The 60,948-nt window shown below is 36.2% G+C and overlaps 10 protein-coding genes, 1 long non-coding RNA gene and 1 pseudogene across 19 annotated transcripts in view; 9 read left to right on the top strand and 3 right to left on the bottom strand.

The window, feature by feature from the left end:
- LOC103319573 (copper transport protein ATX1-like) overlaps window positions 1-51 on the bottom strand; it is a 1,323-nt pseudogene extending 1,272 nt beyond the window's left edge. Inside the window, exon 1 of the transcript XR_016123794.1 lies at window positions 40-51. The product of XR_016123794.1 is annotated as a copper transport protein ATX1-like (transcript). The remainder of the gene's footprint in view (window positions 1-39) is intronic.
- Window positions 1-8,324, top strand: part of LOC103319572 (uncharacterized) — an 8,378-nt gene extending 54 nt beyond the window's left edge. Inside the window, exons 1-15 of the mRNA XM_008221125.3 lie at window positions 1-882; window positions 1,089-1,182; window positions 1,585-1,763; window positions 2,492-2,542; window positions 3,206-3,262; window positions 3,852-3,972; window positions 4,476-4,542; window positions 4,676-4,717; window positions 5,267-5,372; window positions 5,461-5,571; window positions 6,559-6,630; window positions 6,723-6,824; window positions 6,919-6,965; window positions 7,191-7,218; window positions 7,764-8,324. The exon at window positions 1-882 is cut by the window's left edge and continues 54 nt beyond it. Coding sequence (XP_008219347.1) covers window positions 865-882; window positions 1,089-1,182; window positions 1,585-1,763; window positions 2,492-2,542; window positions 3,206-3,262; window positions 3,852-3,972; window positions 4,476-4,542; window positions 4,676-4,717; window positions 5,267-5,372; window positions 5,461-5,571; window positions 6,559-6,630; window positions 6,723-6,824; window positions 6,919-6,965; window positions 7,191-7,218; window positions 7,764-7,865 — 1,197 coding nt within the window. The 5' untranslated portion in view covers window positions 1-864 and the 3' untranslated portion in view covers window positions 7,866-8,324. The remainder of the gene's footprint in view (window positions 883-1,088; window positions 1,183-1,584; window positions 1,764-2,491; window positions 2,543-3,205; window positions 3,263-3,851; window positions 3,973-4,475; window positions 4,543-4,675; window positions 4,718-5,266; window positions 5,373-5,460; window positions 5,572-6,558; window positions 6,631-6,722; window positions 6,825-6,918; window positions 6,966-7,190; window positions 7,219-7,763) is intronic.
- A 2,700-nt stretch (window positions 8,325-11,024) lies between these two features.
- LOC103319626 (homeobox-leucine zipper protein ATHB-16-like) lies at window positions 11,025-12,864 on the top strand. 3 transcript variants are annotated; one of them, XM_089046912.1, is made up of 4 exons: window positions 11,025-11,236; window positions 11,397-11,668; window positions 11,808-12,175; window positions 12,273-12,864. In XM_089046912.1, the coding sequence occupies exons 2-4, from the start codon at window positions 11,605-11,607 to the stop codon at window positions 12,720-12,722; spliced, it is 882 nt and encodes a 293-aa protein (XP_088903038.1). In that variant the 5' UTR covers window positions 11,025-11,236; window positions 11,397-11,604; the 3' UTR covers window positions 12,723-12,864. The 3 variants fall into 3 exon arrangements, with proteins under 3 accessions (XP_088903038.1, XP_088903037.1, XP_088903036.1); XM_089046911.1 differs by having other exon boundaries at window positions 11,025-11,231; XM_089046910.1 differs by lacking the exon at window positions 11,025-11,236 and having other exon boundaries at window positions 11,248-11,668.
- A 2,816-nt stretch (window positions 12,865-15,680) lies between these two features.
- LOC103319571 (Mitochondrial ribosomal protein L27) lies at window positions 15,681-17,463 on the top strand. Of its 2 annotated transcripts, none has more exons than XM_008221123.2 (4): window positions 15,681-15,839; window positions 16,632-16,789; window positions 16,898-16,962; window positions 17,206-17,463. In XM_008221123.2, exons 2-4 carry the CDS (start codon window positions 16,645-16,647, stop codon window positions 17,272-17,274), a joined length of 279 nt encoding a protein of 92 aa, XP_008219345.1. In that variant the 5' UTR covers window positions 15,681-15,839; window positions 16,632-16,644; the 3' UTR covers window positions 17,275-17,463. The 2 variants fall into 2 exon arrangements, with proteins under 2 accessions (XP_008219345.1, XP_008219346.1); XM_008221124.2 differs by having other exon boundaries at window positions 15,682-15,839; window positions 16,635-16,789.
- A 2,388-nt stretch (window positions 17,464-19,851) lies between these two features.
- Window positions 19,852-20,541, top strand: LOC103319625 (uncharacterized). Its single transcript, XM_016791463.2, has one exon. It carries the CDS (start codon window positions 19,893-19,895, stop codon window positions 20,394-20,396), a length of 504 nt encoding a protein of 167 aa, XP_016646949.2. The 5' UTR covers window positions 19,852-19,892; the 3' UTR covers window positions 20,397-20,541.
- An 8,388-nt stretch (window positions 20,542-28,929) lies between these two features.
- On the top strand, window positions 28,930-29,911 carry LOC148919476 (uncharacterized). The gene is made up of 2 exons (XR_016124627.1): window positions 28,930-29,070; window positions 29,468-29,911. It is a non-coding gene; the product is annotated as an uncharacterized LOC148919476 (long non-coding RNA).
- Window positions 29,912-32,222: 2,311 nt separating this feature from the next.
- On the top strand, window positions 32,223-38,098 carry LOC103319569 (O-fucosyltransferase 7-like). Of its 2 annotated transcripts, none has more exons than XM_016792175.2 (12): window positions 32,223-32,735; window positions 33,315-33,413; window positions 33,728-33,827; window positions 33,910-33,977; window positions 34,705-34,793; window positions 34,893-35,073; window positions 35,166-35,294; window positions 35,404-35,537; window positions 35,628-35,841; window positions 36,975-37,159; window positions 37,273-37,368; window positions 37,533-38,098. In XM_016792175.2, the coding sequence occupies exons 1-12, from the start codon at window positions 32,616-32,618 to the stop codon at window positions 37,672-37,674; spliced, it is 1,557 nt and encodes a 518-aa protein (XP_016647661.1). In that variant the 5' UTR covers window positions 32,223-32,615; the 3' UTR covers window positions 37,675-38,098. The 2 variants fall into 2 exon arrangements, with proteins under 2 accessions (XP_016647661.1, XP_008219343.1); XM_008221121.3 differs by having other exon boundaries at window positions 32,246-32,771.
- A 249-nt stretch (window positions 38,099-38,347) lies between these two features.
- LOC103319570 (O-fucosyltransferase 7-like) lies at window positions 38,348-42,794 on the top strand. 2 transcript variants are annotated; one of them, XM_008221122.3, is made up of 11 exons: window positions 38,348-38,777; window positions 39,369-39,471; window positions 39,554-39,621; window positions 39,925-40,013; window positions 40,113-40,293; window positions 40,388-40,516; window positions 40,626-40,759; window positions 40,851-41,064; window positions 41,712-41,896; window positions 42,006-42,101; window positions 42,275-42,794. In XM_008221122.3, the coding sequence occupies exons 1-11, from the start codon at window positions 38,643-38,645 to the stop codon at window positions 42,414-42,416; spliced, it is 1,476 nt and encodes a 491-aa protein (XP_008219344.2). In that variant the 5' UTR covers window positions 38,348-38,642; the 3' UTR covers window positions 42,417-42,794. The 2 variants fall into 2 exon arrangements, with proteins under 2 accessions (XP_008219344.2, XP_088900446.1); XM_089044320.1 differs by having other exon boundaries at window positions 38,349-38,777; window positions 40,089-40,293.
- Window positions 42,795-43,071: 277 nt separating this feature from the next.
- Window positions 43,072-46,962, top strand: TL29 (ascorbate peroxidase 4). The gene is made up of 11 exons (XM_008221119.3): window positions 43,072-43,335; window positions 43,509-43,607; window positions 43,803-43,887; window positions 43,973-44,007; window positions 44,113-44,178; window positions 44,287-44,327; window positions 44,773-44,903; window positions 45,023-45,129; window positions 45,938-46,075; window positions 46,320-46,454; window positions 46,535-46,962. The coding sequence occupies exons 1-11, from the start codon at window positions 43,234-43,236 to the stop codon at window positions 46,643-46,645; spliced, it is 1,050 nt and encodes a 349-aa protein (XP_008219341.1). The 5' UTR covers window positions 43,072-43,233; the 3' UTR covers window positions 46,646-46,962.
- A 281-nt stretch (window positions 46,963-47,243) lies between these two features.
- On the bottom strand, window positions 47,244-51,220 carry SRS (Seryl-tRNA synthetase). 3 transcript variants are annotated; one of them, XM_008221116.2, is made up of 10 exons: window positions 50,932-51,219; window positions 50,691-50,839; window positions 50,352-50,445; window positions 50,098-50,246; window positions 49,873-49,965; window positions 49,408-49,587; window positions 49,167-49,333; window positions 48,056-48,190; window positions 47,881-47,974; window positions 47,244-47,707 (listed from the first exon to the last, which is right to left on the bottom strand). In XM_008221116.2, exons 1-10 carry the CDS (start codon window positions 51,155-51,157, stop codon window positions 47,432-47,434), a joined length of 1,563 nt encoding a protein of 520 aa, XP_008219338.2. In that variant the 5' UTR covers window positions 51,158-51,219; the 3' UTR covers window positions 47,244-47,431. The 3 variants fall into 3 exon arrangements, with proteins under 3 accessions (XP_008219338.2, XP_008219339.2, XP_008219340.2); XM_008221117.3 differs by lacking the exon at window positions 49,873-49,965 and having other exon boundaries at window positions 50,932-51,220; XM_008221118.2 differs by lacking the exon at window positions 50,932-51,219 and having other exon boundaries at window positions 50,352-50,452; window positions 50,691-50,831.
- A 3,338-nt stretch (window positions 51,221-54,558) lies between these two features.
- On the top strand, window positions 54,559-55,907 carry LOC103319565 (histone H3.3). The gene is made up of 4 exons (XM_008221115.3): window positions 54,559-54,801; window positions 54,974-55,045; window positions 55,139-55,215; window positions 55,406-55,907. The coding sequence occupies exons 2-4, from the start codon at window positions 54,974-54,976 to the stop codon at window positions 55,665-55,667; spliced, it is 411 nt and encodes a 136-aa protein (XP_008219337.1). The 5' UTR covers window positions 54,559-54,801; the 3' UTR covers window positions 55,668-55,907.
- A 526-nt stretch (window positions 55,908-56,433) lies between these two features.
- COX6B (cytochrome C oxidase 6B) lies at window positions 56,434-59,963 on the bottom strand. Its single transcript, XM_008221114.3, has 5 exons — window positions 59,799-59,963; window positions 58,583-58,873; window positions 58,378-58,460; window positions 58,160-58,241; window positions 56,434-56,816 (listed from the first exon to the last, which is right to left on the bottom strand). The coding sequence occupies exons 1-5, from the start codon at window positions 59,838-59,840 to the stop codon at window positions 56,763-56,765; spliced, it is 552 nt and encodes a 183-aa protein (XP_008219336.2). The 5' UTR covers window positions 59,841-59,963; the 3' UTR covers window positions 56,434-56,762.
- Between the last annotated feature and the right edge of the window lie 985 nt (window positions 59,964-60,948).

A 60,948-nucleotide genomic window follows, 5' to 3' on the forward strand; every position in this document is an offset into this window, starting at 1 on the left:
CCCAAATAACTAGTAAAGGAGAAAAGCTGAGCTGGATACCTGAGACGCCATCTCTAGTATATGGATTTCAGGAAAGCTAAGGAAAATTGAGAAATTTGTTGAACCGGAGGGGAAGAACGGCGGTCGAAAGAGGTGATGGAGAGTGAGAGATGGAGGTGGAGAACGGCGGCCGAAAGAGAGAGGGTGAGGTCGCCGTCGCCGATGTGGGTTAGGGTTTCTGAGGAGGTGACAGTTGCCGTCGCCGATGTGGGTGAGAGCGAGAGACCAATGAAACGCACAAGATGCAGAAAGAGGAGAGAGGAGAGGGGAATTAGGCGAGATGAGGTCGATGGTTGATGTGGATTTTCTCTGATGTTTTGCAGAAAGAAGAATAAGGGAAGAAGACCAGAGAGAAGATGATATGAGAGAGCTCAGATCAGAACGTCAAAAAAACAAAGTGAAATAGGGGCGATACGCGGGCAATAGGGAGGTTTTAGAAGGGATGTTTTTGAATGAGTTTCAAAAATTGGGACATTATTGAATAAAACATTGTTTCCGGGGACATAGCCACCAATTTCCCAAAATTCAATACTATATAAAACCGAGAATCCCCTAGTCCGCGGCTTTCCAAGAGCGGAAACCAAACATAACAGAACACAACACAAAGGCTTCGTAGCCGCCAGCGGCGGCACACACAAAACTCAGCCGCCACCCACTCTTCTTCATTGAATCATTGGCTCATATTACAACCTCCTCCTCCTTCTTCTTCTCTTTGCCTTTGCTTTTTACATATATTATAGTTGGTAATCTGTAAACCCATTACATTACAAGTTACGGTTTTGGCATACAGGCTAAGGCTGCTGCAGCATAGATAAACTTTTTCGAATGGCTCTTCGTTTTGAGGTAGGGTTTTGAACTCTAGGCTAAACTTTCTGATGCCAATATATATATAATTTTTTTTTTGTTCTTATTTTTGCATAAGAATATGCATGAAAGATTCATAAGCTCATTAACCAATGGAGTGTGTTTATGTTTATGTTTTCCTTTTTTTGGGGTTTTTTTTTTATGTTTACTGATATGGGAAGTTGGTTTTGTGTTTTGTAATTCAGGTTTTAGGTAGGTTTAACCGTGCTCGAGCAGCTAGACTGACCCTCCCTCACTTCGTGTGCCAGACGCCTCTTTTCATGCCTGTGGGAACACAAGGTTGTTGCTTTAACTAGCCTACCAAATTCAATCTATACATATAACTATATAGATTATCAGATTCTACCTGTCAAATATCAATGTTATTTGTTTTGGAGAACCACAAGCTCTGTTGCTAATTTGCTTTCAATTCAATTGATGTGGGATATGTGATATGTCAACTTAGGCATTGAGAGACTACGTATTCTTGGGGCTATCTTTAGATGCTTATGGGTAAGGTTGGCTGGCAGAATCGTGCAAGCGTGCACACTCATTTCGCTTATATTTTATCCAATATTCTATGTGCTGATAACGTTTTCTGTGTTCATATAGATGTTCATGTGCACATGTGTAAAACCATAATGCCCTAGGCTTTGTTGTATTTAGTAATCGATGATATGGATAAGGTTTTCACGGTTTCAGGAACTATAAAAGGGTTGACAACTGAACAGCTTGAAGAGATTGGTTGCCAAATAATACTGGGGAATACATATCATTTGGCACTTCGTCCTACCTCTGAGCTTATTGATGATTTGGGAGGTCTCCACAAATTTATGAACTGGCCAAGAGCATTGCTTACTGATTCTGGTGGCTTTCAGATGGTTATTTTCCCTCAATACTGCACTCTATGCTAAATTTGATCAGATTATTGTTGTTTTTCCTTTTAAATTGTTTTCATCTCTAGGGGTTTGGTTGATGTCCTTATTGCTTGCATAGACTGCTATTTACATACTTCCACCAAACATGAATTCATGATTTTCTCATTTGGAACTATTTATGCAACAAATCCAACCGATAATTGGGCATTTTGGTGAATTTTCTTGTCCTCAATCCCTCCACCTCCTGCCCATCCATTTTTCATGTTGATTATCCAAGTTGTCGTAATTTGTGTATCTATGCATTCTTACTAGTTAAATTGTAATATATGTTAATAGGGTTAAGCTTTCCCTCATTTAAGTATGCCGCATTTGTCTAGGAGGCAAGGGAACAAGTCTACTGTATCTGCTGTCCCTGTGACTTGCTTTCTTACTGCATTCAATTACTAACATACTAAATGCCATATCAAATATGGTGTGCTAACAGTGATGTGGTTACTAACCAGCTTACTTTCTAATATATGCTAAGGTAGAAGTTAAAGGGGTTTTCTTTCAGAACTTCTAGCCTAATTTTGATAATTATTTTTAAGCTTTGATTGATGAACTCATGCTATTGACTTTGTGGTTGTTTTGTTGGTTAGTTCCTTAATGTTCCTTGCATGGACATTGTTTTTCTGGTTTAATAATAATACATCTTGTTAAATCTTAAAATTCATTTTGTTAATGTTTTTCAGGTTTCATTATTGCATTTAGCTGACATAACTGAAGAGGGTGTAACATTTCAGGTAATATCTTATTTTGGCAATGCATATTGTTGTTTAGGTGTTGTTGAATCATTATTGTTTAGTTCGCCTCATGTTGAGCTATTATTCGTCACCGGATGAAGCTCTGGAAATTTTTCAACATCACAAACAAGTTGTCTCCAATACTCTTCTTGTATGAAATAAGGGAAAAAGATTAAAGCACCAAATTTGGTTAAGTTGAAATAAAAAGTAGGAATCGATGGACATGGGAAGGCTGGAAGGGTGACGTGGCTTCATGTTTGATGTGGTGTACTGGAGAGAAGTGAATAGAACAGAAGAGGGGATGGAGATACCTCTATGCTTAATCTGTTTTGTCCTTAATTGTTAATCAGTTGACTATTTTGTCCTCATTTTTAAGTGCCTATATGTCATACTCATAATAAACTTCCTAAAGAATTGGGTTTTAGGAAAAGAGAGAGAACTATTTTGTTTGGTCCATGATGCTATAAGGTAGTAAACAGATAAGTGTTACTTTTGGTATCATTTTGTGTTGCCAGTGAACACAATTTATCCTAAGATTATTGTTTCAAAATTTTGAAAGCTGTTGTAATTCTAAGCTTTTTTTAAAAAAAAAAAAAAAAAAATAGTTTACTTATATCTTTTGATCTCATGTTGACATGGGTGATGTCATTTCTCCTACATCAGTCACCAGTTGATGGGAAGCCAATGCTCTTGACACCTGAAGAGTCAATTCAAATCCAAGTACGTACATCTATTTCATTTCGTTTGTGGTAATCTAGGGGCATTTTTTTTCTGTTAGTTACCGAGGTCTTTGACTGGATTTGTTTGAGTCATACTATGTCATTGAGTGCCCCATACATCAAGATGTTATAATGATGCTGAGGTAGCACTGGGAGATATGGAATTATGGAAGAAAGAGAGAGAAAGGAAAGAAAAATGGAGTATCAAAGTCTAAACTCTTAAAACAAAGCCCATTATCTAGGCAAACCAAAATGTAATTAAAATTTTATAAGTAATAAAAGAATACATTAAAAATATATGTGTTCAGCAAGATAATTGCATAATGGCATTCATAGGAGCAAAATATATGCTCAATGCAGAATGATTAGTTCCTTAGATCTGCACCTCTCTTTTTGTCAAAATAAAAAAGAATGACTCGTTCCAACTTTTCCTGGTCACTGTAAATTTCCATAATTTATTTGCAATATAAAGTAGTGCACTCATAGCATAGAGCAAAGCTTTCAAGATATTGAGTCCAGATGAAGCATTAATTTTCTGACCATGTGCTTCCCCTCTATCTTCCCTTCTGTACTGTCAATGACTTGTGTAGAACCGAATTGGAGCAGATATTATTATGGCCCTTGATGATGTAGTCAAAACCACCATCACTGGTCCAAGAATTGAGGAGGCCACATATCGCACTATACGATGGATAGACAGATGTATTGAAGGTAACTCTAGGATATGTAGCAGTGATTGTCACTGAAGTTTCTTGAATATTTACTTGTAAGTAGATATATGTATGTATGTATGTGTACTGATATATAATCAACTCAAGATTTGATAAAGCCATGCTGACAATCTGCCATAAGTGCCTAGATTACGCAGAAGATCATTCCTCAGGCTTTAGAGCTTCGGCTACTGTGCACTTCTAAATTTGTTTGATTAGGTGAAAGCCTGTTTTGAAGGTCCAATAATTCTTACATTTACAACATCAAGATGCCAACTGTTTCATTATACATATGTATTGAGCTGTTCCTTCTTGCCCTAGATCCCCAAGTCATCCATAATAGTCCTATAGATTCTTAGATTGGCATATACCTTTCTCCTGTTATTAACTTAGCTTCATTTGCAACTTCCATGCCATTTCTTATATTTTTTTTATCTTATCAGTTTTAATGCTCTTGAGTTGGCTGCTTAGCAATGTTCTTATTGCTTTGACTTTTATAAACAGCTCATAAGAGACCAAATGAGCAGAACTTATTTGGTATTGTACAAGGTGGCTTAGATCCTGTACTAAGGTGAATTTCAACCTAACGTGTAATCTTCCTGCTTTGTGTTGATTGTTTTATGCATTTTTTATTGTTCTTCTGCTCCTCATACTATTATCTTTGTAATAACACATTGCTTTATGTCATAACTTGTGGGGAACAGAGATATATGTGTTAGAGGCTTGGTGGATCGGAATTTACCCGGGTATGTGTTTTCTTTTCTGGCTGATTCATTCTAGATTAAACACTTAAAACACTTTATTTAACACATTAGTACTTCATTTTCTAGATTTTGAAGTTAACCAGTAAAGATAGTTGTTGGGTTTCAATGTATTTTATAATAAATAGTAGCACACATGAACTGTGATGAATCACTTAGACAATAAGTGTAGCCTATGTCACAAAAACATCATAAATGTGCTCTGCATATTTAAAATTTCTGGTCATTTATATTAGTGTCTTTGAAAGCTAAAGCTTATTTCAATTTTCCTCTTTTAATTGCTGAGACAATACTGCCAGTCATTTATTTTTGGTCAATAGTGTTCTAAAAGTGTGGAAGAAAGCATTTAAAACTATCCTTTTCTCCCCTGAAGGGTTAAAACTTAAAACAAGCTTTTCTCTGTATTCCTTAACTTCAAGTTTATTGATTCGTACTCTCTGCAGAATTAGCAACTTGTTTACAGTTCTAACATTCAGGGGATTTGGAAAGTTTCCACTGAAGGAGTTCAGTTAACAAATTTTACTTCTGTGACAGCTATGCTATTGGTGGTCTTGCTGGTGGTGAAAGTAAGGATTCATTTTGGCGTGTTGTTGCACAGTGTACTGCTTCATTGCCTGAAGAGAAACCACGATATGTTATGGTGCTAGAGACTTACCATTTTAACTAATCTCCTTTAGATCTTTTTTTTATTTTTTCTCAGTCATGATATTTGCTTGCACTTCTTTCAGGGTGTTGGCTATCCACTGGATATTGTAGTTTGCAGTGCTCTAGGTGCTGACATGTATGACTGTGTTTATCCTACACGTACTGCTCGCTTTGGTACAGCTCTTGTACCCGAGGTGATGACTTCAACAATGTGATCTACACTTTTACATCTTTATTGAATATATCTATGCATGCAGACCATTGGTTAGCACCTCAAGCAGCTAATCTTGAATCATTACATCTATGATTGTAACACTACTTTCATTAGGATGAAAACATTTGAATGATTGTTTATTTATTTTAGTTGCTTACAAGAGTCCCTCTGTCCGTGTATGTATTTATCATTTCTTTTCGTGTGAACTACTGTGTACTAAAGATTTTTATATGAACGGTTATATACATATGCATTAGAAATACACATGTAGTGGCCAAATTTTTTGACACTGCCTCAAAGTTACTAAATTAATCCCATTTCAAAAGAGGGTTTCTTGTATAGTTATCACTTGGAGTAATCAATTTGAAATCACTTTTCTTGCATCAAGTCCTATATTTGAACGCTTGAATGATAAAATTAGATTTCTGATAAAGCCTCGTGTCTTTCTTTAGTATTCAACTAGGTTGGCACCTCTGTAAGTTCCAAAACAGTTTGCGATTAATTGTGTTATTTGATCAGGTTATTTGTTTGAACTTTGAACTTCAGTTTTCACTCTTGTGTCTTTTTTAATTTGAATGGGGGGAATGATTTATTATCAGATATAAATTTTGGGCTTGCTTCTTCTATCAGCTGCTAAGCTAGTTGTCCTCATTAAATTTGTTGATATACGAATGTCACAAATACGGTTGTTTCTTTTCATAGCTTCTCAATCATCTCTGTACTTCATAATGCTCATACTTGAAATGAGTTGGGGTTCTTCAAATTTTCCAGTTGATGTTTTATGTTTGCATGCACCTACTGTCCTGCAATATTTATGTGGATATAGCCACTGCAGGTGCACTTTTATTGGGTGCCTCCATATGGCTTTTATAAAAAGGGGTCCCAATATTCTTTTTATATGTGAATGCATAATTCAACCAGAGGAAAAAGATTCCCTCTCATTTTTAGTGTGATATTTATATTTCAGGGAGTGCTCAAACTCAAACACAAAGCGATGGCTGATGATACCCGTCCCATTGATCCTACATGTGATTGTATGGTACGCATAAATGGACTAATCTTTAGCTTGAAATATCAATGCATAAGGTGGTGCAAGGATGTATAACTGCTTCATTCTATCTTCAAATGTAGGTCTGCAAAAATTATACTAGAGCTTACATTCATTGCCTGGTTACAAAAGATGCTATGGGATCTCAGCTTCTGTCATATCACAATTTGTATTACATGTTGAAGGTTCTAACACAAAAGTTATTAAATTATTTTCCCTATAATTGTCTTCCTATATATCATATAACCAAAAATCTCTCTTTTTTCCCCTTAAATGCAGCTAAGTAGGAATCTGCACTCATCAATAATCAAGGGAACGTTTCCAGAGTATGTTTGCCTCTGCTTTACCCTTCTCAACCTTAGTCTTGTATTGTTTGTGTGATTATGTGATATACATGCTGTTATTATTTTTGTTTTTTAACAGAGTTCTTTCCAGAAAAACATGTTATTATGGGTAACTGTAGGGACTTTATCCTGTTGACAATGCTTTTCAAGTGATTTCTCACTTGTTCTGGTTGTTACTCATGTCACATTTTGTTAATCTTGTTGCAGGTTTGTACGTGAATTTCTGCAAACCATGGTATTTCCTTTAGATGCCCTTCCTCCTTTTCTCTCTGTGCTTCTGAAGTTCTAGATTGGCTGTGTGACTCTCTCTCTCTCTCTCTCTCTCTCTCTCTCTGGGTGGGGGGAAATAAATGGTTGTGGTTGGATGGACAGTACTGCAATCTAAATCATCCATATCCACAGTGCACCCAACTTTTAACACAATCCAATGTTCATATGAGTGATCTTAAAGGAAAAGGAGAAAACTAATCTATTAGAATTCTTTGGTCTTCTGCTACATCTTTAAAATAAAAATGTTTGGCCTCTGTCAAATTTGCCTCTTATCATAAATTACTAAATTAGTAAGATCTTCTAGTTGTCTGCTGTGCCATTAGCAACTGGTAGCACTGCCGGTAACAAATTTGACTGCCATCGTAAATTAGAGAGATATGTGCCTTAAATGATTCTTTCTTTCCTTTTTGCTGTTGTTTGCTTTGTAAGCTTTTCTGTTCTTTAAGGAGCGACTTGGTGCAGTATCTACAACTTAGCTTTGAAATGCTTCACATTCTTATTGTCTTGTAGTTTCCGAAAGGTGATGTCCCTGAATGGGTTTGCAATGCCATGGAGGTTGCTGGAATCGATATCTCTTCCTGCTGCACTCCATTTTCATCACCCCAAGATTAGGAAATACGAATGTACACCCAACACAGGTTAGGCTTATGCAAATTTTGACAGAAGAGGTTGACATTGAGGAAATGTAGATTAGGTAAGGGCAACATAATTTTTGTTGTCCTTATTTTGTTTCACTAGAAATTATAGGATGATCTTATCCGCCAGTTTTGTCTCTATTGATTGATTAAACACATTGCAGCTTTAGCTGCAAGAGATATGATTCTAGAGCCCCATTAAATCTAAGATAGAATATTTGGTTTAGGTATGGGGGAAAGGCATGTATATGTGATAAGAGTGTTATCAATTTTAGGATGATCTTATCCTCCAGTTTTATCAATTTGCTTTAGAATAGGATCCAACAAAGATTATCTTTCGATTTATGTTCCCCGTCTTCACTGCTTGTAACTTAAACAATACAAAATCAAATGAAGTTAAGAAATTACCATAGCTTGTATTGTGGAATTTGAAATTCTTCTTTCGTGTACTGTTGTGTGACCCATTTACATACAGACACTTTGTCAGGTGGATTTATTGCTCTATTTTTTTTTTTAGAATTTCGTTTCAGATGTTATGTAGTGTTATTCCGTGTCGGACATAGAATGGAGAGATATATTATATATATATATATATATATATATATATATATTTATATATATGCTTTCATTGAGGATTCCTCAAATAAACTTATTTGAGGACATCCCTGTAGGGCCCACTCGGATTGTATTTCACTAATCCAAACCGTCTATTTTGTAGATACACATTCAAATATCATATCTACAAAAAATCACTTGAATCCAATATCATTTGACCATTCAATTGAGTTATTGAAATTTTAGTACTTTCTTGAAGCACTGTGTTCATTAATTTTGTAGGACACAATTGGATGTCGAAACGGTTTCCAATTTGTCTAATTTTTTGTAAGGATGATCTATGAATGAAGACCTAAAAAATAGATTGTTTGGATCATTGGAAAAAAAAATTGTATGGTACCTAAAGGCGTCCTCAATAGAAGGAACGATATATATATATATATATATATATATTTGTATATAAGTGATATTGAGGAGGGGAGAATTGAACTTAGGACCTCAAGCAGAGGTAAATGCTCTTAACTACATGGGCTACAAGCCTCTTGCAGAGTAGAGATATTTAAAACACAACAAGGGAAGAAACTTCATATAAATTCTAGATTGAGTTTTTGCTAACTTGACCCTGTGGCATGTACAAATTGTGAAATGTTGAAATCCAACGTTGAAGTTCAAAATAGTGCGAGCACTTTTCAATCCTAGCCTACCCTCTGTAGTCTTTATCCAAACCTCCTTTTCAAACCCTCCTTACGATGATCCTATGCCCTTTCGTTTCAACAAATTCGGCTACCCTTTTCTGAAACTAACATATGAGAGCATACAAATAAAAGCTAGCTTCATGTTCCTTTCTCACTATTAACTTGTGTTCACCGAAAGAGAAAGATAAAAGTACGAAAACAAAGCAAAGTTATATGCAAAGTTAGGTAAGTGGACAGGAGGCATGGAGACCAAGTGCCCTTCATCTCGACCTGTGGTAGAGTCACACAAATACAGTCCCACAAGTAACCTGTTGTTCTTTATTGTTGGCATGTTAGGGCAACTCCAATCTTGCAAGGCAAACAAAACCAGACTCCTTAAAGGGAAAGGTGAGGTCTATTTGAGCCTTTGATTTTAGCTGTGAAAAAAACAAAAACAAAAACTACCTACACTCCTACCTAAATCCATTGAAACTAAGAGATTGAATGTGATTCCATCTGCTATAAATGGGTGCCTCTATGGCCAGCAAAACTATGAGGAACTATTTTGAGAAAGCTATTTTAATTTTTTTGAAAGCTATATTGAGGGATGGGCAATTCGAACACAGGATCTCGGATAAACTACTTTTAACCACCTGAGCTACAAGCTCCTTGCTTGCTTGTCCTTAATTTTATGAGAAAAATATTTTTTTGTATCCTTACACTTGAGGTAAATGTAGAAATATTTTGAGCGCTGGGCGTGTGCTACCGTTGTTGCGTCTTTTAATGACCTTATGATACTCAGGTTAGCTGTGAATATAGAGGAGCTTCAAGGATGCTTAGGAACAACAGGAACAGTACTTTTAGTCATATTTTGAGAGTGAAAAGAACATTACCTGTGAGAGATGTGGGAGTATGAACTTTACCCCTAAATAGAACATGATTCATTCAAATTCCATATTCGAATTTGAGTCATAGGGTGGCAATTTCCGACATGACTCGAAACCCACACTAAAAATTAGTAGGTCAAGTCACACGATTAAATTTTCAAGTCAACTCACTAAAACACTTATATAACCCATTTATTAAAAATACCTATTAAACCTGCTAAAATACCTATGTGACCTGCCAACCCGCTAAAATACCATGTAACCCGCCAACCTGCTAACTTGTTTCTTTGTTTATTCATCATTTTTCTAATTGTTTTTAGTTCTTTTAATTGCTACTACTTAGCGGGTCAACTAGATACACGACTCGAAATTCGCACAGAAAATTAGCAGGTCAACTCAACATGACACATTTATTAAACAGATCGAATTTGGGTTGAGTATTCTTGACACATATATGATCCAGCATGACACGAATTCGACCTGCGACCCATTGTCAGCCATGTCACTAGCACAATGTATTTTCCCTTACGTGTTTGGAAGTGGATACAATTGTTTGTATCACATTTATAATAGAAGTAAGACTCACTTGTATAGATGAATGTCGTTTAAAGTTCAGAGATACAATATCAATGTGGTATGATGAGAAATGTTGTACATTGCTTGATTTCTCTCAACAATTTATGAACGTTCTGCTCGTGTGGATGTATGACATGAATTAATTAAAGTGGTAGGACCAAATGAAATTGTTATTAACGACAATTGTTTAACATCATCAAGTGGTATAAGTTATCTCTACTTATTTTACAAATTGAAAACAAAAATTAATGTACTGAAAGTCCCAACTTCCCTTTATGAAAAAAACAGAAAAAAGAAAGGGAAATGTTAACACGTGAGAAACGAGAGCCAAATATTGTTCTAAAATTTGAAGCATAGGACAAAAATAGAAAATCCTTTCTTGTCAAAGTGATAAAAAGCAATCTTTGCAGGGAGTGAAAAAAATGGTTGTATGCAGCCTCCACTTGGGCAGAGAAAAATGCAACAAAGTGAATCCAGCTTTTTAAAGTCCCATACCGTGACTCAGTATCCTTCATTCAAAAAAGTGAAAAAGGAAAAAAGAATTGTGAGTCAAATCAGACCATTCACATCAATTCAATGTATATATTGCAGCAGAGTGTAGTAAAGCAATGCAATCTAGCTGTGGTTGAGAGTTGCTTCCATCCAGTTGCAGTAAAGTTCTCTCTCTCTCTCTCTCTCTCTCTCTCTCTCTCTCTCTCTCTATAGCTAGATATATATATATATATATATATATATGTTGATGATTATATAATGATTAAGTAGGAGAAAGGGGTTTTGTTTATGAGGTGTACTTGGCACTTTTTTGTTTCTTTGAAGGGCTCTGGTTTTCTGCTACAAACCGTAGTCTTCACAATTTAAAGGCAAGTGAACCTCTAGCTGTTTTGAAGCATAGTCTCACCGCATTTCCCACTTTGGTAATTCAACCAAAAAGCTTTCCTTTGAAACCCTCTTTGAGAGCTTGCACAAATTTCAGAAAGATTTGAAGCAAATACATTGAAGGTTCTTGGGGGTGTTCTTTTGAATTATGAAGAGGTTCAGCAGCAGCTCAGATTCATTGGGTGTGTTGGTGTCCAATTTCCCACCAAAAGGTAAACAAAACAGAAAAAACAAATCGAACTTGGTATTTGTCAAGTTTTGGTATTTTTGTTGATGGGTTTTTATATCTCAAAAATTTTAGTTTGGTTCCTCAGCTGACACTCAAATTTCTTTCACTACTTGTTAATGCAGAGGAGGAGAAGCATGGAAAGGACAACTATGGTTATAGCAAGGAGTTTCAGGCAATGTTAGATTCTTTAGACCAAGAAGACTGTGGGGAAGAAATGACAGGGAAGAAAAGGCGCTTAAGCTCAGAGCAGGTCAAGGCCTTGGAGAGAAACTTTGAGGTTGAGAACAAGTTAGAGCCAGAGAGGAAGGCCAAATTAGCTGAGGAGTTAGGCCTGCAACCAAGACAAGTAGCTATTTGGTTCCAAAACCGCCGCGCCCGGTGGAAGACTAAGCAATTGGAGAGAGACTACGGCATTCTCAAAGCTGATTATGATGGCTTAAAGCTCAACTTTGATAGTCTTGAGAGGCAGAATAAAGCTCTGGCTGAAAAGGTTCATATTGGTGAAACACTTTTGTTTGCATCTTTTTCTAGATAGGGTCTTTTTTTTCTCCTTTGTAATTGAGTCTGTTTCTTTGTAACAATTGCAGCTAAGGCACTTAAAAGCAAAGCTGTGCAGAGATAGTGCAGAAAGCAATGGTTCAGCTAAAGAAGAATCACCAATTTCAATGTGCAAGAGCAGTGTCATGGAGCAAAGCAGACACCAAGATTTCAGTGACAATGGAGACAATGCAGAGGTGAATTTGTTTAAGAACTTGAAATCCAAAGATGGATCATCAGATAGTGACTCAAATGGAGTTATGAAGGAAGAGAGCAATGGAAATTCTTCTCTTGGCTATAACAATGGCCATTCATCATTGTCTTCAAATTCAATGGTAAACTGGTTTCAATTATCAGACTCTAGATCAGTAGCTGGTAAAGGGTTCCAGACACAGCTTGTGAGGATGGAAGAGCAAAGTTTGTTTAGCACAGAAGAATCCTGCAATTTCTTCTCAGTTGATCAAGCTCCCACTCTCCATTGGTACTCTGCTGAGCAGTAAAAAAAACCAGTTGGACTTTTCTAAGTTTTTTAAATGATCTAATAAAAATGGATCTTATTGAATTTTGTAATCTAGAAGCAAGAATGTCAAAAATTTAAGCTTTATTGGCCACATCATAAATATCATGGTATTTTCTGGTTAATTTTAAGAAAAGCTAAAAGTTCCTCACAGGAGCTTGCAACTATGTGACGGTAAAAAAAGTCACAAAGCTACAAAGTACAAACTATTTGCAATATGATGCATCATACAAGGAGGTTGTACAAACTACGCACAGTTGTCAATTTTTCATTTCAATATGCTTCTGCAGCTCACTAACTTTAGGATTTGACAACAGCTTTTTACAATAGAAGCCAAAGCACAAAGTTGGGTCTCTATAGATATAGCTGATACTTGATAGCTCCCCTCCAACCCCTCTTTTTTTCTTTTTCTTTTTTACAGCAGAGAAAACTTGTAGGTTCCATTTAGTGGTGTGTAAAACAGCAAAATGTTCTATCTAGATGGCCCCATCTTGCAAGCTCTTTCTCTTTTTCTCTGTTTTGATTTCTGATGGGAAACTATCAACCCCCATGTGGTTGGTGAAAAAGTATTATCCTGATCAATAGCTAACACATGGAATTGCAAGACTAGTGCAACAAGAGCCCCCTCTCTAGGTTTCTACAAGTGGTACCACTTCCTAAAGAGAGAGGAGGCTTCTCAGAACATTGACAAAACAATGCATTCCAAAGGTATTGCCATTCAAAAAATGCTAGCAAACCGCATCCAGAATTAATTTCTAGCCGCTGATGCATGTGAATTTTATTGTGAGTAATGATCATTTCATCTTTGACGCATGTAAGCTCATTTTCCTGACCCAGATATTTAGTCCCATGTCCACTAGTCACTCTTCTTACATAAAAAAATCTTTACTTTTTGTACAAACTCAGACCAAATGAGAGCACATGATGGAATTTAATTTACAAGGGCCATACTCCAAGCATGCAACAAAGTTCATTGAATGGTAGATTTGATTTTCCTTGGAGAGTAGGTTTTTATTTCAAAAACTCATGGAGGTGGAGAATACACTAGTCCTTTTCCACTTTTGCTCTCACTTTAGGTGGGAAAGAGACAGACCAAAAAGCTGCTGCGACTCTTAGCTCCTCCTCCATGTCTCGCTCATGTCAGAGGTGGGCCCTATTCGTCATCCATCTTTGACTGTTAATGCCCTATGGAATCTAGCCAAAAGCCCTTTCCTTTCCCATATGACAGTAGTGTGTGGTGATCCCTATAAAACCACCAAAAACCCTTCCTTGATTTCTGTGCAGCTGTGACATGCAATGAAAAAGGGTCCCACGTAAATTAATCATGCATTGGGGGCACCCCACCCTTGGAACAATTTTAGCCTCGTAATCCTCATTTTCACTTGCATTATCCTTTTGAAATCTTGCTTTGATATCTAAATTGTTGCTAAATTGTTGTACTTGATGGAATTTCCAAATGCTTTATCACTAATTGAACAATGAATTCATGATGACAAGCTTTTTGTGTTCATGGTTTTAGAATACGCATACTTAGAAACAGTTCGGCTAGAATTTTGGCTTTAAAAGATGACCGGAGAACATATAAGTTTTTTTTTTGGTTCACGGGTATAAACTGCTTGTACTTGCAAAGAACTTGACGAGAATTTTGGTCTTGAAAGAGAGCTTAAAGGAAGATGAGTTGTGTTAATGGCATGGAGTGCATAGACAAACTTAATCTTTAAAGCTAAAGTATATGTACCTTTTTTGCCAGAACAGTTAGATTATTATTTTCATTAATTTATTACTTTAGTTTAGGTAATGGTGCCATTCAATTTCAAAAAGAACCCTATTGGTTGGGTGAAAGTTAAGGGCCTTTTCTCTGTGGGGTTGGAAGATTAATTGCTAAATTGGATGAGCTTGAAGATGTGACATGGGGTGGAAAAACTGAAGGTTTGTGAGGAGGGTGAATGTTATCAAAACATCAGAGGTTCCTATCAGAGGGAAAAAAAAAATATTGTTCTGGAACATTGAGGAAGATGTCCACAACAATGAACTACGGCCGGGCAGGAAGAGAAGGATGTTTTAGGAACAAAACAAGCCCTGTTGTCTTCAAGATCAAGTTATCATTAAGACTGAAAGCACATAAAGCCTCTTTCATTTCTCTGCAATTCGTTGTGGTCCTCTGGTTTTTGTCCTCTGAATGAGTGTGCTGTTGAAAAACAGTGTTGCCATCTAATTCACAGTCACTACCGTCTGGGGAGATGTGCCCGTTGGAAAACCAGTGAAAAAGGAAACAGAAATTTTACTTCACTTTTGATAAAGCTAGGTTTTCTCGAAGTTGGTGATTGAATGAAAAAAAAACCGGATTATAGGCCTTCTTCCTTTTCCTTGGAAAGAATATGTATGAATAATCATGGGTTCTAATCTATCACAAACCTGTTATAACAACAAAAAAGAAGAAGGGGTTTTTATCAGAAGTTAGATATCAATTGTTGAATTTAAATAATAAAAAGAGCAGAAGAGTGAGAGTCAAATTCTTATCGTGAATGTGAAGTAAATTGTTTACTTCTAAAGTCACGAACTCAAAATGATATGCTAATAACATTCTCTCTTTTTCTCTTTTCATATTCACTCTTATTTTCTTACCTTATTTTATTTTTGGAAAAAGACATCAATATTTGACTCTTTTGAATTTGTTTTTCCTTTTCAGCTCTCTCAAATGAGTTGGAGTGTCAAAGAGTTGAAAATTTGTTGTGAAAAAACTGAATTCCTTTTACATCCTTTATATTTTTGTCCACCAAAAAAATCATTACATTTAGCAAATAAAACACCATTAATATTTTTTATTATTGAAATTAGGACATTAAAAGTCTCTTTATCTTGTTTCCATTAAAAAAACAGAAAAGAAAATGAAAGTCTCTTTATTAGTATAATAATTTAATCCAACAAACCCAACCCACCTGAGTTATGGGCCTTGCCCATATGTCGTTGCTCGATTTCCCCAACTATTTTTCAGCAGAAAAGCCCTAAACCCTCTGCGGTGGCAGAGTCACACCCCAAAACCCAGAATCATCTTCTGCACGACATCGTCGACATCAGAACCTCACTTCTCATTGTTCAGGTATCATCTGCTATCTATCATTGCCATTTTTTCTATTTTTTTTTCTTTCATTCGTGAAATTTGTTGAATAATATTGTTTACTCTGTGAATCTTTGAGGGAAAATGAAGAGGCTTTCTTTAGCCTAAGCCAAAATCATGAACTGGGTCTTGCCCTTAGGAATGAACTTGCTTGAATCTCATAGCTTTTTGAATTTTTCCCTTGGAAACCGAAGTTTTTTTTTTAATTGGGTCCAGGCTTGGTTAGAACTTTGAATGTTATCAGTAATTTGATTGGCAGTACGTAGTGCCATGAATCAAAAATCAAATCAATAGGCCAAGTTTACTTGCTTGTGGGGATGAGCTAAAGGTGTTTGTGTATTTGTCTGTTTGAGTGATACAGGTTATGCCCGAGCAGAGAGTTACGTTGAACTTATTGTGTAATTGTTTTAGCTAAAGAATTAGTATGAAGACAAGTATATTGCAATCATATGTCTTTTTCCTACTCCCATAGGATTTATATGGTAAATTGAGTGAATTTGTTAAAACTTAGGATTTATTTATACATTCATTAGTTTGTTATGTCATAGAAAAGCTATGCTGCTAATATTCTCTTAGAATCTAACATAACTTGACTGTATAGACAATGAGGTATAAAAACTTGTTGAATGTAGTTATGACTTGGTAATATTGTCTTCACCACTTGAATAGGAAATGCCTCTCTCTCTCTCTCGCTGATATCTTTGTTGATTATATAGCATGTATTTATGGTTTCAAGCATGTTTTATAATTGGTTTTAATTTAATTTGTTGTTAGAAGAAGTGAAGAAATGGCATTGGGACTAATACTAGGGTTAGGAAGGGCATTTCGTCGAAAGCGCACATCATCCCTTGACATTCTTTCCTCCAAACGTGCCCCAAGGGATTACTACAAGGGGAAGAATTGCAAGCCCATTGGTTTCCACACCCGAAAAGGTTTGCCCTATTTCCATTTTTGCAATTTTGACAAGGGGCTCAATCAAATTTTTTAAGGATAGGAATTACTACTTGACATGTTATCCAAATTGCCCAAATTTTTTGCAGCTAAGTATGTCGTGCAGCAGGAGAAATTACCTAACTACGTAGTCCCTGATTTAACTGACTTCAAGGTGAACATATTTCTTTGTTTCTTTCTTCTTCATTCTTTTGTTGCATTTAGCATTTATAGTTTTTATCTGGAAATTAGAGGTTCCAAATGGAAATTGGAAGATGCATGCTGCGGTCTCTGCTATCGCACACTTCAAACTATTCTTACTTAAATTGATGCATTTGAAGTTTTAACTAAGCAAACTACTCCTCATGCTTACAAGCATACATGTAGTTCTGAATTACTTTTCCCCTTCTTGCTACAGCTCAAACCGTATGTATCCCAGTGCCCCAGAGAGGTCAAGACTAGTGAGTCTGCTGAATCAATTAAATAACCAGGCTAAGCGACAAGCATCTGATCTGTTCGTTTATTGTTGTAATTGCGAATTAAGTTCGTGGTCATATATTTTTGAGTAGGATGTAAGACTGAGTTGGTGAGGTTCTTGTTTGGCAGTTTCATACCTTGAACTGTGAGTTAGGATGGAAGACTGCAAGTTGATGATAAACCTTTCTTTTTAGTTTAAGCATTGCTTTATATTGACTCAACTAATAACCATAACTTCATCGGATTGGCTTGCAGAATATATACTCGAGTATCATTTGAATTAATATTAACTATTGCAATTTTCCTCTACAGCTTAATTCGAAGGTACTTCACTAGAGACACCTATAAATACTAGCACAAAAAAAGTTAAAAACAAGTTGCTAGTGCCTGAAGTGGCGTGCCCTGTTGCATAAAGGTGAGCTGTAGCCAAGTCCATATATTTATGAACATGAATGCAGCACTCCGGTGGACTGGGGGTTTTAGAGGCCCAAAATGGTTTATTGGGGGTGGGGTTTTGTGCATGGGCTCTATTTTGTCCACCCCTATGGTGGTTGAGCCTTAGATACAAACCCTATTGGGGAGACCTTAAGAAAAGTTTTAGCCACCAGCCTCGAGAGAAAACCCTAAGGTGAGAAAAGTTTCAGCCACAGACGCCCCCATTCAGGGTCAGTGGCCTTCATCCCTTTACTAGTCCCCTTTACTGTCTTCTCTTCCATGAACGGATTCAGGATTTCAAAATGGGGTGAGCTAAAATTTACATTATATAATTTATAAGATTCCAACAAGATTTCTAATGATTTATCTTAAAGTGAACATTCACGTTCACCAAGGGATTTTCACACCACTTATGTCGCAACCGATTCTTGCTTTATTGGGCCCAATGTCGCTCATTCTCTTTAACTTGTGTTTCCCATCGGACCTTCCACTTTTACTCTGCAATAAAACAAAAGGTTGGCCCAATGAACCATATATTTATAGTGCTATTTCAACCTCGATTGCTTGAATTTAGAGCAAATAGAAAGGATGACAGATAGAAATAATCAAATTCTGGGGCATGCGCATTAAGAAGAGCCCTTGCCAGTGCCAGATGCTAGCAAAGTGGTCATTTGGCTGAATAATAAATTGCAGGAATTCCAGGGACCAGCTGGGAGTGTAAAGGACAGACAAAATATACAAGTTTATTATTTCCCTAAACCCATGCCATGAGAGAGATGAGATGAGCCCTTTTGCTTGCATTGCGTGTTTATTTTAAAAAAAAGGTGTGGATGAAGAAGAGGCACATGAGGTTGGTTTTCCTGGCTGGAAGGAATTCAATCCCACTGTCAAAGGACCTGGTTTTCCGCGTGCTATTTAATGGAAGAAAAATCACTGTCATCAGATTGGTAGACCAAAAGCTGATGCCCTCGCCAACACACCAAACCTTGGTTGTATTATAGCCTTGTTTGACCATTTTGGCATGCAAAGTTCACACTGTTCATATTCATTCCAGGCCCACTTTTTCAATATTATTGTCATTATCTCTAGTCTCTCAACTCTCAACCAATACGCACATGTTATATTATTTTCTGAGCAACAGCTAAGCTAGTTTTTTTTTTTTTTTTGGGGTCAGTCTGCTAAGCTGGTTTCTAGTGCTGCGTTTCCACTTGGGACTGAAGTGGACATGTAAAAAGGGATCAAAGAACCTTTGCTAGTAGCTACTATTAGATAGGCAATGTTTTTAGTAAAAGCGATTGCGGATGGGGTTTACATAAATATTTATTGCGTGTCTTTAAATATTTCGAACATCTGGCTACATAAATGGAGTTGGAATAGCTCACAAAACTTGCTCAAGTTACACCTTTTAATTTTACCACAAGAAAATAGAAAACAAAACCCAACCAAGTGACCAACTAACCACTGTTGTTGTGTTGATCACATTTTTAATGGGATTTTTCTTTCTTTTATTCTTTGTGAAATTACATACAACAACCACCGCATTTAGAACCCATGTTTAGTCTTTAGGGATCACCAACCAACCAATAAGATTAATTATAAATTACTAGCAGTTATTTATTTACTTGTACTATTACTACTAATCTTTTTTCCATATACATTTCCAACATTATCATTTTGTCAATGACACGTGTTTTGACAATTGAGTAACAAACACGAATTTTGCAATGGAAAAAATAAATTGTAAACAATGTATACGTCATGACCAACGTCCTTTTAATATACTTTCCGCACATTCCCTACATCGAAACGTCGTCGTCTCATACTTTGATCCCGTCCACGCTCGCGCTTTATCCTTTTTCCACGCCGCCCCCCATCCCGCGAAAGCTTGGAAATTTCCCCTCTTTATTTTTTATCCCCAGTGGCCATTTCCACACAGAGTTATCCTCCGCGCAAGCATCACAGCCACCGACTTCCAATCCCAAGTGGACCCCACACACCCTCCCATCAAATCACAGCCCTCCACTTGGTCCTCCATATCCAACATTTTTTCAAATTCTCTGACTCGTCAAATAAAGGTATTTTAAAGAAAACCCAAAGAAGCTCGCATGAACGAACATGGAAACACACCAACCATAATATCTCTCTATATATTTTGACACAAACAATCCCACACGGCAGCTCACATGACCAAAAATGGAGAAGCTGAGGAGATCATCCAAAAAAAGCAAGCCCGATATTGCCCGGTGCAAGAAGCACCCAAAGCACCAACAATCGCCCGGCGTTTGCAGCTTGTGCTTGAGAGAAAAGCTTGAACGGCTTGCTCAAAAGCTGTCAACTTATTCTGGCTCGCCACTTCTACTACGTAGAACCTTGTCTATCACCTCTCCTTCGACGACGTCGTCTTTATCTTCGCATTACTCATCCTCTTCGGGTTCTTCTTTGTCGTCTCCGGCACCGGGATATGAGCAAAAGGGCCCCATTTCTTGGTTTCTGAGTGGTGACAATAATGTGCTCACTAAAAGTAGGTCGCTGGTTAATTATTTTCCAAGGAGAATGAGAGGGAAAGAGGGCAGCGAGGAGAAGAAGAAAAGTAGGTTTTGGTCGAAGTTGCTTCGTCCCAGAAGTAAGCGGAGGGAAGAGAGTTTGGTGCATTCTAGGACTGTGAGAGAGATCAGGGCGCCTAATCGGGTGTTTTGAAGGCCAAGTTGTTAATATTTTTGTTCTTTATTATTTTTTGGGATTGTTCTTGATATAGATTAGAGTGTACGTAGCAGATTTCTGATCACAATTTTACATCAGAAAGCTGACAAAAGGAAATTAAAGATTTATACTTTTTGTGTAATACCAGTGTTTTTGTACAACAATATATCGTGCGCTGCAATCATACATACAGGTCATTTGAATCCAACTACAGGACATTAACAGTGCTTCAATTTTTATCGAAACTCTATTGTTTAGGTTTAGGATTTAAGATTTAATTCGCATAATAAATATTGTCTTTGTACTTGTTTTTATTTATCTTATCAATAAAATATTATCGTTCTTTTATCCCAAAAAATACATAACAGAAAAACACAAGACAACTTAAATTTCAAACAGTTGGAGGTTTGGGATGTTCGTTTAACATTTATATATAGTAACGTTCTCTTGACAAATTTGTGTTATGAGACGGAAGTTTATGGTGTCAAAAATTATGAACATGAATCATATATACGTTCGAATGAGAATCAACTTGGTCAATGTTAATATTCACAGGACTTGCAACATAAACATCTTGTTAGGCACACAATCTGGCAAAGGATCATTTTTGTATAATATTATATCACTTTAATTTTGTATTGATGCAAGTATTTTAGATCTGATTCTCCATAATATTTCTATTTTGTTGTTATGCAGTTCATATCGAAGTTGGTGAATATTGTGTTGTGTCTGCAGCGTAATAATAAGACAAATTTCATATGTAACAACAAAGAAACAAACTGGCATGACTTTGGTTGTTAGTTCACAGAAACTCCATCCAAGAAATTTCCGGAGGTTATAAATTCAACAGTCAGCTGCCCACGGTCTTTACTCTATAGGGTTGATTTGATCCATACTTTCCTTCTCCTTTAATAAAAAAACACAAATGGAAAAGCCTTTGCGAGTAAAACATGACCTGCGGCGGTCCAAATTCGTGGCAATTTCCAAATTCCACAGTGGGTTGTAAAGTTCAAAGTGTTAAGCTGGCAGCAAGAGGACATTATTCTTATTAGTACTCTTACCACTATGCAATTTCCACAAAATTTCAAAATACTTGTACTGTTAATTGCATATTAAAAAGAATATGTGGCCAACGGGGTATACTTCAATGAAAAATGGTCTTGACTTGCATATAAATATCAAAGATCTCGGGTTCAAACCCTCCTGACATCTTAGTTTTGTGTGGGTGTGTTAGAAATTGATAGTTTATTTTAATTTTCTTCTGTTGTTTTTCATTTGAGGATTTTTTTTGTCTTGGTCAAAACTTGGGAAAATTATTCAAGGCAGATATAGAGTGTATGTATTAATGTAGACTTTGTATAACACCAATAAAAAAAATCGAATAAAGCAAACCATATTTTCATCTTCTGTCACATAACTGATCAATTTAAAAAACGAAGAAAGAACGCAGAAAGTAGAAAGAGAGAAGCCCCAACAAGGAAACATGGTGACCCTAATGATGAGCAGATAAACTAACCCATTATATACCACATGAATAAGAAAATGGATTTCCTTCCTTTTGCCATCTTTTTCCTTGAAAAAGCCAAATAGTAATGATATAATATAATACTAGCCCCTTGGCACACGTGTGATTGATTTTTTTTTATTTTTTTTTTAAGAATTAAGAAAATATAATATAGGTAGTTATGTTCCATAAAAGTATGACCTATTATTTGATTTTATTTTAAATTGTAAATTTAAATTGTTTTAATATGAAAATATGAATTTACCATATTATTCTCATTTAATTAATAATTTTAATTCTTAATGTTTGAATTGACTAAGGCATTTTCTTATATTTTGAATGTTTCACTATTCTCTGCCTTTTGCTTTATATATATATATATATATATATATGTATATAAAAACGCTCAAGTCTTACTATGTTAAATACTTAATTGGACCTATTCTACTACGCAAGCTAATGATCCGAACCATTCACGAATTATTTATGCAAAGTTTCATTCAAATCAGAAATTATTTAAACATTTGATTATGACGGTGGAAATTTCATTGTATATCAAATAAATTGTGTTCTTCTATTTATTTAGTTACATCTAAATAATTAAAAACTTTTCAATTTGAGTAAATTTTTGCAAGAATAATCTTTTTAATGAGGACCTAAAAATGATCGGTCATGGAAAACATTACGTAGTGAATCCAAACTAGTGGTTATTAACTACTTATCGCTATGTACCATCCAGTATTCCATCATCATCCACGGTAGATTTTGTCTGTTGTTTTTTTATCAATATCTCTGATATTATTATCATGTAGAGGATGCATGCAGTCAAGACACTGTATATATCGTCTTAGGTTGATGAATCTACGATTCTAGTATGTATTCTGGTGGGCGGCTGGCTGGTTGTTCTATTGTTGCTTCTAATTTCAGTTGATTGTTTTGAAGTGAAAAAATGCTCCTTCATTTGATTCTGTGACAGCGGAAGTACAGTGCTAGATGAATAGTTGCTGCTTGAGGTGGTCTTATGGTGAAAGCCCATTGGATCCGCGATAATTAATTTTAATTCTTGAACAGTTTGATAGATGGTTAGGCCCATCAACTGTGGGCAATAACCTGCCTAATTGTCTTTCAAATTCATTAAGAATAGGGCAAGTATCTACATACAACAAGAACACAGCCTAAAAGGAGGGATCTCTTCTTTGCAATAGAATAAATCTAAAGAACATAACAATAAGGCACAACCAACGTAAGACAGCGAGCATAAAAATTGCACATCCTGGCAACCTAGCTCAGGGCGGAGCTAGGATTCTTAACATGGACGGGTCAAAATTTCAAAATTATTTTCACATAGGTTTTTCATCTTCAACTGGGAGGGCCAGCACTAATCTAATTGTAGTAATTGTATTGCTATATCATATACTTTATAATATATTACAAGAGATTGAAAATTAAATGGGGGGCCAGGGCCATGGCAGGCCTTGTTGTGGCTCCGCCCCTGCTTGGAGTTAAAGATAAGCATAAAACGCTACAAGAAGATCATGCCAGTGAACAATCTCTCAATCAATTTGGGGTTATTCGCAGCAATTGTCCCTTAACTATAACCGTAGTTACATTTGGGTCACTGAACTCAATTATTAGTTGCAGAGGTCATTCAAATAAGTGTTTTGTTGCACCAGTAGTCCTTCCGTCAAGTTCTGTTAAATTTTCTGTCAAAAGTGAGGGTAAATTCAGAAATTCAAATTGAATATCAAATAATAAAAATTCCCATAGATCTGCTACACAAAACTTCAAAACCCTAACCCACCAACCCCTCTTCCCTCTCAACCTCTTGATGGTTTGCAAACTGATGGCGAACCGAGTCTAAGAAAGATTCCTCTTGTGCCGAACCTATGGTTCAACCTTCCATTCTTGTTTGCTCCCTCGGGGAGGTCCAAAGATTCATCATTTCATCACTTACCCTTTTTCATTTTTGTTTCAAAAGTCTACAAATTTTAGCACTCATAAGTCAGATTTAGTGGCTCTTACAATAGGGTCGGGTTTTAAATTGGTGTATTTGAATTGGGTTCAAAGATTATGGAAGACCGACGTGATTTAGGAGAAGGGTTGGTCTGAAGGTAAAATGCGAGATCTTGAATCTGTTTGCTGGTCTGAAGGTATTTATTATGAATATTTGATAATATTCTTGTTGATGTGCGGCATCTTTTTAATTGAATTTTTTGGTGTCGGTAAAGGGATTGGGTTGCGGCAATGGAGGGTTGTGGAGGAAAGGGAGGGTTGTGGAGCAAAGGACCATCAGCTTCCTTTAGGGAGCTATCCACAGACTCTTGGCACTTCTGAAATAGCAAATATCATTTACTTCAGCCATTCAATTCAAGGTCATCGCGGTGTTGCTATGATAAATAATTTTCCTGAAGTCATTGTTCATCTGCTTCATGTATCCAATTGTAGTTATTTGGATGAGACTTCAAATAGAATTGCCCTGTAATATCTGTATAAACATTAAAAGAGATTAAAAAGGAAAGTTTTTGTTTTTATTTTTTTGCATACAAAATTTCGTAGTTTCAGGAGGGGAAGGCGAATTTCCGAATGTATCCTCACTTTGAAAGAAAATTTAACAGAATTTGTGGAAGGACTACTGGTGCAACAAAACACATATTTGAGTGACCTCTGCAACTAATAATTGAGTTCAATGACCCAAATGTAACTACAGGGTATAGTTGAGGGACCATTGCTGCAAATAACCCATCAATTTGGGACCGGAAACACCTTCAAGTAAAGGGCATTTATCAAACAACTTCCACCAAGACATTCCAGAGTTCGTCATAGAGGCACCTGGTTTAATTTTCCAATTGGTGGTTTTAAATGGAGGGGGGATTTGAATACAAGACATCAAGTGCAAGAATAATTGCTCTTAACTACTTTAGCTACAAGTCCCTTCCATGTTTACCTAATTTAAATGTATATTAGAATTATTCTGATTTTTTATGTCTCATGTGCTTACTAACACATATAGAATTAAAAAAAATTGGCTACTGAATGCATTTGGAAGTCCCCAAAACTATAATTTCATGCTTTGGGACAGCCCACTAAGCCTGATGGACACATAGAACTACAAACACAGTCATGAACACAATGATTTCTAGAATATCTTTTTATTTAAATTTTTAACAATCATCCATTGTTTTTTGTGGATATTATGAGATACATGGTATAGCAACTAGATTCTCTTCCACTCACATCACAACATAAGAATGGATTATCTCACTCTTTTAATAATTTCTCTTGCTACAAAGCAGAGAAGGAGAGAGACAAATTATTTTTATTTCAAATTAAATTTAGGTTAAATCACTCTCAAGGACAACATGAAAGGACAAAAACAAAAGATCTTTGTGGGTGCCAATCCTGCCATGGTCATGGCCTGCCATACAAGGCACTGTCCATTGCCCATGGCAATATCCACCAACCCCTATCTCTCTAGTTACTACGAACTTTAATCCAAAAGAAAAAAAGGTGACATAGAGTTTGAGAATAATAGATAGATGAACTGAGTAAACAGATTTTTGCAAATTTTTTTGGGATGAAAAAATTATGTTATCAGGTAAAGAGGGAGAGTTGCCCTAGTAATTTTTTATCAGGTCATTTGTACTTATTTTTTTTCAGTGTTAATATTGTGTTTATATTTACGTCGTTTTAAATTATTTTTTTATGATTATTAAATATTATTTTGAATCCCAAACACTTAACTCATAAACGCTAAATCGACGTCATTTTGGACATATACACAAAATCAACACTAATTATCATAGATAATTCTTCCGTAATTTACAACTATAAATTATCCCAATTATATGCCCATTATTAGTAGTAGCTGCTACATAAATTGATCAATTTATGTCAATTCATAACTAACTAAGCTTTGGCTGTCACTTGCGGAAATTAGGTTTAATGCACTTGTTGATCTTTCAATTGAATCCACAACGCATACAGCCAGCCAAACCCATAGAAAGTGGATGTCGAGCTTTCATGAAAAAGAACCAAGCCCCACAGATATATATGCTCCATCTGGCAATGAAACCCTTTTTGTTTTTCTCCTTGTACTGAGTAATAGCGGTAGGTGACTTTGAATTTATGCCAACAGTTATACCATTAAAAAAGACCTCTAATTATGCTTCGGAAGAAAACCTAAAAGATTTTGGCACAAAAAACATTGGTTTTGGTTTGTAATCATAAGCTTTTTTTAATGGATCTGTTTGCCACCTCTAACAACTCCTACCTCGCTTACACTTGACTTGTTAACTTGCTATGCGTCTCTGTCCTGATCCAGAGTCGTGTGTTCTGTCATAATAGACTTCTGAAATTTTTAATTCCTTTTGGTTTTTGAATTTGGAAAAATAAGAGGGCGAAAGTCGAAGACTAGTAGGTGTTGGATGGATTCAAAGACCACTTCCTTAGGTATTGTGTCGTCATTGTTAATGCGTAAATGGACATGGATTGTGACAATTTCTTTTTGGGCTTCTTTTTCGTCAATTTAGAAAATTTGGCACCAAATTTCATAATAGAGATGATTTGTGTTATGATGATAAACTTATTTTGTTATAACTCGTATTTAAAGAGTTGTTTTCAACTCCCAACTTCCAAATCAAGATTCTCAACTCAACTTTTGCTGATTTCTTTAACTTTTTATCAACATGGAATTCATATCAATCAACGGTTGAAAGGTATACACACCGACATACACGAGTGTGCAAAAGTACAATATACGGTGTACCTCGTACTTATGCTATATATATATATTCATATATCTATCAAATCAAATATTTTAGAAGCTTGTATACTCCTTAATTTAATTATCACTTCTTGGGTTGATGTTTTCGTTTTCATTGGTAATGATGCTGTGGAATTGGCCACCCCAAACTTGTCTTGTGCATTACGTGACTTGTGGGACTTCTTGGCATTCATATGTCCTTTTATTATAGAATGAATATTTGTATGTAAGTGTGAGAGAATGAAGTGTTTTACTAGAGACGTTATAAATTTATGTGGTATTAGTAATTCTTAAATCATTATATAGTGTTGCATAGTTTTGATACTTGTTAAACTTGTTTCGAAAATACGATATTTAATCTATACATATAAAAGCAGAAGCGGAATTTGATATATCGTTACAAAAATAATTTCATACATACATATATAACATTCTTCTTAGTAATTTACTTCAAAAACAAGTATATATGGAGTTGTTTTTTTGACAAAATATACACATTTTTTTTGTCAGTTCTGCTAATTATGTAGTGTAAATTATACTAAGCATAAATCCAAATGTGCATATTCGTAGGTTGAACAAATGACACAAGTGCATAATTTGTCCTCTAGTTTTTCATACGAATGTGCTAAACAGCTTCTGATGTCCTGCCAGCACTAATAAGCCTATTTTAATCATTCACGCTAAGAACTATTAAAATATGATATCCTGCCGATGCTAAATAAATAAGTCTTACTTTAGGACAAACAAAATATTTATATATATATATATATATATTTTAAAGGTGTTAATTTAATTTTTAAATAACTCAAATTTAAGAAGAAGAAAAATTGAAAAACAAACACAAACCACTTCATTATAAAGGACAAACAAAAATATAAAACACTAATATATTACAAATGTAAATAATTACATAAATTAAAAACAAAAAGTTAAACAAGAGTCTACAGAAATTCACTATAAATAAGAAATAAACTTAGAACTAAAAAACAAGTCTAGTGGCACTTGCGTCAGCACGAGATTAATAGTAATTTTCTTTTCAAAGAAATATTCTAAATTATATTTATTTTCATGTATAGAAAGAAGAATTAAACTCGGGTGACTTAATTCACGTCTGTGACTAATATTAATGTTTATAAAACTATAAAAAGATAAATAAAATCAGTGCCTAGATTGGCGATCGATCTTCACACCATCACATGTGCTCATTATTGTTGTTGTTTATTCATGAAATCAAAATCAAATGTATTAGATCCTGCGGCCATGGTTCTTTTCTTGATGTCAAATGCTTCTTCAAAATAAGGCAAGCAAAATTGTGCAGGGGGGAATGAGGGACCCACTTGCTCTCCCATTCTTCATGCATGGATCTTCTGCCACGTATTGCACAATTATTCCCTTTTTATTTTTAATTGTTGAACTCGAACCAAAGTTGTTGCTTTCTTCAAAATTAAACAATACATTCAAAATCATGGATTTTTCTTGACCAGTCTCCACACGACACGTAGCCTTGTAATCAGATGTGATGCCTTACCTCGGAACCACGTCGAAAGTTGATCGTTTGAAAAGAACTCAACCCACCACAACAACAAAAAAGAATAACGAAAAGAGGAAGCAACGCAAACACTAAACACTAAACACTCCAAAGTGCTTTCTAATCACGTGTTATCTTTAATTATGTCGTTTAGATTTTTTATCACATCTTTTTAAGTGAATATTTCCAAAGTTTTTACTTTCTCAGTGTGCGTATTTTCATCTACTTTTTTTTGGGCATTGCATTTGCAAGTTATCTTTGGTTTTTATTTACTTTGACATGGACTTAATTACCAAATTATTTTTATGCATTTGATTAAGCAACGTAATCAAACTGGTTAAGAAATTCTTGTGTTTTCGATTAATGTATGAGACGTAATGTAATTTTCTTTGATCAATTGGTTAACCACACGTATTAAATTATTAATGTTGAGGAAGAATCTTGATTCTAAAGTTAGTGCAAGACAAATCATTGTCTTAACCATGAAATTGTGTTAGTGTAAGACAATGATTTGTCTTAACCATGAAATTGTGGTCTTCTAATCATGTAATGTAAGGATTCTAGAGGTTTGCATGTTCAAAAATATACTCAAGACTTATTGGATTACTCTTGTACATATTCTATTTGAAGTACAAGAGATAATGGAATTCCTAATTCTATATGGATTGAACAACCTAATCCTAATGCAACTAGAACACTTGACAGCTCCTTGATGGGCAAGGCTTTCAAGTGATGCATATATATATATATATATATATATAGAGGTCCCTTTTCTAGCAATAAATACGCTAAAACACAGCTCTCACCCAATCTAGAGAAATAGCGCTAAGAGTTGCATAGAGAAGAAGATCCTCTACAACCAAGATGTCAGACCAAGGTTAGTGTTGAGCTATGAAAGTCTAGTTAAGTTTTACAGTTAGTTCACTTGAAAAACAAAATTCCAGAAAAATGATGCCTACGATGTATTTTAGATCATGGCATTTTTTGATCGTCACTAGATAGGGACTCATCACATATATATATATATATATATATTAGTATAAACGATAATCTAAACTATAGGAGATGAAGATTTAAGCATGGTCGATATACATACACACACATATAGTTTTAGAAACTAGTATTGTCCATATACATACACACATATATATATATATAATACGGAAAGAATGTAACAAAAATTGTACATCTATACGTAAATTTGTATGTCATGTATTAAAAAAATATATATCTCTAACTAATTTTTTTTTTTCGTTTTTTTTTTCCTCATGCAGCGGTAAACCTCAGGTTGCGTATATATACTTCTACCCCTAAAAATCTAAAATGGAAAATGCATGAAAGGAGGGTGAGATGTCTCCTTTTTTGGAAAATTAATTTTCTTCTTCTTTCCAGCTACTGTATTCTTGTCTACACATGGAAAAATGTCACATGAGAGGGCCCCTCATCAGCTACTGTATTATACAAAGTGAAGAAAGACAAGAGGAGGGGTGAGACTCACGAGAACAAGAAGGGCTTGTTTATTGAGGCAAAGAAAGAGCCTTGAAGATTAATGCAAAATTGCTTTTCCAAATATCACTTTTGTCTTCTTTGCTAGTTTTATTCGTCATCTGGTACTGGCTGCTATTTTGGATATGTCCTGTCCTGGTGTACAGTTCAGACAATGAAATTTCTTTGTACATTTCTGATCGACCTATATATAACTTGCAATATTTCTGCAATCATGGAGTCCTTTTCATAGACGCCGTAACCCTTGTGTTCTGGCTTCTCTCATCTCGTGGGTATGTTCGTACACACAAATTTTTTCTTTTTTTCAATCTAATTCAAAAGGAAAAGAAAAGCAAGAAACAAATTTTAAAAAAGTTGTAAAAGATCATCACGTGCTAGATTTTTAACCTAATCCTTGACCATGATTGAATTCTCTAGAGTATATATATTAGTTATTTCAAGCATTACTTTGACATGGCCATGGAGTTTCATCCATATTCCAAATCGTAGTACATGTTAAAAATAACTTTTCTCTTCCCATATGCAATGAAACATAGCCCAGCAGTAATGCTATTAGTAAAATATTGCAAAGATAAAGTAAGAAAACAAATACGTGACACAAGTAGAATATCTATCTATAGTTCCTTATAAGATTTTATTAGGTTTCTTAACTTTTCAATATAGGATATTTTTTTCACATTCTTACACAACTTTGCACATGTGAAGACATTTCAAGTCTAATAAGTGGAAAGACTTAACATAATACCATACAAAAAGTTAAGATTTTATGCTAGAATCAATTGGCAATGATGGAAGTCCAACTTCTTCTAAGCCTTTAGTATGGGTTTTTCAATTTTCCAATGTGAGACATTTATCATATTTTCATACTACCGAAGTCAGACTATGAATTTGAACTACATATCTCTATCAAAACAATAACGCGTTGCTTGAAAGAGTTATATGGTGCATTAGGTTTTGATGTGAAAACCATGTAAGATTAGACCATACGTACATGTTAAGACTTGTGGATCCGAGTGCAATGCACGCAACTAGAGAGAGAGAGAGAGAGAGAGAGAGAGAGAGAGAGAGAATCATAATCCAGTTAATTTATGAGTGTCGTCTGGGGGGCACATGCAGACCATCCTCTCCATCAATGCAACTCATCTCTTGACTCAATCGTCTTGAGATCCACAGGGCCACACTCACCCCCACCACTCCTGCGGCTTTATCAGGTCGGTAGAAGACTTTGTTGCCATATAACCTAGGGAAACTCACAACGTACCTAATTAACGCAATTATTTTTCATATTTATCTTGATTAAATTATGTACATGCATAATATCATAGAATCAGGTCAAAGGTGAGGGAGAGTTATTTAATTTAAAAATGATTTTAATCGGTTAAGATCCTAATTAGGAAGAGAGAGAAAAAAAAAACAGAAGCTTTAGCCCAAGTTGAAGGATAAACCAAATTTTCGCATCTACCGGAGCTGCTGGTTGTGTTGTGATCACTTGTTAACATTTGTACAATGAGCACTTGTACACATGGCTTTGGTTGCGATCACTTTTAATGCCACATGCATTTCATTCCTAGCTGAGGACGTCTTCACTGATATGAGTTAGAAAAAACTTTTCTACGTACATAAATTACTCCAAATATAATTGGAGTCTAAAATTTAATTTTAAACTTTAGTGTCCAAGAAATTCTTGGGTGCATGTATCATATCGTCATATGGTGTTATAGTCCACTTATATTATAACACATGTATTTATTAACATTATATTTTAATTCATTATCCACCTAAATTATATATTCTTTATGTTTTATTTATTTTTTATTCGATTTTACCCTTTTTTTAAGGACTTTTTTTATTATTAAGATGAGCGAAAATATACTAAATTCACACACACTATATAAATACTATGACTAAAACCCATGACCTTTCTTAGAGGAGGAACAATTACTCTAAATCACTGCGGGTTTTTTGCATTCAATTTTACCTTATAGTATGATGAATTTGCAATAAAGTGACCCAACACACATCTCCGATGTAGTTTTCTTAATCACTTAATCTACAAATCCTTTGTAGTTAATAGATAAATTTTGCTTAGCCTATGTATATGCATTTCCATAATTGTCATATTCATCATCTAAAACTTAACTAATGTTTTTAGGCTAATTTAATATCATATGCGTTGGTTCAAATTGAACACAATATTTAAGATAGGATCTCTTAGTCAGATCAAATGTCTCCTTATGTTATTCATCATTTTTCAATTCTTTTATCCAAAAAAAAAGAGTATTAGAGAATATTTAAATTTCTATCAACAAAAATTTAACTCAAATTCAAATAAATTTGTTATTTTTGAATTAGAAACATTTAATTTCTGAGGGGAAAGTTATCAAATTTGAAATAGAAATAATCTTTGTGGGGTTTATGATTTAAGTGGTAAAACATTAAAAAAAAATTTCTTTTACTAGATTATTGCCTTTCTTTTTAATAAATTATAGAAAAGGAAAGAGAGAGAGAGAGAGAGAGAGAGACAGAGTAGAAGAAGAAGTTTAGATGGGGAACAATCTTTTCTTGAAAGTAAATGAAATTACCATCTGTTTCTGTCCTCCTCCTTTAAATTCGTTTTCGTTTATGTAACCGAATAGGTACTCCCTCTGCCGCTTGCCATTGCTAATAAACAGACCAAACTACCAAGAGCAAGCAAAGCGGCAAAAACCCAGAAAAGCAAAAAAGCAAAAACAGCATAAACCCAAACACAATTGGCCGAGTTCAGCCGAACCGGCTTCAGCTCAGCGCACAAACCCACGAACCCAAGAAGCCCACAAAAACCCACAAACCAAAGACGCAGTCTTTTATTCACATTCTTCTCTTCGTTTGGATTTGTGTGCAAAAATGGCTCTGAATGCCTGAGCTTTAGATACCCAGATGCAGAAGAAGAGGTGGATAGCATTGACCGCACTGAGGAAGGTGCTAACGTGCGCCATATGCTCAATAGCGCTAGTGGCTCTCTTCTCTGTCCACGTACCTGTCTTCCCTTCTTCAAAGGTCCCTAACTTCTCTGACCCCTTCAAGCTTCCCACGGTGATCCCCAAACCCAACCCCTCTCTGTTTTCTCTTTCTTTTTCTTTCTTCTCTTATTTTCGGAAAAAGCAAAAGCAAAAAATTCAATTTCATGATCTTTTAAATTCTTTTTCCTTTTGTTGTTGTTGAGAATTTCTTTGTACCCTCTTCCACAATCAGTGGGATTTAGATTTTGATCATCACCATTTGTTTGTACCGCTGAAAATGCTGTTGGGTTTGCTAATTTTTTATATATAAAAAGGCCTGTAGATTTCAATCTTCTTTTTATTATTACCATGTATGTGTTTCTGGATCTTTGACTTAATATCCGAGTGGTTTTTGTTTTTAGTTTCATTTTGTTATGTTTATTGGGGATTAGGTGTGGATGCTCATTGACTACGATTGACTTCCCATATGGGGAGTTTCTTTCATAAGTGTTTTTGTTTCTTAAAAAGAAAAAGGAAAATAAAGTGTGTTTTTTTTGCCTTTTACATTTTGTTTCTGGAAAATATTTTGTGGGTTGATCTGAATTTGTTTGTATTGTATGTTTTACTTATTTTGTAGCAACATGATATTAAATACCAGAAGTTGAGCGCTGAGCAAAGCTGGACACTGGAGCTCGCCCCGCCCCATCTGTTGAAAGCACCTCTGCCTTCTCGCAAGGTTTTGTCTTTTGATCATAACTTATATAATTGATGGTTTCTTTATGTGTTGCGTTTGATGACTGATAATCGTGACAAATGAGAAAAGATAAAGAAGAACAGTTTTGAAAATCTAAACTTCAATTGGGAATAAAATACTAAGAAACAAGGATATAATTTGTGTATGCTGATTTTTTTTTTTTGGAGGGAAGAAAATGCTCTATACCCCTTTAGTTAGCACTGAGGACTTAGTTCTGACTCTTATAGATTTAGATACATTTGTTCATGTGAAAAAGTTATGCATCTTTCATGTTTTCACTCCTTTAGACTTGACAGTTGGATGGTTCAAGTGGGACTGTGGAAACTGACAAGCTATGGAAGCCTCCACCAAATCGAGATTTTGTGCCATGTGTAGAGCCAAGTCCCAATTATACATGTAAGTTACTAATTCAGCTCTATTATGTAGCCAAGGCATATCCTTGGTGTTGCTAATATCTATTTTGCTGTTGTTTATTCAGCTCCTACAGAGTCACGTGGTTACCTGCTAGTTCATACAAATGGTGGGCTCAACCAGATGCGTGCTGGGGTTTGTAAACACTCCTTTCTTATATGTCTTGTTCTGTGAAATATATGTTGATTGATTACTTCATTGAATATTTCTTGCTAGACATTGATCCTGTCAAAATTTTGGCTTTGGAAACAGAAGTTCTTTTTATTGGTTTTCTCATTGGTAGATCATAGGAGAAAGAGAACTTGGACAACGGCAGTCCTCTCTAATATGTCACATAGAGTTCCCAATTTATCATTTATTCCATAAGCGTTGAAATAAGCCTTTTTCCTCGTCTCTTTCTCCGTACTAAATAAGGCACCTAAGCTCCTCTCCCATTATTTTTATGCAGAATAAATAGTTGCATTAATTGATTGACTGATGCACTTAAGATAGCTTTCTGTAAGTGCATGTGGTAAAAATAAATATGGAGTTCATGGGTGCACACTTTTGACTTGGCTGAACAGAGGTGGACTTTTGTGAGGTTATGTTTGTACCTATGTAATATTTAGATAAAATGCATGATTTAACAGACAGAAAACCTTGAAACTGCCCAATTTTTAGCGCTGCAGTGTAGCAGCAACACTTTATGCCACCAATGTATTTGCCTAACTGATTGTTGTGTTTCAGTCTACACAAAGAAGCCATAGAATGTTTCGTTTGACTATATGTATATGAAAAGTTTATCATGAATTATCCATTATTTGATGAATATCATCATCTTACTGTTGCATGGAGCTAAAATGTGTTTGTCCTTGAATTGCAGATATGTGACATGGTAGCTGTAGCCCGTATCATAAATGCCACTCTAGTAATTCCAGAACTTGATAAACGATCATTTTGGAAAGACTCTAGGTAGCACTGCGGTTTGTTTCACTTACTGAGTCATTCTTTCTTTTTTCTTAGCTTTTATGTCAGTGATGCAAAAACTTGTTTCATTTCTTTGTTACACAGCAACTTCTCAGATGTTTTCGATGAAGATCATTTTATCAATGCTCTAGCTGATGATGTCAAAATTATAACAAAGCTACCTAAGGAACTGGCCACTGGTACCAGAGCGGTTAAGCATTTTAGAAGCTGGTCTGGTATGGATTATTACCAAGAGGAGATAGCTAGCCTCTGGGAAGAATATGAGGTGTGGTTTCTGGAACACTCTGGTTTATGCAATTTATTTTATAAGTTCTTTTTTGAAAATCATCGTGTTAAACATATTATTCTTTTCCTAAGGTTATTCGAGCTGCCAAATCTGATTCTCGCTTAGCAAATAACAACCTACCTCTAGATATACAGAAGCTTCGCTGTCGTGCTTGTTATGAAGCTCTACGCTTTGCACCTCAAATTGAAGCAATGGGAAAAGTAAATACTTAATTCTAAACACTCATTTGATTTCTGTAGTGTCTATGTAACTTTTTGTCATGCTCTATAACCATTTTTAAAGTTTTTTCTTATTTCATTAATGTTGTAGTTGTTAGTTGATCGGATGAGGTCCTTTGGTTCTTATATTGCTCTGCATTTACGATTTGAGGAGGACATGCTTGCCTTTAGTGGATGCACACAGGATTTATCTCCAGCCGAAGCTGATGAACTAAGGATCATTCGGTAGGAAATGCTGATATGGCGAGCAGTTCTGTTATTTTATTGATAGTCCTTGCTTTTTGGATACCTGAGTTTCTCATTTGGAACTTGTAGAGAAAACACCTCATACTGGAAAGAAAAGGAAATTGATCCCATAGAACGGAGATCCAAAGGGTTTTGCCCCTTAACTCCAAAGGAGGTTGGGATTTTTCTTAGTGCTCTTGGGTACCCATCAAACACACCGATATATATTGCTGCTGGAAAGATATATGGGGGCGATTCTCATATGGCTGCTCTGCGATCCCGTTATCCAATACTGATGAGCAAGGTATGGTTGATGCTTATGCTTGATTTTCTTCATTTTGTTGAGTAACTGAGCGACAAATGGAATATTATAAGAATTTTGAAATGTCCGTGGTTGGGCTTGAAGTGAACATTGAACAACATTCAAATTTACAGAGATTATAGATGAAAAGTGTGATGCACAATATTTAATTGAATATTTTGACCACATACATTATTATAATTTTAATCTGATAATGGGCAGGCCAGATTGGACCAATTAATCCCTTTGGAGCCAAAATTACTTACAATTATAATATCCGACATAATAGCATTCATGTGCATTTCACTGTGATCTGGCTGTACATCATTAAGAAAAAAGACCACCAAAGTAGAATTTATCTATAAAGTTGTGAGGGCTTCAAGATTAGGGTTTCTTGGGGTGAGCACTCGTAGCATGTTAGTATGAATCTGCTGATATAGCACTGAAGGTTACCAAAGATAAGACATATGAATCAAGAGCCATGTGGATCAACATGCACAACTCCTCAATTTCTTTCAGAAATGTAAAAAATGACATCAGAGCAGCAATTCTCTTGGATGAAGGTGGAAATTTAACCTGCAAGTCAATCATGAGTGTCAAAGTTATCTTTTCAAAATTCACCGCCTTTCTTTTGGGTGTCAATACCCGCAGGAACCTCATTTCTGAAAGAAACTGTGATGGGTTGGGTGTTGCTGAGTGTATGTAAAATCTTAAGTGATCTTTTGCTTGGTGTTATGCTTGTCAGTCATTTATAAGTATGAGGCATTTAAGTTAGTTTTGTTGACTCTGATGGATCTGTATGACTGGGCTAACAGATGAAGAAAGTGAGTGCTGTCTTTCTTCTGCTACTGTATTTAGATTTTTTTATTTTCAAGGGGAAGAGGGTGAGATATCCTTACTTAAAAGTATCATGAGGACAAAGTCAGCATAGATTCAAATAATTATTTGGAAAATTGTGGAAGTACAAATCATCTGTCTATTAGTCTGTGAAAGTAAAAAAAATACCATTTTGATTTTTTAATTCATTTGTATATGCATAGTTTCGGGGGATGGATGGGTTGCTATAATCCAAACATATGGATTAATTTGTCAATACTGCTGTGATGATTTGTCCATTTATTGGTCTTAACTTTCAGGAAACGTTGGCATCCGTTGAGGAGCTTGAACCTTTTACCAATCATGCATCTCAAATGGCTGCCCTTGACTACATTGTTTCAGTTGAAAGTGACGTATTTATACCTTCGTACTCCGGAAACATGGCGAGGGCAGTTGAAGGCCATCGTCGCTTTCTTGGACACAGGAAAACAATATCTCCTGACAGGCAAGCCGATTTCATTTCTGGATATAAGTAGAGTTGAACTACTCCCAATACCATTCTATGGTCATAAAATGCTGCAAACTGAATCTGTTTTTATGCTTTTGTGTGTTCATCAGGAAAGCACTTGTTCGCCTGTTTGACAAACTTGAGCATGGAACTCTGAAGGATGGCAAAAATTTATCAAATAGAGTTATTGAAATGCACAGGAAACGGTATGTGATTTCTCAATTTCTCACCAAAAGCTTTGAAGTTCCATGAGAATCACTTTTAGCCCAACATATATAATTTCTGGCTATTGTGTAACTGCAAAACATCCACAACTTCTAGTTTTCTCAAATTTATTGTATAATTGATGGTCTGCAATGTGGTTACACAGGCAAGGCTCCCCGCGGAAGAGAAAAGGTCCTATTTCAGGAACTAGGGGCACAGAAAGGTTTCGTTCAGAAGAACCCTTTTATGTGAACCCTTTACCAGATTGTTTGTGTAAAAAGGAATTGCCAATGCAAACAACTCTCTAATCGCCTCAGATACTTGCAAGATTGTTCCTTTTGAAAAAGATTCCTGTGCCGGAAGTGTGATGACACCAATCATTCTTTGAAATTTATTCCAACTTTACAAGCTGGTGTTGCCATTGTACGGATAGGGACGCGGAGTATGTATATCCTGAGTTTAGATAGCTGCTGGTGGTGGTATATCATAGTGTTGAAGAAGAGCAAAATGCAAGAGTATGCAGGTCGGGGAATGAATTGCCGGAGACAGGGCCTTCCATTTATGACCAAGGCATGTGCTTTGCGAAGTTGGCCTGGTTTCCACTTTCTAGAATTGGATAAAATGATTCACTGGGGATACGAAAATAGTTTATTGTTTGTCTCGGAAGTAACATGCTCTCTTCATGTATTCATGGTCACTAGATGCAATAAAAGTGAAAGAATTCCTTTGTTATTTCTGTTATCGTTTTCATTCCTTTTTTTTCGTTTATTGGCAGCCCATCGCAAAACATGTCTACATTTCTTTCCGTCTTTTCTTTTCATTCTTATTTCTAAGATCTGTGATTCAGTAATTTCTGGCCGTTGATGCATTCGAAGAATGATTTGTAGTTAAATATGATCTCAAGATTAGGCACGTGTAGCCGATTTTTAATGGTTGATACATGTGAGGTATGGTATGCCCGAAACACCATTGAGCGACAGATTAGCATTCTTGAATCGAATTTTTTTATTTATGCCAATACCATCTCTGCCGGTGGCCATTGCTAATAAACAGACCAAACTAACAAGCAACGCGGCAAAAACCCAGAAAGCACAGAGCAAAACATTATAAACCCGAACATAAAATGGGCGTCTTCAGCTGAACCGCTTCAGCTCAGCGGACAAACCCACGAACCCACAAAAGCCCACAACCGAAAGACGCAATCTTTACTCGCATTCTCTTCATTTGGATTTGTGGGTGATGGCTCTGAATGAATGACTGAGCTTTAGATCCCCAGATGCAGAAGAAGAGCTGGAGAACTTTGGCGGCAGTGAGGAAGGTGCTAACGTGCGCCATATGCTCAATAGCGCTATTGGCTCTTTTCTCTTTCTCGAAGGTCCCCAACTTCTCTGACCCCGTCAAGCTCCCCACGGTGATCCCCCAACCCAACACCTCTCTGTTTTCTCTTTCTTTTTCTCATGTGCACAAAATGCAAAAACAAAATCATTCAATTTTGCGATCTTCTTGAAAATTTAATATTTTTGAAAGTTGGTTTTTACCTTTTCCACAATCAGCGGGATTTAGATTTTGATCATCACCATTCCTTGTTCTTCTATATGTTACTGTTGGGTTTGTTAGTTATATAAAGGCTGTAGATTTTTCAATATGTATGTATTTCTGGATCTTTGACTGTGAATAGCTTTTGAGATTAGGTGTGCATATCAATATCATTGATTCGACTGATACTTATATGATTGCTGATAAGTGTGACAAATAACAAAGGTAAAGAAGAAATTTGAATATATCAAATACAGATTTTTTATATTTTTTTTTGAAAAGGAAATACAGATACATTTTGTCGAGCTGTTTTTATTTGGAGGAAAGAAAAAAAAAGTAAAAAAGAAGCTCTATATCCTTTTAGTTAGGAGTTAGGACATAGGTCTGAACCTTATAGATTTAGATACGTTTGTTAATGTGAAAAAGTTATGCATCTTTCGTGTTTTCACTCCCTTAGACTTGACAGTTGGACGATTCGAGTGGGATTTTGGAAACTAAAAAGCTATGGAAGCCTCCTCCACCAAGTCTCAATTTGGTGCCATGTGTAGAACCCAGTCCCAATTATACATGTAAGTTACTGCTAGAGTTTTATTGTGTAGCTATGGCATATCGTTGGTGTTCCTAATTTACATTTTACTGTTGTTTATTCAGCTCCTACAGAGTCACGGGGTTACCTTCTGGTGCATACAAATGGTGGGCTCAACCAGATGCGTGCTGGGGTCTGTAAACACACTCTCTTGATATAAAAATATATGTAGATTGATCACAACATTGTATATTTTCTGTTCGAACCCCTGACACCGTGGGTGCTCTAGTTCTCTGTGCTGGTTGTGCCAACAACATTACTCTAATTTATCTATCTGCATAGCTGATTGTTGTGTTTCATAATTGTAGATACACAAGCAATATAATGTTTGGTTTGACTATGTATATGAAAATTTCATCATTAATTATCCATTATTTGATGAATATAATCATCTTACTGTTGCATGGAGCTAAAATATGTTGTCCTTGAATTGCAGATATGTGACATGGTAGCTGTAGCCCGCATATTAAATGCCACTCTTGTAATCCCAGAACTTGATCAACGATCATTTTGGAAAGACTCTAGGTAGCACTGTGGTTTTGTTTTACTTTTTGAGTAATTCTTTCTTTCATTTCTTAGCTGTTACGTCATTGTTGCAAGGATATGGTTCATTTGTTTATGCAGCAACTTCTCAAATGTTTTCGACGAAGATCATTTTATCAATGCTCTAGCTAATGATATAAAAATTATAAAAAAGCTTCCTAAGGAACTGGCTACTGGCCCCAGAGCGGTTAAACTTTTTAGAAGCTGGTCTGGTATGAACTATTACCAAGATGAGATAGCTAGGCTCTGGGAAGAATATGAGGTGCGGTTTCTGGACACTCTGGTTTATCTGATATTTTCTAAATTATTTTTTAATTAGTAAATCATCTTGTTAAACACATTATTCTTTTCTTAAGGTTATTCGAGCTTCCAAATCTGATTCTCGCTTGGCAAATAACAACCTACCTCTAGATATACAGAGGCTTCGCTGTCGTGCTTGTTATGAAGCTCTACGTTTTGCACCTCAAATTGAAACAATGGGAAAAGTAAAACTCAGATCTAAATGTTCGTTTGGTTTCTGCACTGCCTATGTAACCTTTTTTTTCTTATTCCATAACGTTTATAAAAAAAAAATCTGTTTGATTAATGTTGTAGTTGTTAGTCAATCGGATGATGTCCTTTGGTTCTTATATTGCTCTGCATTTACGATTCGAGAAGGACATGCTTGCCTTTAGTGGATGCACACAGGATTTAACTTCAGCTGAAGCTGATGAACTAAGGATCATTCGGTATGAAATGCTTATGTGGCAAGAACTTATTTCATTTTATGGATAGTCCTCTGGCTTTTGTGATGCCTGACGTTTTATTTGGAACATGCAGAGAGAACACCCGATACTGGAGAGATAAAGAAATTAATCCCATAGAACAAAGATCCAGAGGGTTTTGCCCCTTAACTCCAAAGGAGGTTGGAATTTTTCTCAGCGCTCTTGGGTACCCATCAAGCACACCTATATACATTGCTGCTGGAAAGATATATGGGGGTGATTCTCATATGGCTGATCTACGATCTCGTTATCCAATACTGAAGAGCAAGGTATAATTGATGCTTATGCTTGATCATTTACATTTTTCTAAGTAACTGTGCTCCAAATGGAATATGATAAATCTTTTGGAATGCCTGTGGTTGGACTTGAAGTGAACATGACATTCAAATATACGAAGATTATCGATGGAAAAGTAGGACTGCTGTAACAAGGAATGTCTGGACATTACATTATGAGTACTGTACACCGATGGGATCAATTAATCTCCTTAACTAACTTTTGTTGACTCTGATGGATCTGTGCTATTGGGCTCCAGATGAAGAAAGTGAATGGTGTCTTTCTTCTGCTGCTGTATTTTTAATTCATTTGGATTTTATTATTTTTAGTGGAGGAAGGTAAATGTCATTCAATAAAAAAGATCAGGAGAAGCCCATTGTGCTAGCCCAAGTGGTGAGGGAGGGTGGGAGAATGAGTATAGTGTCAGCATAGATTGGTATAACTCATGGAAGTCAACCATCTATGTATCTCTCTAATTCATTTGAATGAGGATGGTTGGGGGTTAATAAAAAATTCCACTGTTATTTTGTAAATCATTTTGCATGTGTATCGTTTCTGGAGATGGGTGGGGGTGTTTAAAATCTAAACATATGGATTATTTTGTAATGCTGGTTTGTCCAATATTGGTCTTCACTTTCAGGAAACATTGGCATCCGTTGAGGAGCTTGAACCTTTTACCAATCATGCATCTCAAATGGCTGCGCTTGACTACATTGTTTCAGTTGAAAGTGGTGTATTTATACCTTCATACACTGGAAACATGGCGAGGGCAGTTGAAGGCCACCGTCGCTTTCTTGGACACAAGAAAACAATATCTCCTGACAGGCAAGGCAACTTTTTTTCCGAATATATGTAAATTTGAACTACAACGACCATCCTATGGCTATAAATGCTGCATTCTGAATCTGTTTCTACGCTACTCTCTGTTCATCAGAAAAGCTCTTGTTAGTCTGTTTGACAAACTTGAGCAGGGAACTCTGGAGGAAGGCAAAAACTTATCAGATAGAGTTATTGAAATACATAGGAAACGGTATGTTATCTCACCAAAAGCTTTGAAGTTCCATGAGAATCATTTTAGCCCAACCAATATCATTTCTGGTTATTGTGAATTGTAAAACATTCATAAATGTTAATTTTTCTCAAATTTATTGCATGATGGGTAAAACCCAATTTGTCGTAACTGTTGTGATGGTGGTTACACAGGCAAGGCTCACCCCGGAAGAGAAAAGGTCCCATTGCAGGACTTAAGGGCAAGGAAAAGTTACGTTCAGAAGAACCCTTTTATGAGAACCCTTTACCAGATTGTTTGTGTAGGAAAGAATTTCCAGTGCAAACAACTCTTTAATCCTCTCAGATGTTGCAAATGATTCCACTTGACAAAGATTGCTCTGCTGGTAGGGTGGTGACACTATCATTCTTTGCAATTTATTGTAACTTTATGAGTTGGTGTTGCCATTGTACGCATAGCGGTGCGAATTCTTTGTATATATCACGGTGTTGAAGAGCAAAATGCAAGAGAATGCAGGTCGGGGAATGAATTGCCGGAGGGGTCTTCCTTTTATAACCAAGGCATCCTTATTGTGTGCTTTGCTAAGTTTCTATAATTAGATAGAATGATTCATTGGGGATGCTAAAATGGATTATTGTTTGTTTACAAAGTAACAAGCAGTCTTCATGTATTCATAGACATTCGATGCAATAAAAGTGAAAGCATTGATTGTTATTTCTGTTTAAAACTCTAAATGATAAATTTGAAAAGGAACTGACCAAACTTTAGGTATCATGCATTCATATTTGGGCTCTATATCTCTGATTATGTTCTAGGTCACGAGAAAGATTTAAAAAAAAATTGAAATGACATTTTTACCCCTTACCACGAACGTCTGTCTGGCAGGATTTCTAAAGCAAATTACAAACCCATAATCGTCCACATTGTTGTTAGTCGACTTGGGTTGGTTTTGTCGGGTACGAATATCTAGATCCCAGTCAGGCATTAAAGATAGGATAACACAATATCATAAGCCACACGTAAACTATATCCACGACAGTGGCCCACATTAGTATCCTCTTTCTAGTCTCCACACTTGAAGAACAGCCTTGACTGTTTAAATGGAAACTATAGACTAGACAGCTTCTCAAGTTTTCTCAAAGACAACAAGGCAATGGCGGTCTCCTTCCTATCAACTGTCCCTTCCTTGCTTCCACTTGTTCCTGTCCCTCTCAACATTGCTGCTACCTCTGGCTCCAGATACCCAACTGTTTCTGTAAGTTTTCTTTTTGCCTATGGTACGTACTTGTTTCTACACGTCTTTTGAGAAATGGGTTGCTCTTATATGACCGAAAAGTGCTCTTCGTTTGAATTGTTTTCATTTGAACCCAGTTGTTTGACATTGCTTATATGAGTAGTGATTGTAGGTTTTGTGATATCGAATTTCAGGTTACAATTCGTTGTAATAAAATTGAAGTTGATACTGCTAATGAGGATAGGTTTCATAGGAGGGACATTCTCAAATGTGTTGGTGCCACCATTGGCATGGTGAGAGCTTTCTTCTCTTTATTATTTGTGAAAATAATGTATCTACTTCATTAAGCTCTGGCAGAGACCCAATTTTCATTATGAGCAACGATATCCATATTTATCATTAAAATGCAGCTAAACTTAATAAATGTAGAATTCCATAAATTAGAGTGAATTGATGATGAGTTTCTGCCAGTTGTAATATCTTCTTAGGAATTGATAAGAAGCTCAGGAACATTTGTGGAAGTGGCTGAGGCTGCTGATCTGATACAACGCAGACAGCGTTCTGAATTTCTTTGTAAGTTTTTTGAATGCTTGTTTCCAATGCTAGACTTGAATCATCTACAATATGCTGATCCAGATGCCTATTCCCTTCTAAACAGCAAGTATCAAGGACACCCTTTTTCAAGCTATAAAGGTAAATATTAGTGAGAGTCATGCTGTATTTAGACTCCATTCACAGTTTAGATTCATCATTCTTCAACTTCATGAGATATTTTCTCCGATCTCCTGTTCGTTTCAGGCAAATCGAGACATTATCCCATCCTTACTAACTCTGGCACTGAATGATGCTATCACTTATGATAAGGTCAGACAAAAAACTTTGCCCTGTGAATACCATAATATTTCTTTGTTTGGTTAAATATTACTGAGGGAGGAATACAAAATACTTACCTATTTCTGATCAATGTTTTAGGCTTCAAAATCTGGGGGACCAAATGGATCTATCAGATTCAGGTAAACATTATGCACAGGATTTTCTTTAATATAATTTTTTCATTGAAGTGTAACCTTATTCCTCCTGTAATCTTATATTCAAACTGAAGTGGGACTTCATTTTTACTCTCTTTAACTTTCTTTATGCAATTTAAAGTGAAGACAACTCTCTGTTTATGATCATAAAAAGGATGCTTTTCCCAAAGCAACCGGATGATATTTTAGGATGTTTACTCTTCTGATTTTTCATTTTACTAGCTTCTGGATCTACCAGGCACGAGTTCTGATATTGTTAAAGTGTTACAACTGAATGGGAAAAGGACTAAAAACGTGAACTTTGCATGAAATCGTTGCATTGCAGTTTCAGTTTCTTCTTGCTCTATCCTTTCTTTTCTCTGTGCAATTTGGTTTTCAACCTTGTACAGAAGCTACCTTCACTTTCTTCTCCAATTTTTCTTGCATAAAGCTCAGAGATAAGCAGACCTGAAAACAAGGGGCTCACTGCTGCTTTGAATTTCATAGAAGAAGCAAAGAAGGAAATTGATTCGTATTCCAAGGGTGGACCCATTTCCTATGCTGATCTGATCCAATTAGCAGGTTGTACAATATCACAATATTTGAAACACGCATCGTTGACATGGCATTGAATGACACATGGGGGTTGTTTGATAAACTGGTACCATGGTCTATAATTCAGTTTCCTTCATTCTATACAGCACAAAGTGCCACAAAGCAAACCTTTCTTGCTGCTGCAATTCGCAAATGTGGAGGGAATGAAGAGAAGGGAAATTTATTATACACTGCATATGGTTCAAATGGTCAGGTTTGTTCTCCATTTGTCTTGTTTACAGATACTCCAAATACCTTTAGGTCGTTATTGAAACCGTTGATTTATAATTTATATGGTCGGTGTTTAAGTTCTTGATATATTGAATTAATTATTAGATGAAATTATTTTAGTATCAATACTACATGGTACTCTTTGTGTGATTTCAGCCTGAAACAGCTGATTATTAAAATGGTGTTTGAGAATGATTCTCACATGAAAGTTCAGTTGAGAAATAACCCTCACAGTTGTCTTTGTTAGTTGATCAACCTGATGGTCCTCAGAGACATAGGATGTCTTCTATTTTATTTTCCCTTTTCCAGGATCAGATTCTAAAACAAAACAGGGTTCCAGTTTTGTTTATGAGTTAGCCAAGTTCTGTGACTCAGTCAGTGAATTTGTAATGAAATTAGGCTCTACTATATAAAACTAGCTTTTTTCATGCCAGTTAAATCATGGGTTAAAGGTTTGGTAGAGTTGATTCTTAAACTGTGTCGACATATTAATTCTTCCTACTGCATTGATGCATTTTCAAATCAAATGGGGTTTATATTTGAAGTGATTGTGCAAGTTTCTTTCTCCCCACTTTTGCTTAGCAAGATTTGAACCTAGGACCATCCTCATCGCAACCTTACCACCTGAGTAAAGCTCAGCTGGCATGGGGAATTTATTTGATGTAGGAATACTTGTTTATAAAGCTTATTAGAGGTCCATACACACATATAATTAGCTGCATTAATTTTCTTCACTATAGGAAATTATGGGTTAAGGCATGTAATGCATACAACCATTCTTGTGCCAACAGTGGGGCTTGTTTGAAAGGAATTTTGGACGGAGCGATACCCAGGAGCCAGATCCAGAGGGAAGGGTTCCCCAGTGGGACAAAGCAAATGTGCAGGAATTGAAGGACAAGTTCTCTGCCCTTGGCTTGGGACCCCGCCAGGTTTTTTTAAATTTCTTTACTTATACAGCTGCAATTGCAAGTTAGGATCGTTCTTCTTTACCAAGTTCAACCATGAACCTTAAAAGCAAACAGACTTGCAGCGCAAGAAAATCACTCCATGGTTGAACTTGTGAACTTTAGATGAAGAAGAATGGTAGTTCTTGTAGCAATGGAAGTTCTTCTGTCACTAATTTTGGGGTCATTTTTAATGATTATTGATTCTAGCATATTATTGTTTTGCCAGCTAGCTGTTCTGTCTGCATTCTTGGGTCCTGATCAGATAGCCACAGAAACCTTATTAGCTGCTGATCCTGAAGTTTTTCCATGGGTTCAGAAATATCAACGTAGCCGAGAAACAGTATCCGAAACAGATTATGAGGTCAGTGCAAATCTGGAAATATGTCTGCATGGTTTTGTTAACATTTTAGATCTCACTGTTGGTTTAAAATTCTCTTTCAGGTTGATCTGATCACTACTTTCACAAAACTGAGTAGTTTGGGACAACAAATCAATTATGAGGCGTATACTTATCCAGTCAAAAAAGTAGATTTCAGCAAACTCAAATTGTAGAGAGATCACAATACTCACTAGAGCAGTTCCAGCTCCAGCTAGTCAACCCTCGATTCTTGCAACAATCTTATAGAGACTCATTTGTTGACCCACGGATAGCTAAGATGTTATGAAAATGGAAAAAATTAACAAGAATGAGGTTAAAGAGGTTATTGTGGTACCTACTGCCAATGCCGGCAGTTTCAGTACAATATTGTATGCCCCATATTTACCAGCAGTTTCAGATCAATGGCCATTTTCCACCCCCAAAATTTAACAATGTGAATCTTTGAGCCGCTCAGCTTATTATTGGTGTTTTAGTTGTTGGGTTAAGGAAACCATCTCTCTTTTCCATTTTTGTTTTCCTTTTACTTCTCTCTTTTAAACTGTGTAATGTCACATTTTCACAACCAATGCAGTGTTAGTTGAAGAGAGAGAGATTCATATGATTGATGAGCAACTGCACTGAATATGGAACTCCCTCTGTTGGATTGCTGTTATATTGGAACTTCCCAACAGCCAAGACTCTACTGCTTTAAAACTTCAACCATGCTGGGCTGGTTTGAATCCTAACAACAAAAAATTGGATTCCACAGATAGTGCGATTCACTGCAACCGATGACGAGAACTCAAAACACTATATAATGTGCACCTCATTTTGGTGCAAAAGATTCCAAAGAAACTGAATGACCAACACATTTGCTGTCTTTCTTATGCTCTCCCCTCCCTCTTATGAAAGATTTTGTAACCAAAAGAATGATCCCACAACAATTCCTTAAACAAAAAGATTACAATAATCACACCATCCTATCTAGGTTTAGGATGTATAAACTCAAGTCCACCCATAAAGGGCCTCAACGGCTCAGGGATAATGACAGAACCATCTTCTTGCTGGTTATTCTCAAGTATGCATACGATCATTCGTGGCACTGCACAGGCTGTTGCATTTAATGTGTGGACAAATTGTGGTGGAGCAAGGTTGCTTTTACCCTTCTTAGGATTTGTTAGTGCTGGTTCTGAAGAACGAAACCTGATCCCAAGACGACGGCTTTGATAGTCTGTACAGTTTGATGCGCTTGATATCTGTCCACCATTCATGTAGGATCAGAAGATTTCAGAAGAGCTTACTGAACAATGACCCCATATATCTTTTGCATATCAAAAAACAAGCAGATTTTATAGCCTATGAAACCAAGATGCAAGTTTTCTTCCTTTTTTCTTTTAGGGAGAGTGATAGAGAGAAATCATTGCAATACCTCACCAAATCTCGCCAAACCAGGCATCCAAGCCTCAATATCAAATTTACGATAAGCGGGTGCACCTAAATCCCCAGATGCCATGTCCAAAGTTCTGTAAAGAAACTCGACATTACCAATAACATAAAAAAGCCAAATCATATGGACAATCAGAAGGTTGTGTAGAAGTACTCACTTATAATGTAATCCTAGTGATGAGAATAGGTCTTCTTCAATTCTTATGAGCTCTTCATGGTAGAAATCACTCTCCTCTGGTCGGCATAATATAAACATCTCCACCTTGCTGAATTGGTGGACTCGGTACAGACCCCTGGACAGAATACAACCAACTTATTGTACAATGGACAGAGTCCAAATGTCTCATAGAATATGCTCTGCATGCACACAAGTCTATGAGAAACAAAAACCTAATTGGGTATAACCTGTGCCGAAGACAAATGCAAAGTAGGTAGATCAATCTTTAAAAGGTGGTTAAAACACATCAGTTTAGTGGAACTAGTAAACAACCTTCCACAATATGGAGATACTGCTAAAGCAGAAGTTGTAACAAAAATCAATTTTGGACCACTTGTTTGTTTAGAAAATTAATACAATTGATGACAATACTTTCACTTGTCCACAAAAACAGAGTACAACTAAAATGCCAAAGACAATAGACCATGACGCATTTTGAACTTCAGATAGCAACACCGAAGACATTTTTTTTAAGATTTCAAATCTGTCACAAACCAAATCTACCCACAGTTAGATTGAAATCCATCCAAGCATTCATATATTCCTCTCCTAAATTCTTGTTAATAGATAATAAACATTGATTAAAAGAGAGAGCCAACCAGTGGGTCCCTATCACAATCGAGCATGAATAAAATGTTGTGAAAATTCAAGGCATATAACACCACACATGATTTTGATGTTCATTGGGTAATATAAGGGTCACCACCTTTGGGTGGGGTAGAATGGAGAACTAAAGCATGATCATATTACTGATGTTGGCCTATTTGGACTGTTACAGGGATATAAATTGCCAAAGGGTAGATGTCCTTTAGAACAATTTGGGCTTATGTATTCATAAGCTGTTGCATTTAACTACTTGTCATGCTTTTTGTAATTTCTTTTGTTTACTTTAAAAGTGTGTTCTTATCGGGAAAATATATATATAGCTGTTGTATTTTATTAATAATTTAAAATAGTAAAATAGATTAAGAAAGTTATTGAAGTTCATATAAACTGCAAAGAAAATGTGAGGTCACTGACAACAAAAGAAATATAGTGTGCTGATAATTTACCTTGATGCTGTACCAGCAGCGCCTGCCTCAGTACGGAAGCAATGGGAAACTGCCACATATTTCAAAGGTAACAACGATGCAGCAATAATAGAATCCATATGAATTCCCCCAACAGGAATCTCTGCAGTCCCGATGAGGCATTGATCACTATCCTCGATAGAATAGACCTGTTTATATTTAGCAAGAGATAAGACAGCATTTTATTTCAAGCAGAGTATGAGAAAGGAATGTATGAACTAACCTGGGTATTTGCTCCTCGGGGTTGGAAACCACATTTTTCAACAATGGAGGATCTTACAATTTCTGGGGTTGTCAAAGGTGTGAAGCCCCTCTTCATGACTTCCAAGAGCGTCCAGTTAATAAGGCCCATCTCTAGCATCACTGCTTCATTTTTAAGATAGTAAAACTTTGAGCCACTGACCTGTAGAAATTAGCAAAAACTTAGTTGCACAGAAAAGAACCCAATCCCATGTAAAGTGGATCCAATATCCATTTAAACCTTGGAACAAGGCTTAGTTTTATATAAGGAGGACCTAGAGGATTTATGAAACTTCCAGTTTATCCGAGCAAGATTCCCAAAAATATATCTTTAACTCTTTACAAAGTCCTATTTAACTGCTAAGATTATAAATAAAATGGCATGCTTTGCTTCATTTACCATACAGCTCGAGGCACTTCAATACATTATATGAGACAAAAAGACTACCTCCGACGCAGCATCAAAATCAAAGAGATCTAGTTCCTTTCCAAGTTGAAGATGATCTTTAACAGGAAAGCTAAACTCATGTGGGGTGCCTACCTACAAAAGCGCATAGAAAATGAGGAAGAATGCAGAATGAACCTAGACTACAAAACCTCCCTCTTGAGTGTGTGTGTGTGTGTGTGTGTGTGTTTGTGTGTGTGAGAGAGCGAGAGAGAGACAGAGACAGACCATCTTTCTTATGGTTGAAAAATCCTCCCCACCAATCGGGACATCTGGATGAGTCATATTTGGTATACATTGTGCTTCTTGCTGAAGCTCATCAGTAAGTTTAAGTAGGTCTTCTTCCAAAGAAAGTAGCCCTTCCTTGAGATTCTTTCCTGCATGCAAAAGATGAAAGATTAACTCAAATCTAAAAATCAATCAAGAAGCAGACCAACAGATTAATAAACAAAAGAAAGGCACAATGAATGTTCCAATGATACCTTCCTCTATGAGTCTTTGACGCTCGGATGACTCCAACTTCCCTTTCATCTTGTTTGCCACCACATTCCTTTCCCCGCGAAGCCGTTCAACTTCCTGCTTTCTGGGAGTAACAATTAGCTATATAAAATTGAGAAACAAAACACCACTTTTCTAAAACACGTAAGAAGTCCAAGTTCAAACTACCAATACCATATCTAACTCTAAAGCCAATTGCGCAACATAAAATAAACCCATCATGGGATTAAAGCAACAAAGCTATAAGTTTTTAATCAAAATTCAAAATGTCTGCAAAACTTGTGAAGATTCAACAAATCAATCACTAAAGTTAAAAAATTGACCTTTTGAAGATTCAGCATTTTGTGGTAGAGCTCAAGCACATGTTCCAAATTGGCATTGGAATTCCTCTTCTTTATGTTGGCAGCAACCGCGTCCTTGTTGTCCCTTATCCACTTGAAGTCTATCGCTGCTTTCCATTGCAGTTTCATACCTACTCGCCCCAAAACAAAATATCAACTAAAAATAAAATCTAAGAAAACTCTAATTTATTTCAAATACAACTAAGTTGTGAAATGAGAGAACCATTTTCATCTGGGCTGGTTGTTTTTGGTGTTGCGGTGGCAGTGGCTTGTACGGCCGGGGCTGAAAGACCTCTGACGAAGAAGAGCTGAAGTGCAGGTCGTCTACGGCTATGGCGGTAGAGGAAGCTCTGGGATAATGGTTTAAAGACGGAACGCAAAGAAGAAGCAGAAGGTGTAGGAATTGTAGCGAGCTTCAGGGTTTGTAAGGTTGTCCCGCCCAAACCCATTGTTTAGCTACAGAGTCTGCGAACCTGTTTCAGTGGGTAACACAAAAGGAGTGCTTGGAGAGGAAAAGTGAACGGTTTTTTTTATATATTTATAATAACTAATTTATCTTTTTTTTTTTTGTTGGTCAAAATAACTAATTTATCTTCAACCTTAATATTTTGCAAAATAAAATATGACCCAACTTTCTTAAATCCCCCAAAATTTATGTGTTGCCGTGTGTTTAGGTCACAATCTGACTGAAACACAAAATTATTTGTAAGATATTCATATTGTGGGGAATGATTTAATAGAGAAAAAAATCATGAATCCTTGTATACATTGGTGTGATGTGAGCCAAGAGTTTCTCTAGCCTAAGTTAGTTCCAAGACAAGAAGAAGTAGGGTTTCTTAGGTCAATGGAACGTTGCCTCCCTCTTGTGGTGGAAGTCGGATTTTTATATGACTCGTTAGTGGTTGGTTTATTGTCGTGACATGATGTATATTGGCACTAATTAGGGGAGTTATGACCCGTAATTTTACACGTCTAGTCAATTAGCTATTTGATTTAGGACGTGTGAAATATTTGCCTAAAATAGGTGGGCATGTTCTCCTAGATTAATGATGCTACAGTAATTAGGAACCACACTCCTATCAATTCTGGCATAGGAATGAACCTCTGCTAACTATAGACGATTAAGTTACTTAGCTCCTCATTAATGAGCGATAAGATGTGCTTCTGGTTTTCGCGTCCCTTTTACTGTGGTGCCCTATCATTAGCGTGCGATTATTTGTTTCCACACATATATATTTATATGCTTGGAAAATATGAGTCATATATATTTATTTATAGACCTCCCAAACTCTAACATTTTGGGTTTTAGTGTTCAATTTGAAAGCTCGTAAAAAAATATTTATGTGATTTACTAGAGGATCAAATATATAATGTCAAAAATAATCATACGAGTGTATGGCCTAATACTAACTTGTAAATTTAAAACAATGATATTATTAGTCTTGTCAAATTTATTACATTTTTTGTTAAATTTAGGGACAAAATGGTCATTTCAAGCACAACCCCCATCACTTAACACCAACTTCATCACTCACGCTATCACCATTCACATCACCACAAGCAAAGAATAATCTCACGATAGAGACATAGAAATTATTTCCTAACCAATATTAGATAAACAAATAGGGGAGGGTAGGGGAGGTGGTGTGTTGGGGGGAGGGGTTGGGGTTGGGTGGGTGTTGTGTATGTGCATTGGGTGTGTGCGTTGAATTAGGGGTGATGGGGTGGGGAGATCAATTTTGGGTAGGTTTGGGGTGTTGCGATGTGGCTTCGAGGTGGTTTACATGGTGGAGGTTTAGATCAAATTTGTTGCTTGAGAATGGATGGATAAAATTGGTGGAGGAGGTGGGTGATTGAACATATGTCGGAGAACGGGTGGTCGATGGTTGTGGTTGGGGTGGGTAAGGGTGGAGATTAGGACTGCTAGTGTTTTTCCTAGCAGAAGGAATGTGCAAATATTATTTTGCCCGGCCCATAGGGTGTGCAAGTTGGGCGACGACACAGGGCCTGCAAAAATGGGGCCTCCTATAAAACCTTTTAACCCAAGAGTTATCGTAAGTGAAAAAAAAATAAAAAAATTTAATGTTGTGACTAATGTTTTTTGGGTTTTATTCTAAAAAAAATTGGGCCAATTTCTTCACTTTTCATATAGGAGGAATTCTACAGTGGGCCTCTTTTACATAAACTAACAAACATAAGACCCAGCTTTAAACTTTTTATTTTAATTTTTTTTCAAAATTAGGTAAGTGTTGAACATAAAAGGCCTTAATTTTTTTTCCTACCCTCATCCTTCAAAATTAATGGACCGGCCATGATTTTGCCCATAATTTTGAGAGAAAATGTAGCGTAAGGATCAATGATAGCAATTGGCATCCATGCCGCTAGTACAAGAGACTTTTTTCCCATCACGCGCGTGTGGGATACTTTTGTCCCATCTATCATGGCGCGACTTACAATATTTCAAAAATAATTTCCTATCATGCGCTTAGCGCAACTCAAAATTTAACCAACAAACCCTAAATCATAAAAACTTAACAATAATAATTAAAATTGAAAATTAAATAAAAATAAAGAGAGAAACTTACTAAGATTGAAGAACCTACTAAAGATATATTGATACAATTTTGGAGAGGAAGAGAGTCACTTCTTCTTTGGTTCTCTCGTGCTTTTAGGCTTTTAGGCATTTTTTTTGTTTGGCTAGGCTTGCTTCCTGGTTGTAGGCTTGTTGACAAGACCCAACCCAAATTCCACATTAGAATCTGTAGAACCATGTGTGTGTCCGACACTGGGCACACTTAACCAAATTGCTCTTCTAACTAAAACCAAAGTTTTTTTAGGGTTTGACTTTTGCCGAATAATCGGCAGAGTCTCCTCTGTAAATTGCTCATTTCCTAAACTTGTTCACTTGTACAATAAGCAATTTAAAACCACAACCGTTCAGCATGCAACAAGTTTGAATTCAAGCAATCCAACAACAAAACTTCATGGCCTCAGGCCTTACAGAAATCCTAGGACAATTTCAGGGCAATATTAATATAATAATTTACAAACAAAGCATGGAAATGTGAGAACATCCCACATAGAGAAATATGAGGAACGATGAGTGATGGTAAGACCTGAGGCCACGAAGTTCTGTTGTTGGATTGCTTGAATTCAAACTTTTTGCATGCTGAATGGTTGTGGTTTTAAATTGCTTGTTATACAGGTGAACAAATTTGGGAAATGAGTAATTTACATAGGAGACTTTGTCGATTTTTCGGTAGAAGTCAAACCCTAAAAAAAATTGATTTTTAGTTAAAAGGAAAATTTAGTTAAGTGTGCCCGGCACCTACTGTGTTAGGCATGTTTCAGATTCCAAAGTAAAATTTGGGTAGGTCTTGTCACTTGTTTTATTTTTTTTTTTTGGGTCAAATGGTTGGAGGCTTTTGTTATATTATTTTCGTTGGTTTTTTTTTTTGGGGCTTAGTGGATTCCTTATCCACTCCTTGTGTGTGGGTTTAAAGATGTCTAAGTGGGTAGCCTTCGTTTTATATAGAGTGATAGGCTTACTTATGTATAGAGGGGTGGCTACAACCACCATTTTGTTAATTCAATGACCAAAATACGATACAAATTCAAGAACTATTGCTCATAATGTGAGTTTTTTTTTCCTTTAATGTGACAGATTAAATTGGCTAATGAAATTAAACACATTCACTAAATTTTATTTGGTAGGAATAATTTGTTAATCTCGGGTGAGAGAGTATACTGGTTTGGACCAATAGGAAGCGACTATTATAGTTTTACAATCCGTGGCACAGACAAAAGGCAACATCTGAACCGTCGATTAAGGGTCGGAAAAAAACACAAGAGGCGAACATAATAACCGTCCGATTAGGCAGCGGGACAAACACAGTAAATGTGAAACGTGGCCGCCCGCGACCCCGCCGTCACGTTGAGTTGTTGAACCAGCACTATATATAACGCACAAACAGTACAACCTCCAATTCGTACCCAAAGTTCTGATCTTTTTGTTTTCTGAAAACCCAATTTCCTCTCTTTCCCAAAACCCAAAAATTCGTCTTCCACTCTTCGAATCTAAGAAATCCAAAAGGTAATCTTTCTTTTCCTTTTTTGTAATTTTGTTATGTTCTTTTCTTCTTTGATACAATTCATTTTTGGTTGCTTCTATAATTAGGAAACTAGGGTTCCTAGATTTTGTTTCAAATTGGGGTTTTATAGAATCGAATTGGGTTGTGATTTTTGGGATTCAATTGTGGTTACAGATGGCCCGTACGAAGCAGACTGCTCGCAAGTCCACCGGAGGCAAGGCTCCAAGGAAGCAACTTGCCACCAAGGTCCGTACATAACCCCTTCAAACCCTAGTTTTTTCCCCTGATCAGTTTTGTATCTTAAAAATTTGTTAATTTTGATTCGGGTTTTTTTTCCAGGCTGCTCGCAAATCAGCCCCAACCACCGGAGGCGTGAAGAAGCCTCACAGATACCGCCCTGGAACTGTTGCCCTCCGGTACGTATTCAAAAACCTACCCTTTGGCTCTGCCTACAAAGTTGTTAAATTTTGATTCTGGGTTTCTTTGGAAATAAGAATTTTGTTCCTAAGTTGTCCTTGTGCTGTAATTCTGATTCTGGGTATTTCGTAAAAGCATAATGTTTTGTTACTGAATTTTGATCGTGATGTGTTTGTGAATATGACGCAGTGAAATTCGCAAGTACCAGAAGAGCACAGAGCTGCTGATCAGGAAGCTCCCATTCCAGAGGCTGGTTCGTGAAATTGCCCAGGACTTCAAAACCGATTTGCGTTTCCAGAGCCATGCTGTTTTGGCCCTGCAGGAGGCTGCCGAGGCATACCTTGTTGGGTTGTTTGAGGACACAAACCTCTGTGCCATTCATGCCAAGCGCGTTACAATCATGCCCAAGGACATCCAACTTGCCCGGAGAATTCGAGGCGAGAGGGCTTAAGGCAGAATTAGAAGCTACAATATGTAAAGGGGGCTTGGTGGGCAAAGCTTTGATTTGATTGAATTTGTCATGAGTTCATGATTATAGGGCTGGAATGGTTTTGATTTTAGGGTTTTTAAAGTTTGTTTGGTTAATTTGTAATCTTTAACGAGTACAAGACTTGTCTACATTGGTCACAATTGTAATTGTGTTGAACCTCTTCTAAGTTCTATCTACCTGATGAATGCAGTTTATTTTTCATATTGCTTGGCATGTGATGGTTTGGTTCATTTCTTGAATTCTCTTTTGGAGGCCAAGTTGCAATCTCTATGTTGTTGCACTTGCAATGACATCTAGGTTCGCATTAGCTGTTTAAAATTATTTTCTTAGCATAAGCAAGTCTATAGCTTGTGAATTATATGGTTGGGGTCCTGCCATTTTTCTGGGAAATTATGGTTGGCTAGACCTAAATTTAGTTTGTTCATCTGCTTAACACCAACCACCTTGTCTTTTCGATCCACCTGATGGTAGAACCGTCCCGCCCTAAGGAGTGGCACCATGCTGTCGCGGGGGGTGGTGGTGTGGTTGTAGATACCATGATGCCAAGGTCGTGGGTGCCCGACTGACACCCTGAACCTGCACAACCACGCCACAACATTCCTGGGCAATGCAATGGCCATATCACCATCATTAATTACTGTTTATGCTGTTCAAAACGTATACATAAAACAAACCTTACCAACATCCCCGTGTCACAGGTTAATCTAACTTGGAATTATTCAGACAGTTAAAAAGAAAGAAATCATCCACCAGGCAATGCTTCTTTATTATCAGAAACTCACTGTTGTACAACATCTAGTGCAAAAATTTACCATGAGAAAAGAAAGAAAAAAAAAAAACATTTTTCATTGATGAACACGGAACAGCAATAATTTCATTTCATGAGCTACAGTTTTGCTGTATTCTGAGACGTGCCAAAATTTCTTATTAATTCATGGTTTTAAATAGGGCATTCCCTGAGAGTTCAACTCTCAATGTAGAAACTCATCTATAGGAGAAAAACTTGGATATAATAATTGAAAGCAAACCAAATCTTGGTTTTTATGCAGACACCGTCTACAGAGGACCTGGAAAGGTTCCGTTCTCCCTCTGCTCATTCCATCTCTCAATCTGGAACGCACAAATAGTACAACAGGAACACCGTTAACTCCTAAAGGATACAGGACAGACAGCTAAGCAGCCAACTAGAAAACCAGTATTGAACGAAATACAACATTACATTTATAGCAACTAAGCAGATATGCGTAAAGGCTTATGTTCAAATCCCCCCACACGCAAATGAAAGTGCGGGAAGACACACAACTTACAAATCACTCTTGCCTTCAAATGTTTTTTAAAAAATATAAGAACCCTTCATATGTTTTTCTAACAACATTCACAAACAATCACGACATATACAGTGATGTTCTCTCCCAGTAGCAAAAACTTAAATAAGAAAGAAAAGAGTAGTAAAAAATTTAGGTTTTTAGTAAAAAAAAACTCATTTTTGCATGACATATTATACAAATACCCATATAGAGCCTATTTGAAAAGAAAAACCTAAAACTAGCCACTTGTCCTTGTTTATTAGTTCTTAGTGTGTTAAAATTTTCTAAGAACCAATTAGAAAATGACAAGTGGCTAGTTTTGGGATTTTCTCTCTAAATAGGCTCTATAAGGGTAACTTGTATAATATGTCATGCTAAAATGGGCCTATTAATGAAAAGCCCTAAAAAATTCTACAATGGTCCTAGCATAGAAAACATCTCAACAGAAACTTTTTTAAGATTTTGCTCGACATCTTTTGTAACCAGGGCAGAAAAAGTTGAAATAAACTATCAAAATAATGGGAACACTTATTTTCATAAAGTTCATATTTTGCTAATCTCAGAATAGGATTAAAGCTCTAACCATGCTCAAATATTCAGAAAATAGCAAGTGATCCAATTTAGAAAACTATTTATTAATGAGGTTCTGTTTCTATTATAAAATGCATTTAGAAAAGTACCAATGCTAATGAAGTACCAATAGAATGGCTAAAGATATTGGTTGATGTGAAATTTAAAAATGCAGAGATCAACAAGAATAAAACATTAAATTCAACATAAGATCAGCAAAAAATTAGTCCTGTAAAATGTTATTAAGTTGTGCAGAACTCCTCATTTTTACACAAGGTATCAATTGATAGTGCCCTTGTCAACCATTTTTTGTTCAGATCCTAAGTCCCACACCTACTTGTCAAAAGCCATGCCTCATGTAGAGAGGCAATAAGCCATACCAGTTTTCCCCTCTTCCCAATTTGCCACAACTTCAATTAAAAATCTAAACTTCTTCAATAGAAGAGGAGGACTTGACAAAACTAAACTTAGAACACAATATGATTCAACATGTTGAGGATGCAGAAGGCCATACTTTAAATAGAAATGACAAACATTACAGTTTCTAGGACCTAAAAAAATACTGAAAGTACATACCCATTCACCAGGGCAAAGAGAACGGTAAAACTTTGCAAATTTGTCACACTCTGGAGCACCTTCCCCCTTCGCAGCTACGCACCTGAAAATAGTTGGAACAGAATAGTGAAGACACTGTCAAAAACCTCAGCACCAAGATAGGATGTAAGTGATAAAGTAAAGGGCGCTCAAAGAACAGATGGGAGTGTTCGAGGGTGGGTGGGACACTGTATACTTACCGATGATACTCTACATATCGGGTAAAGCAATGCCTTGTCTGATTTGTTGTTGGGAAACGGAAATCTGCTGGTGCCGTCTCAATCTGGACACAAAAATAGAATGTTAGTGAATAGATTAAACAAATAAAGATAAAAAGATATAACACAGTATGCACTAAGGTAGAGAATAAAAAGAAATTATTGATAATTTTATAGGCAGATTAACCTTAATTGCAGGTGTCTCTTCAGCTGCTTCTTGATCACCTGAGTTTTCAGTACTATCCCTGCTTTCTTCAGCAGCAGCTTCAGTGGCAGGATTGGTTTCAGTAGCTTCTATGCCAGCAGCAGCAGGACTGGCTTCATTGCTTTCTTCGCCAGCTGGTGTAACTTCTGAGCTTTCTTCTGCAGCAGCAGGTGTTTCCTCAGCTTTCTTAGGAACAACTTCAGTCGCTGGATTCTCAACCACTTTTACTTCGACAGGTTTGGTAGCTAAATCAGGTTTCTCCAATGAGTATTGCTGTATGTGAAAGTATGCGGGAAAACACTTTAACCATTATTATCTTATGTCATTAAAAGAAAGGACTAACTAAGGAGCACATATAATGAAGCATGTAGTGAGTGGAATCGTTCTATCATTCTCCAGAAAACAGCCACAGGGCACAGCAACCAGCAGGATGCAATAATTTTTGGCGTTAACAACTAGGTTGTGGATTAATTTTTAAGCTTAATACAACTCGGTAGGTGGCATGTCTGGGAAAGGGGAAGGGGGGTGAGCACTCTCAGCAACATCACACTCAGTTAGGAGCATGTCGTTCAAGGTGATGTTTTTCCATCCAGGATACCCACATAAACTGCTTACTTATTTAATAGCCCAGTGTGTCTTGCCTAATTGATTGACTGGCCTAAAAAAGATCCTACTAAAACAATTGACTTGTTAAAGGGTTTTACAACGTAACATATTCAAAATAAATTGAAATGCATATCATCGATAGATAATCAAAGCATAACATTTGTCCAAAAGAACATCCAGTCCAGTTCAAAACAGCAACTATGTGCCAACAACGCAGCCCGCGACCTTTGATCAAATTTTCACGTAATTCTGCATAACTTTAAATTAAATCAACAAGAAATGATGCTTTATTTTTTAAAAATGTATATTAAAAAAAAAAACCTTTTTCGGCACAACTAATCATCCAAAAATGACAAACTCGAACAAGAACGCATAAATTAAAAACAAATAATCATTCAATAGATAGAATTCACTGACAGCTTATTAAACCAGAAACTAGATCCATACTTGGATGCATAATTTCAAAACTTTTTTCACTTTAAATGAAATATTTGTGATAGCATCTAGATTCTAGATCGAACTAAATCGGTGACCACTGCCATCAACGAAATTGTAACATTTCGATACATAAAGAAGATGATCGGAATGTTACCTCAGCTAGGGTTTGGGTTTTGTCGCCTTGCGCCTCCGCCATTGATGGAATGCGATCTACCTCAGCTGCTCTCGCGTTTTATCCTAGGCCGCCAAGCGCAGAGAGAGAGAGAGAAATGGACAGAGAGAGAATTGTGTGGATAGTTAGGTCTACCGTCTAGAAGCTGAGAATTTAAACTGAGTTACTGCGGTGGTAAAAGTAAAAAATGATACTGATAATAAGTTGATGGCTGTAGTTCAGCTACCCGTCAGCTTTTTTAGCTAGACCGGTGCTCGGGGCTGGCCGGTTTTGGGCTTTCAATTGTTGATGCGATTAACATGGGTTGGGCTATTGACCCAAAATTAAAATAAAATTAGGTTGGGCTCATACACAACAGTTGGTCACGGAATTTATTTTGTCGTCCTATGTGTGGTTTTTTAATCAAGAGATGCAGTGGAGGAGCTAGCTTCCATTTATTCGGGACCAAAAATGTAAATCTATCATTTGGGGAGCCAACAACACATGTTTATTACTTAGGGACAAACAATATAGGTTTTCCAATATTTTCCCACCAATTATCATAAGTTTAATATATATTTTACATCAAATGTTGGAGTGTGGGAGAGTCACGGCAACTTCAAGTTGAAGTAGGGCTCCACCGCTAAACGGAAGAGAGATTCAAACTTAAATATCTTCAAACATTATAAAAAGTGATATTATTAGATTAAGAGTTAATTGATAAGTATCATTTGCACGTTAACTCATACATAACATGATTAATAAATGTCAAGTTGTCGTCGAGTTATCTAATACGATGAATTAAACATGTGATGTAACTAATGATTGACTAGTAATGTATGCAGAGTAACACAGCCTACAATTCGAATACAATTTCAAACAAAACTTCCTAAGATATGTTGAGATGTGTTGTAAATTAGAAAATGACTTTCTAACTAAAGGAGTCACCTCCGTACCAAACTTAGACCAGTAGTCACACTAACACAAATCATTTGCGTGTACAATATACTTACAGTATTAACAATATTGAAAAGAAGAATGCAAGAAATTTAGACCAGTACAAGAAAAACTATAAAATAAGAAAATTAAAATGAATAAATAAATAAGAGAAGAGGAATCAGTCTTTTGATTAAGGTTCCATCTTAGAACTTTG

The sequence above is a fragment of the Prunus mume genome, linkage group LG2 (genome assembly GCF_029339155.1).
Source record: "Prunus mume cultivar Tortuosa linkage group LG2, ASM2933915v1, whole genome shotgun sequence".
NCBI classification, from domain to species: domain Eukaryota; kingdom Viridiplantae; phylum Streptophyta; class Magnoliopsida; order Rosales; family Rosaceae; genus Prunus; species Prunus mume.

What these genes read in the sequence shown, in the direction of transcription:
- TL29 (XM_008221119.3), top strand. Translation starts at nt 43,234, where the DNA reads ATGGCGGTCTCCTTCCTATCAACTGTCCCTTCCTTGCTTCCACTTGTT. An exon ending in ACAGCGTTCTGAATTTCTTT is followed by an intron (nt 43,888 to 43,972) that starts GTAAGTTTTTTG and finishes CCTTCTAAACAG; the next exon opens with CAAGTATCAAGGACACCCTT. An exon ending in CCCTTTTTCAAGCTATAAAG is followed by an intron (nt 44,008 to 44,112) that starts GTAAATATTAGT and finishes TGTTCGTTTCAG; the next exon opens with GCAAATCGAGACATTATCCC.
- LOC103319626 (XM_089046912.1), top strand. Translation starts at nt 11,605, where the DNA reads ATGAAGAGGTTCAGCAGCAGCTCAGATTCATTGGGTGTGTTGGTGTCC. An exon ending in GTCCAATTTCCCACCAAAAG is followed by an intron (nt 11,669 to 11,807) that starts GTAAACAAAACA and finishes TTGTTAATGCAG; the next exon opens with AGGAGGAGAAGCATGGAAAG. An exon ending in ATAAAGCTCTGGCTGAAAAG is followed by an intron (nt 12,176 to 12,272) that starts GTTCATATTGGT and finishes TAACAATTGCAG; the next exon opens with CTAAGGCACTTAAAAGCAAA.
- LOC103319565 (XM_008221115.3), top strand. Translation starts at nt 54,974, where the DNA reads ATGGCCCGTACGAAGCAGACTGCTCGCAAGTCCACCGGAGGCAAGGCT. An exon ending in GGAAGCAACTTGCCACCAAG is followed by an intron (nt 55,046 to 55,138) that starts GTCCGTACATAA and finishes TTTTTTTTCCAG; the next exon opens with GCTGCTCGCAAATCAGCCCC. An exon ending in CCTGGAACTGTTGCCCTCCG is followed by an intron (nt 55,216 to 55,405) that starts GTACGTATTCAA and finishes AATATGACGCAG; the next exon opens with TGAAATTCGCAAGTACCAGA.
- LOC103319571 (XM_008221123.2), top strand. Translation starts at nt 16,645, where the DNA reads ATGGCATTGGGACTAATACTAGGGTTAGGAAGGGCATTTCGTCGAAAG. An exon ending in TGGTTTCCACACCCGAAAAG is followed by an intron (nt 16,790 to 16,897) that starts GTTTGCCCTATT and finishes AATTTTTTGCAG; the next exon opens with CTAAGTATGTCGTGCAGCAG. An exon ending in CTGATTTAACTGACTTCAAG is followed by an intron (nt 16,963 to 17,205) that starts GTGAACATATTT and finishes TTCTTGCTACAG; the next exon opens with CTCAAACCGTATGTATCCCA.
- COX6B (XM_008221114.3), bottom strand. Translation starts at nt 59,840, where the DNA reads ATGGCGGAGGCGCAAGGCGACAAAACCCAAACCCTAGCTGAG. An exon ending in CGATATGTAGAGTATCATCG is followed by an intron (nt 58,242 to 58,377) that starts GTAAGTATACAG and finishes AACTATTTTCAG; the next exon opens with GTGCGTAGCTGCGAAGGGGG. An exon ending in CTCTTTGCCCTGGTGAATGG is followed by an intron (nt 56,817 to 58,159) that starts GTATGTACTTTC and finishes TGTGCGTTCCAG; the next exon opens with ATTGAGAGATGGAATGAGCA.
- LOC103319625 (XM_016791463.2), top strand. Translation starts at nt 19,893, where the DNA reads ATGGAGAAGCTGAGGAGATCATCCAAAAAAAGCAAGCCCGATATTGCC.
- LOC103319570 (XM_089044320.1), top strand. Translation starts at nt 38,643, where the DNA reads ATGCAGAAGAAGAGCTGGAGAACTTTGGCGGCAGTGAGGAAGGTGCTA. An exon ending in ACCCCGTCAAGCTCCCCACG is followed by an intron (nt 38,778 to 39,368) that starts GTGATCCCCCAA and finishes TAGACTTGACAG; the next exon opens with TTGGACGATTCGAGTGGGAT. An exon ending in ATTGAAATACATAGGAAACG is followed by an intron (nt 42,102 to 42,274) that starts GTATGTTATCTC and finishes GTGGTTACACAG; the next exon opens with GCAAGGCTCACCCCGGAAGA.
- LOC103319569 (XM_008221121.3), top strand. Translation starts at nt 32,616, where the DNA reads ATGCAGAAGAAGAGGTGGATAGCATTGACCGCACTGAGGAAGGTGCTA. An exon ending in TCAACCAGATGCGTGCTGGG is followed by an intron (nt 33,978 to 34,704) that starts GTTTGTAAACAC and finishes CTTGAATTGCAG; the next exon opens with ATATGTGACATGGTAGCTGT. An exon ending in AAAACAATATCTCCTGACAG is followed by an intron (nt 37,160 to 37,272) that starts GCAAGCCGATTT and finishes TGTGTTCATCAG; the next exon opens with GAAAGCACTTGTTCGCCTGT.
- SRS (XM_008221116.2), bottom strand. Translation starts at nt 51,157, where the DNA reads ATGGGTTTGGGCGGGACAACCTTACAAACCCTGAAGCTCGCTACAATT. An exon ending in AAATGCTGAATCTTCAAAAG is followed by an intron (nt 50,446 to 50,690) that starts GTCAATTTTTTA and finishes CCCAGAAAGCAG; the next exon opens with GAAGTTGAACGGCTTCGCGG. An exon ending in TTTCAACCATAAGAAAGATG is followed by an intron (nt 49,966 to 50,097) that starts GTCTGTCTCTGT and finishes GCGCTTTTGTAG; the next exon opens with GTAGGCACCCCACATGAGTT.